A 60,948-nucleotide genomic window follows, 5' to 3' on the forward strand; every position below is an offset into this window, starting at 1 on the left:
CCACAATTCCCGGACAGTCCACCTCTCCATCCCTATTCCTTGACAGTCCACCTCTCCACACCTATTCCCGGACAGACGACATATATAGGGTCATCAACAGATGTGCATATTATCGGTAACATGTCCCCCATGTGCATACCCAACATCCAGACCCACACGGTTACATTCTAACAGGGAATATACGTAAATTGAATGTCGACATACCCTGACAATGTCCCCGGACTGATCCGATCCATGCAGTGTCCATCCTAAATGAAGTCTGTAATGGAACGACACGAACTTACAAAAAGTGAAGGACTAACTGAACCGTGACGAATTTTTACTACCGGTACCACGCATAAGCGCACACTCCTTACAGCACATGTTACACTGATGAGACAGGAGCTGAATTCAGAAAACACAAACCTATAAATCAGCCCTTGCTTGTGTTAATACTAGATACACATGTGTAATGGCGGGGTTCTTGTCCACAGCAAAATAATAACATATAAAGCTTGGTTTAATGATTTATTGTTTAATTGTGAACAAAATGAACACAGAGCAAAAAGGCAGCGACTGGATGCACAGATATGAAAACAAAATGCGTCCGTTAATGCAGAAAACAGTACGTGTGGCTCAGCTTCAAAGTTTACTTTCATGACACATATCACAATGTGTCTATGGAGTTTGGTATGATTATGGCTGGCCGTTATCGTTAAACACTTGCCGAGGTGGCGGCGTCTCGCCCAGAGTGTTATGCGGTATTATGCACATGGCTTGGGATTCTTTGTTCCAAAAATGACATATTGCTGCTGCTTGATGAATCAGTTTTGTTAGCAACATTAACCAACGTAAATACGTCACACAAAAGTTGTGGATACGTAAAATGCCGTGATTCAGTGCGTATATACGCTGCGATACCTGTAGTATCAGAGGCAAAATCAATTGTTTGGGGGCAAGCCACGAGTAAAAAAGCAATCAAGTACACTATCTTTTTACTGTAATTATCACAGCGTATACGCAGTGAATGAAGCTATTGTTTTTATTTTCTAACGCATCTACAAAATCATCATTACATGCAGAGAAAGGACACTGCAGGCGAAAATGAAAACAAAACCATCTGTGGAACTTTTTCAGTCTAGAAAATGCTAACAGCTTGTTTCGTAGGATTTATTAATACAGTGAACCTATTGGCGCCAAAACAGAAAAATTTACGATTTGCCAATTTTATAGACAAAAATTTTGAGATATGTTGTAGCAAAACAATTAGCAACGATTAACAGAAACTTTACACATTCACGCATTTTGTCACACAAGTAATTGCTTCTCGAAATTCATATATTATAACGCGGATAATTCATAAATTAATTCATAAATGATTACCCATTTAATTATAGCTAAATTTACTCTAGATATGCACAATATTTTACAAAAACACTCGAGGTAGAATAGTTCTACAAACATTATGTGCTCTACAAGTAGGCCTACAAATGCCTGCTGTATGTTAACGGTATTGACTTCCCCCTTACTGTAAGTGAAAAGGCCTTGCAGCAACCTGCGGATGGTCGAGGCTTTCCGCCGGGCTCTGCCTGGTTTTCTCCCACCATAATGCTGGCCGCCGTCGTATAAGCTGAATATTCTTGAGTACAGAGTAAAATACCAATCAAATAAAAATAAATAAATAAATACCCCCCTACTATCATGTTAGCTGTAACTTCGCATCATGTTGATTTATGTTTGACTGGTGTTTGTACCATTACAACACTCGGGCTGTATGAGCACTTCTTTTATAGCAGCAAGCTTATGTAACTATATAGTCCGAAGACCATGGCTTAGGCTTCAACGCTCAGCGTTAAGAGCAATAAAACAGGACTGGTTTGCCCTGCGCCAGTATAATGTGACTGGGTGGTGTGTCGTGTCTGGTGTCTTCGGCATGATACTTCAGTGACGGCAGCACTTTCGTGGCATGGACTCGCTCTGTCATAGGAAGACACAGTGTATGTACACACAGCGAATGAATCTTCGTCGTCACAGTTAGCAGCACCTCTTTTCAAAGGCTACATCTAGGGCCTACTAAATTATTTCATAAGTCTACGCTGCTGAGCCTTCTACTGTTTCTTTGTGTATATATAGGCCTACAAGCTACATATACAGGTATGGCTTTTTACGAATCATGAAGATGACAAATAAAATTTTTTCACCTGACGTCAGACGCCAACACTTTGAACGCCGTTTTGACAGGATTCCCAGGTAATTCCCAGGTAATGTCCGTGTACCAAGTATCAAATCTCTACGAGTTTGGGTTAAGGCAAAAGCGCCAGTTAACAGTTCAGTTAACAATTCAGTGTGAATCACCAGACATCATGCCAAAAGTTTTAGCGCCGTTTTGTAGGGCTTGTCAAGTAGTGTTTGTGCACCAAGAATGAAATCTTTAGGTGTTTTGGTCAAGACGTAAACGCCAGTCAACATTTCAGTTAACAATTCAGTATGACGTCACGTGACGTCAGGGGTCAAATTTTTGGAGCCGTTTTGTAGGCTGTGCCAAGTAGTGTTTTTGTACTAAATAGAAAATATTCGACGTCTTCTAAATATTTACGATGTACGTATGTAATTTTTTAAAATATATATGATACTCCATTTTGCGGGTAATACTGCTCGAGGGTGCAACAAAGGATTCAGTTCTGGAGTCATTCTGTCCAAACATAAATGACAACATTTCTCAGTTATCTGGTTTATAAATGATGCACCTGCAACTTTTTCACCAACATAATTGTATCGGCTGTTCACCTGCATAACACATTCATAGTTAGACCCAGCCGCTTTTCCAATGTCTTCAATCTTTAGGTACCTCTTTATGCCGCCTATACCCGTCCACCATTTCCGTCAAGGTTATTACCAATGCGTATTATTGACAATAATATTGACCTTCTGTATGCGATATTGAAGCCCTAAATATTGATGTCAGTATTACTGAAGGAATCAAATCTCAAAAGTAGATTTTGATCGATGAGTGCATCATGCATTAACCAAAGAAAGAAGGATGAGATTTCCTTCTAAAGGTAATTGAAACATACTGTCAGCTACCCTTCCTATATGCGGGGCCTCCGTGGCTCAGTCGGTTAGCTGCGCTAGCGCAGCGTAATGGACCCAGGAGCCTCTCACCAATGCGGTCGCTGTGAGTTCAAGTCCAGTTCATGCTCGCTTCCTCTCCGGCCGTAAGTGGGAAGGTCTGCCAGCAACCTGCAGATGGTCGGGGGTTTCCCCCGGGCTCTGCCCGGTTTCCACCCACCATAATGCTGGCCGCCGTCGTATAAGTGAAATATTCTTGAGTGCGGCGTAAAACACCAAGCAAATAAATAAATACATAACCCTTCCTATATGAATGACCAAACCGGAAGATGACAGTAATGGAGACAAAAATAGTTTCATAATCTTCTGGCTTCCTGTGACCAAATTTTTTACGCTGGAGGTACCAATGTTTCGTCCAATTTTTCTGTCCTTTCTTTAGTCTTAAAAGTGCTATGGCAATGGCTAACCCTAACGATTCATTAATGGTTACGTTTGGTTTCAGATTAAATACTGATCCAGTGAGATTGAGAGTGACCCACAGATGAGCGAGTCTTTGGCGCCAATTTTTTTCACTACATGTACATCTTTAAAATGCTAATCTGATATTACTTCAGGTTATTTGTGAAAAACAGAGGATCTGGCTCTAAATTATATAAAGTTGTCTATTTAGTTAAACGCAGTTATAATTAAGAATCACTGAAATACTTATATCTGTTTTACTACGATATCGTGATTTTTATCTAGTCTGAAGTGTTCATTTAGGTACAGTAAATGTGATAGACTTAAAAATTTTGAAAGACTCGTTGTATACTTTGCATTTTCTGCAGTTTCCCTGGCACGTTGAAAGTGGCGGGGGCGGGGGGGGGGGATGCAATTTTTGTTGAAAAGAAATCGCACAACAATTAAATACTATCATTTCCTGGGGCATAAAAAGAGAGGATTTTCTTTTTCCGTTGCGTAAAACGCCTATACACATCTGAACAAGGAAAGAGTCATAAAATATTGTTCAAACCTCCAGATGAAAAGCATACAGCAGTATATGTGACTGTCCTCAACAGCATGAGTTATGCCAAAGACGACAGCTACGTGTATTTATCATACCACTGCATGTTAAGCAGCTTTATGTCTTCTGTCACTTTTACACACTTTCAAAAACTGAAGTATTGCATTAATATTTAAAGTGATTACCGTGATTACACTTTGAATGTGTGCTATGCATCACTTGTAGGTGTAATATGCAATAATTGTGTTACATGTAACATTTGGAGAGAAGTGTTCTGTGGAACACTTTGAATGTGTGGTCTCGAACACTTTATATGTTAATGTCACACTTCAGTTTTAAGAAGGCAGTATGAACATAAACCAAGCAAAACAAAACAAGAATCGTATGAAGCACAACCTTACAAAAGTTTCTTTTCAAGTCAACTGGTATCTATATGTAGATACATCAGTCACAAACCATAAAAGTGATACACAGTTTTTGGCAATACACTGTATTTATTATAGCCATAGCCAAGTGTGAAAACCAAATAAAAATGTGTAAAATGTTTTTCTCTTTGACAGCTTTTACACTCGCCTACATCCTGAAAGACAATCGCTGTTTGCAACTGTCTCACACGTCAAGTGCCAATCAAAAGCCAACTTGCCATCATCAGCATATATATCCAACTCGGCAAAGTCGAGTTGAGAAGTCTGCAATCGTGAACATCTGGTGGTCTCCTTCAGATCCCGTTTCAGCTGGGCACAAGCGCGTATAGATCATCGCATATGGATACTGTATCACATACAAAAATTAGTGAGAAATTTAAGTCCTCGGTAATTCATCCGTCAAACTCTTCTGAAAACTTTAACAAATCAAATTTTTATCAAATTTTTGACAAATTTTAACAAAGCTTTATTACTACATCTATATTTTGAGATGAACTATGAAATCTTATAAAAACATGAATGTATATTGTCCCCGAAAGGGTCACATCGGTACTCAAGTCACACAGAGAAAACCATTGCCCACTTAGTGTTCAGAAATCCCCGAAATGCATGCTAGGTTGATTTATATCCAGTGCCTGAGTTAAACTATTACCTTTCACATAGTCAGTGCTTATGTAACTGTAAGCAGGAAATAGTGGTATGATCAGATCAAGTCAGGAAGAAAATCTAATGACCCGTTTCTTCAGGGTGAGTTTTCATGTGATTTTGAAGATTATGTTTCCATTTAAAACAATCCCCACAGATGTCACATTTAAACTTCCTGTCCTCTCCGTGGGTGCGCAGATGGCTCTGCATGTTATGTTTCCTCTTGAACTTTTTCCCACACACTGGACATTCAAATGGCAAATCATTCGAGTGAACTTTCATATGATCCCTCAAACATGCCTGGCTCACTGCCTTTTTGCCACAAATATCACACTGAAATGAATGTGGCTTGTGATGAAATTTGATGTGATTAAGTAAATTTGCCCTTGAACCAAACTTTCTTCCACATGTTTCGCACTCAAACTTTTTCTCGCCATGCCTAAACATATGATTTCGCAGTTTTCCTTCCGCAGTAAAAGTCCTGCCACATACATGACAAATATATGCTCTTTTTGTATGTGATTTTCGTACGTGACATTTGACACGATCAACACTAAGAAAACATTTGTCACAATGAGGACATTTTTGGTCCTTCTTTCCTGTGTGTATTAGCTTATGGCTAACCATAGTGTTTCTATTCTCTGCGCCATAACCACAAATGTCACAGGTATAGGGGAATCCCCGAATATGAAAGTCAACATGCTTGAAGTAATTCGCCCATTTCAGTATCCAGCTGCAGTGGGGACATTTATTCTCAGGAACATGTTTCTCTGAATCAAACAGGTGCTGTTTAAGAGACTTTAGATGGCGAAACCTTTCACCACATGTTTCGCAGCCGTAGCCCCCATTATGAACCCAAATAGCGTGTCGTGCCCGACTTTCACTGTTTACGTGTGAAATGCCACAAATATGGCAAACAAATCTCAGGCCTTCCAATTCATGATCAGTAAAATGGACTTGGTCTGCCACTATTGTATCGCATATCTCACATTTAAATGGTTTCTCCACAGTTGTGCCATGGCTCTTTGACATATGCTTCAGCAAACTGTCTAAATCCCTGAATGCCCAACTGCACATGTCACATCTAACACGGAACACTGGCTCACCAGTCTCCTTACTACAGTTTGGGGGTCGGCTTTTCAGCTCTTTGTACTCCTCTGAGGTCAGAGTAGAGAGATACTTTGATCCTTTCATCATATGCTCACTACTTTCGTCCCATGGCACCTTGTACCGTTTCTTTTGCTCACAACGGAATGCAGTATCACTTTGTTTGCCCCTTGAAAGAGCAGATGTTGCAGTCCCTGTGATAGGTTCACTTGCAACCATGTTGGTGGAACTGTGTTCAAGAACATCCGTTACTCCTGAATCACATTCCTCGTTACTTTCAGGAGGAAGCGTGCTTTTGCCACTTTCAGCGGATGGCTCGTCTAAGCGAGCCCTTTTTGGTTGCATTCCAGTTCTGGAAAGGGCTGCTTTTTTTCGCTTTCTTGGTCTGCAAGGGTCACCATCATCACCATCATCACCATCGTCACCATCGTCTGTATCGTCTGTATCATCGGGTACATATCCATCTGAATCCAGTCCGTCTTCATCACAGTCTTCAGTCTCTTCTTCATCAGGCGTTTCCCTTAGGAACTGTGGTCTAGAACGCCGTTTCAGATGCCCACGTCCACTGGTTCTTCTGGCAATCTGCTCTTCTGTTACTGTTTTTTCGCTTTCAGACCGAGAAGTCTCCACGCTGAGGCTCTTAACACATGCCTGTGCAGATCTCAATTCATCTTTTTCAGGATGTGGAGACAATTCCTCTCGGGCAGCGCAGTCAGCCATTTGCAAATCCCTCTGGATTTTACGATCAAATCCATTCAGACTCTCTGTAAGCTCAGACTTCATCACAGTGGCGTCCTTATAATGTTGTTTAATCATATCTGATGACAACCTCTCAACTTTCACAACTAAATTCAAAGTTTCTTGTGAATTCCAATGTGCAACAGTGGATTTCCCATTGCAAGGTTCTGAAGTGTAACCCCCTAACATCAATTTTCTTTCACAACTTTCAAGCTCAAACCCCCTAACAGCCGTCTCTTCCTTGATGCAGATAGTTGGTGTACATTCAGTCGGAGACATTTCTGGAGATTTCCAGGAATCAGCGTCCAGATATTCCTGTTTGATATTCTCATCTGTCACCAAAGACGATTCTATGGTTGGTGCTGCGAATGCATCTGGAGATACATGCTCAGAGATGCACGATATATTGGGTTCAGTTCTGTGATCCAGGGGCTCCTGTTTCACGGATGGAAAAACTGTTCCTCTAGTGGTGTGAATATTCAGTGAATCCTGTAATTTCACTTCACCGGAGTTAGTTAATACCTGGCTGTATTCGGCCCGCATTACGTCAAAATCACAGACAGGAATCTCCATTTTGCAGGTGATACTGCTCGAGGGTGCAACAAAGGATTCAGTATTGGAGTCAATCTGTACAAACATCAATGACATTTCTCACAGTTTTCGGATTTATAAATAATACGCCTGCAAACTTTTCCCCAACACACCATTGTATAGGCTGTTCGCCTGCACACCACACTCACAGTTAGACCCAGACTGACATAGATTACAGAATTAACCAGATTTTGTCTTAACTTGCGTTACAGTACTATTCGGTTTTTTTCCTACAGTCGGTTAGCGCACTAGCGCAGCGTAATGACCCAGGAGTCTCTCACCAATGCGGTCGCTGTGAGTTCAAGTCCAGCTCATGCTGGCTTCCTCTCCGGCCGTAAGTGGGAAGGTCTGCAAGCAACCTGCGGATGGTCGTGGGTTTCCCCCTGGCTGTGCCCGGTTTCCACTCACCATAATGCTGGCCGCCGTCGTATAAGTGAAATATTCTTGAGTACGGCGTAAAACACCAATCAAATAAATAAATAAATAAATCTTCCAACATAATGCTGGCCGCTTTATATAAGTGAAATATTCTTGAGTACGACCTAAAACACCAATCAAATAAGTAAATATTAACCCGTTAAGTACCTAGAGCCGTGTGAAGTCGCCATGTCTTTCCGTCCCTCTGCTTTGTCTTATTCAAGAACACCAACAGACATCAGGTTTTGCTGAATTTCAGAATTTACTTAAACTGGTCATATTGTTCTGTTGTTCAATTTTTCGTCACCTACTCCGGCGATGATACTTCTGATTTTAATCTGATTTCATGGTGTGAAACATTATTGTGAAAGGAAAACCGGCAAAGCCATGGGGAAGGTCTTGGGAAGGTCTGCCAGCAACCTGCAGAGGAGAGGAGGCCAGCATGGAGACCACATTGGCTCAGAGGTCCCTGAATCATTGCGTCGCGCTGGCACACTGAGCACTTCGGCCACGGCGGCCCCCAGTTCTGATTTTAAAGCGAACGTATGTTGTATGAGCAAACATGAACTTGTATGCTAAAATACTGAAGTTTTCAAATAGCAGACCTGATAGAAAGAAGTGTGCTGTCGACGGATGTTCCGGTCGAATGACTACAAACCTTCCCATTGTCCGACGACATTTTCCCAAATGACTTGTGCTTCACAGGCCTAAATGATATGTCAATAAAGTAAGCTCCCAGTTCCCAGTTAACGGCTAACGGCTCAACACTCAGACGTGAGCTTAGCCGCCAGTTCCCGGTTCCTGTTTCGATATTTAAACCTGAATATCGAACTGGGAACTGGGAGCTAACTTCAAATATTTATTGTAATATTCTGTTCTTAATACTTCACTTAGAGGTACCAAACGTGGTACATGTACACTTAAGACATGCTGCATTTGATGGTACCAGTAGTTCCAAGTTACGACGCTAGGGGGCGCATATGCAGCTGAACACTGAGTCGGGAACCGGGTCTGTTCAGCTCTTATTATTGCACCTACATATACCAAACGTAAATTCGATATCGTTAGTCGGTCTACCAGCAACCTGCGGATGGTCGTGGGCTTCCCCCGGGCTCTGCCCGCTTTCCTCCCAGTATAATGCTGGCTGCAGTCGTATAAGTGAAATATTCTTGAGTACGACGTAAAACACCAATCAAATAAGTAAATAATATCGTTAGTCCACCAGTCTGGTGTGACCAACACTGCCTGCTGTCGTATTCCGGTCTATTGGTTGTGGGATATTCCAGTGTTGCTGTAATTTGTGGGGCCAGTGTTGGAGTGGACATCGCCTTACTGTTGAATCCTAGGCATTTGCAAAGGGCGAGGCAGCGAGTTAGCGATACAGCAAAGAAGCCAGGTGGAGAGCAGTTATCAATCACTTTAGTATCAGGCTGAGTGGCGGTGGAATTATTGTTTGCATTCATTTGTAAGGAATCTGAAATTTAATCTATCATTTATTTCTTTACTCAGTTTGTTGCTTAACACTGTACTCAATAATATTTTACTTATACACCGACAACTAGCATTACGGTGGAAGGAAATCGGACAGAGCCAGAAAGCCTACGATCACCCCCAAGTTGCTGCCAGGCCTTCCCGTGTACGATCAGGGTGGAAGCCGGTCAGAGCTGGACTTGAACTCACAGGAAACGCATTGGAAAGACTCTTTGGTCATTACGCTGCTCTAGCGCCCTAACCCGCGTGACCACAGAAATTTGAGTGACAAAATTATTTACGCATTTCGCCTTTATACGGTCCTGTTGTTTTGCCGTAATGGTGTAACTGCGTTGTGCTATACAGCATTATTGTATTTGTAGAACCTGTGACAAGTATATAAATCTTTAACGACACCTTTGTCAGTTCAACGCTAATATATTGGTTTTATCGGGTTTATCTTCTGTAAGCGTGCATGTACATAAAGCCTTACCTCGGAGTAATGAATGGTGTATGGTCAAATCTTACATTTGACTGAGAGCAAGGAGACGTCTTTGAGCTGTCACTGCCATGTTGTTTTATGGTTTCATCGCTGTGTCTCCTTTGTAGTCTGTTAGCCTGCAAACAATAAGGCAAGTCCGTGTTACAAATACTTCAATCCGCAAAGCCCTAATGTTATCAAGCCATTTGTCTCTAGTAATTTTATTCACAACGTCACGTGACTTATAAAGAGAATAACATTTACTTTGTTTGTTTGAGCGTTGCCTTTGGCCACACTTAAATGCCCATCGAATGGTACATCCAATAAATGATAAAAGAACTCATTTATGTAAAAACTATTGGAAACCTATGGTGGACCATTTGCACTATTAAAAGCTTTCAACGTTTTCTTGTAACTTACACCTATTCACAGACATTCTCGGTAACATGATTTGCCATAATACCCTCTCGCCTCTCTTCAATATACCCTTCCCCCCTTTCCAGCTGCGATGAACTCCCCCTAGAGCTGCCTTTCCCACTCCTATTTTGCAGTGGCATCCTCAGGTCCCGTAGGTTACCAGATATCAGCTCCGGATACTAGTGTTATAAAAAAAAAAAAATACACGTTTAGTATGTTGGTCGTCAGTTTTTTGGTGTAATACTTTACATAGTGGTAATTTCATTAAAAGAAAAAACACATGTATACAACATATATCTTAAATAAAATAGCCGTACAAACTGTGTGGAATTCTTCTTTTTTTTTTTTAGATTTTTAAAGTTTTTGTAAGAGAGAGAGGCAGTTTTAAACATCGTCATTTAACTCAAAATCCATCAATATGAGGCACACTGAAAGACCAGCCATGTTGTAGGCTTGTCCACTGAAAAGCCTCCCTTCCTCCTTTTGAATATCCATGGTGATGTCACTCTGCTTAAGGTTTTGATCCCACCATATGATTAACGTGCATTTCCAGTCTCATCTAAATGTGTACATATATCGTGATAATCGTGAATTTTAAGAACTGTAAAAGCCAACTCTAAAAAGGAAGAGTTTGTGATGTACTGGTGGGCCACACCATGTCAACACGCCTGGCTGTAAGCTGCCAAAATGTGTTTGGAATACCATGCCCTGAAGAGTTACTTGACAAAGCTAAACTATGTAATCTGTTAAAATGGCGGCCTAAAAGGGACTTCTACGCCTTTGATGTTTAACTGCTAAATACTCAAATAACAAGAACTGCTGAAAAAATTTAGACATTTTCTTTAACCTTAACAATACCCCTTTCATTTAAGGTATTGGTTGTATATAAATGTGTTCTATTCTTTTACTGTGCACTAGCAGCTTTTAGCATTTCTATAGTTTAGTTTGCATCTAAATAGCATTGCTAAGTTTAATAGCCTTTTCCAATGTATCTGCCAATTAGCATTTCAAGAGCAGTGTAACTACCAGCAAACCACAGATGGCAAAATCGTCCGAACGCTATTTATACCCAATATATATATACCAAGGTACTTGACTTCAATGCCTGGGACTTCAAGCCCTAATTTTTAAATAACAGGACATAAAACACGAAAAAAATAGTCCAATCTCAACCACATGACGTTTGTTTGAAAACTGGTACATTAGGCTTTACACTGGTGTATGACTCGGCAAACATGCCTTCTCTTGGCTACACGAGTGAGTGACTGCTTCGGGTTTAACGTCGTACTTAACAATTTTCAGTCATATGACGACGAAGGAATCCTTAGAGTGCATGTAATGTGCCTCCTTGTTGCAGGATGGATTTCCACCGCTCTTTAATCTAGGGCTGCTTCACTGAGGAGCCTAACCGCAGGCAAGTAAGGTGCCCCGCCCAAACCCCTTCATGCTGAACGTCATGCGAGGAAGTTACAACTTCCTCTTATAAGGTCTTAGGTGTGACTCGGCCCAGGGTTGACCCTGGATCTACCGCTCCCGATGCGGATGCTCTGCCAACTGTGCTATCGTGGCCGGTTTTGGCTACACAAATCCTGAAAGCGTTGAATCCCTTTTTCATAGCTGGCTTCCACATACGTCTAGCGATATTGTAGCAGCTCTGAATAGGGAATATACTGTCCTTTCAACAAATCCACAGAGTCTGCCTCTTTAATAGTTAGCTGCTACACAGTGATATTCTATTAGCCCTTAATGGTGAATTTATTGTTTTCTCAACCAATCCACAAAGCTGGCCTCCTTGATAGTTAGCTTCTACATATATAATTATACTAATAATAATAAAATTTTTATTTATCGAAGGTAGCTCGGAACATTTACAATGAAACTGTTCTTCCCCAAGGAATTCACAGAGAAAAGAAATACATAGGAAACATGTACTCCATCATCCAATAAAAAAATACACCGATATATATAAAACAAGATAAAGCACTTTGCAGTTTGAAAAGTGAGGCTATGTACATTGATGTATACAAAAAGCAACAACACAAACAACAGTGCTGTCCATGCAACTGTCTCAACCAGCAGGAGAAGTAAGGTAGTGGGTGACGGCCCATTACCGATACTTGCCTACCTCCTGCTGGCTGGAACTTGGTTTGTTCTCTGTACAGTGCTCCAAGTCATGATTAACAGCATGGATTAAATAATATTCTCAAAATATACCACAAGATGTAAACTACTGGTACCAATAGGTGCGGTATGTCTCAAAGTGTACATGTACCACGTTTGGTACCCCTAGTGCCATATTAAGAGCTGTACAGACCCAGATCCCTGTTCAATGTTCATCAGCACGTCCGCCCCCAGCGCCATAATTTTGAACTACTGGTACCATTAGGTGTGGTATGTCTCAAACATTACCAAAAATATTTGAAGTTAGCTCCCAGTTCACAGTTTGATATTCAGCTTTCAATATCGAACCAGAAACTGATATCTGGGAGCTAAGTTCATATCAGAAAGTCGATCGTTAACTGGGAACTGAGATCTAACTTCACTGACGTCTATATGATTAGATTAACTCAACACATGATGGCAGCACCCATGACAAAACTCTCCCCTCCCACATAACAATATATACTGGAGTCATGCACACTTGTTCGCGATCGAGTTATCTGCAAGGATGCCTCGACCCATAAGGTATCAGTCCATGAGTACTAATTTTTGAACAACCTGTATGGTTAGGTTTCTTGAACCCTATAAAATCAAAAAGTATCGTAAATAAATCGTTTGGAAAAACAGAAAATGTAACATTTAAGCGGCTTACACTCCTCTAAGTTTAAACTTTCTTCACAAAGGCACTGAGAAAATCTTTAACTGCGTTGTTGTTGTAAGCGCACACCTGTTGACTGTCCACAGAACAAGTCTTTGTCCAGGTCTGTATAAATACTACATATCATCGTATAATACCAGTCAACATACCTTGAACACAAGATGTGCTTGTATAGTTCTCCCTACCTCTGGTACATGGAACAAGGAGTGAAGAGTCACGTAAGAATAACTGCCAACAACCAATTCAAGTACGGTACGTTGATTTGCAGGTTTGGTGCTGGAGTAACGCCATGAAGACAAAGATCCCAGTCAACCTGTTCTCCAGTCACTGTTCCAGTGAAGTCACCCGTTCCGATTCAGCTGTTAGATTGTCTGTTCTGAAAAGGTCCGTACGTCTTATTCCAGATCGTGCAACATACGTGAATTTAGCAGGTCGTTCTAACAATGCTACAGCGCATTTGCGCGCGAAAATTGGACTCCCTGTTGTTTTTGACTCGATGTCACGTGTCGAACTGGTTCTCTGGGAACTAAGTGCTGCATTGCATTACAGTCATGTTTTATGGGAGGTGCATTACAAATCCCCCACCCCTCTCTCCCTCCCACTTCTTCAACCCTTAACACCCATGGCACTCACCTGTCATCCTCACCCCCACTCTTCTCAATCTCCCTACACCCCACTGAGAAGTTAGCCCTCATGTTTTCTTCCTGTACAGCTCCTCTCCTCCACCCGAGTCCAACCCACGTCCAATATATGTCTTAAAAGTTAGTACCGGTAGCCTAAATAAGAAACTGCGTACAGATTTTTAAAATTCCAACCAGTTTTGCTAATTCTTCACTTCTTCAGGTATCTCGGTACAGTTATTAAGCAAAACTGTACAGTTCACTGCAGTTAAGCTTTACTTTCAATAATTCCTCAACCTTCTCGCATACGGTATGAAAGAGCAGCTGAAGAGCAAATGAAATTGCAATTTATGCATATTTTTACTTTGATTTTGGAAAACTATATATAGGCCTACATTGGTTGGTTTAGCCAGTCTCGGTGTATCACAAAAAGGTAGGCCTATAATTTTATCAGTCTACACATAAGAGAAACCAAGAGAACCCAATGCGAAAATATTAAAATGATACGAAGGATACCCAATACAACAGAGCTAACACCACAGTTCAAAAAGGATTTAAGATGTGTAACTATTTTACCCCATAAATGAAAATTTCTCCAAAACAAAATCTTTCCATAAACTTTTCCTGTAGTGACATGATAATATCCCTTAAGAATCAGGCAGAGATGATGTCAAGTAAGGCAGATATGATGTCAAGTAAGGCAGATATGATGTCAAGTAAGGCAGGTATGATGTCAAGTAAGGCAGATATGATATGAAGGAAGGCAGTTATGCTGGAATGATGTTAAGTGTGTTCGAAAGTATGACATTGTTTGTGCGATAGGTCACCCCTAGTGTTCCTGTATAACATCACACCATGCAAAATCGAATTGACAAACTTTTCGTTTCCTCAATTATTATTCTTCAAAACTACTAACAGTTGTTTTAATACATGGGATTTTTCTAAAAGATACATTAAAGAAATTTAAACCATCTCTCTTCTTATCATTTAATTTTGCTTTTAATACACACAAGCCTTGACATTGAAGTAGTCCTTTAATACTGTCAACATGCTTGCAAACATGTGAAAAGGTTGAAGAATTACAGTATTCACCTGAAAGATCTTCCAGCCATAGAGCTATATATGGACCAAGTATATACCTCCATGTTCCCGCATACGGCCGGATGGGAAGCCAGCATGTTAGGATTGCATGAACCTTTAGAATTTGAATACCGGTAGTGTTGGGTCAGTCATGGTTTTTGGTGGCCATTCACTATGTATATTTCTATTCTTTAAAATAGAACAAACAGTTAATAGCTTTTCTTTCTATTTATACAAGGTGAGGGTTGGAGATATCAACACAGGAAATTGTGTGGGGCAGGGTGATTTATGGTCTACATTTAAAGGAGGTGGAGCCCAGAGGTACCCATCTCACATCTGCAGTTTGTATTAGCTGGCAGTCATTTTCACAGCTCATACTATGTAGGATTAGACATTGGCAATCAAGTTGTATGGGAGCTACAGCCCAGAGGAATGAATGAACGCTTGGGATTTTACATAGTACTTAACAGTTTTAATGGCCCAGAGGAACCCATATCACATCTTATGTACTGGCACTGGCAGTCAGGTTATGTGATAGGTAGGGCCCAGTGGATCCCATCTCACATCTTACTTACTGGCACTGGCCGTCAGCTTACGTGATAGGTAGGGCCCAGAGGAACTCATTTCACATCTTATGTACTTGCACTGACAGTCAGGTTATGTGATAGGTATGGCCCAGAGGAACCCATATCACATCTTATGTACTGGCATTGGCAGTCAGGTTATGTGATAGGTATGACCCAGAGGAACCCATATCACATCTTCTGTACTGGCACTGACAGTCAGCTTATATGATAGGTAGGGCCCAAAGGAACCCATATCACATCTCATGCGCTGGCACTCAACCTACATGACAGGTCGGGCCTAGAGGAACCGATCTCACATCTCATGTACTGGCACTAGCAGTTAGGTTGTGTGATAGAGAAAACCCACCTTACATCTTGTGATTACAATCAAGGTTCTATCCAGAGCCTGAACATTGCCATGCACATAAAAGCGTGATATAACTACTTCTACATGTATGTTCCATAGACAGAAAACAACATACTTTTACAGCAGGGACACAGACATGTGTCCTGAATTTATTTTAACTTTCCAATGGCACAAAGTTTACCATAAATACAATCTCTAAGCGTACAGCAACACACTGCATATCAGTGTATACGTACTGAGAACACTGGTTGTATACACATCACTATTTACAGGGTTGAGCTTTTATTTTTAGCAGTATTTCACAATCTGACACAATTACACATCATCTACCCATATAAATACTCTGTAAACATGACGCACAAGTACAATAACGTATACAGAAACGCTTAGATTTTAAATGAAAATTTCACACAAGTTATTTTGAACTTTGGCAGGGTTCATGCAGCACTATACTTGATATAATTGCAGGGCTTTCATTAGTTCACTGACCCTCAGCCCTGTATTGTAGTTTCCTCTTCTTGATGGACATCTACCATTCTATCCAGTGTAAACAACAATAAATTAAATTATTGGTTTGTTTAAATGTCTAGAATTTGGTACCTAAAATAAGTCATCCATCAACAGTTTGGAAACTTTTTCTGTCAATTTTATTCCAGGACTTTCAATGACCTATGCACAAACTGCATGACTTTCAAGGCCTGGAAATATTAATTCCCATTTCCATAACCATTAAGAATTTTCCAGGGCTGCATGAACCCTGCTTAGGAATGGAACACACTGGATTCCCACATGAACAACTTTCTGGTTCTGCACATGTGCAGGTAGCAGTAGAGTACACTGTTAGAAGGCGCATAAACAAGGGGGGAAATTTCCACAGTTCTTGAAAATAATTCGCTATTACAACCTGTCCAGCAGAGGTAAAACTAATTTCCACGAGTGGTTAATCAAGATAACAGTTACCGGTAAATTTAACTGAAACTGTGCATTTTAAAACCCTATTCGTTTGAATATTTTAAGACACTACTTGACCACTATTCCGTATATCAAAAGTTAGCCTGAATGAACACAAATTTCTCTTCCAGTTGTGGTTGATAATGACTACTTTCTTGAGAGTTGCCAGTGTTTGGCACTAGATCTATTACATACAATCAAATACTGATTATTATCGAGACATTCTGATTCAGGACCTACATAAAAGTTATAGGCTCTGACCAAATGGTTTGTATGCGTAAGAGAATTTATGAATGTTAATGATAAGAATTAGAATGGTTCAACAGAAATAATGTGAAAGAGATTTTATTTCTTTGCTTACTTGATTGGAAATACTCAAGAATATTTTACTTATACAGCAGAGGCCAGGTGAAATGGTTGGAGAAAACCAGGCAGTGCCCGAGGGAACCCACGACCATCCGCCAGTTGCTGATGGACCTTCTGACGTACGACCTGACAGCATTACACCATTATGACTGCCAAAAGTTCCTACCAATCCCACTATTTGCCATGCTAGCAATGTATATCCTAGTATAGTGGCAAAGATTTTTAAACGTACTTGAACTGCCCTGTCTGCATCAGGTGCAATCATACAGCACCATCATTAACACACAATACAAATACTTTCTCTACATATAAAATAAACTAAAAAAACAAAAAAACAGTTGGTGTTGAATTTCCCTTTAAGCATACCTTTCTTAAATTTACACAGCTCTATACTTTTCAATAACACCTTTACTAGTAAGATACACAAGTGAAGAATCCAGTATGTGTGTGTGTGTGATGTTGCCCTAAAACAGACAAAAATAACCTGTTTTGATTAATTTATAGTAACAAGTGAAGAATGGGAAAGTGGGCAAAAATTACACCAAAAATAGGCCCAATTTGTTCAGTGGCCTCTGAGAATAACTTGTATCTTTACGTTATGGAAGTATGTACAAAACTGTCTTAAATACAATATATATGACAATAAAAAAAAATTTTCTTAAAAAGTACTGTTAACCTTCACAGAACACGCACTCAAACCTGGCAAAAATCTGTGATGAAGTATGTACAGTAGAGACGAGATTTATACGACGATTTTACAGGCTTGGGTTATGTTACAGTTCAGTGTGTGATACCTGCCTGAGAAACACCCATCCAGGGACTGAAGCTCAACAAAACAGCTTCCTGAGAACACAAGAACATCTGTTGTGGCACAAGCCGCAAATCAGCACTCCTGCTGCTCTACACAACTGTATCAACAGATGTATTTTGAATCCATATTAATGTGTCACCCATGTGTAATAAATCCAGTGGAAGTGCAAATAGAGCATTACATTTTGACAGGCCTGCCACAATTCTTTATTAAACATCTGGTAGATGTTATACCGAAGAGCCACAATTCAAACTTAATTCATTTTTGAGTTGAGGGTAGCATGAAAATGAAGGAACTACAGTACACACATAACACACATAACAACACACGTGGGATAACCTGGCTGCAGAAGCCATGCAGTGTACATGAAACTTTGTTCAAACTGTAGCGACATGGTTTAACAGGTTCAGGGCACTTTGAGGATGTTCACTGAGTTCCAAGCAAGATCACTGATACCGTAATTCCTGACGTAATTATGCCACGGCAAACATGCTAGGGCATAATTTTCTTTGTTTTGGCATAGAAACATAATCTTTGCTTTTCACGTATCCTGTAATTAGCCTCTACCTTCTATATGCTATTCCATGAAGCTTCTATTGTAAACACCAGGAGAGCTTTCCGGTATCCTAATAATTCCTGTAATTAGCCTCTACCTTCTATATGCCATTCCATGAAGCTTCTATTGTAAACACCAGGAGAGCTTTCTGGTATCCTTATGATTCCTGTAATTAGCCTCTACCTTCTATATACCATTCCATGACGCTTATATTGTAAACACCAGGAGAGCTTTCTGGTATCCTTATGATTCCTGTAATTAGCCTCTACCTTCTATATACCATTCCATGAAGCTTCTATTGTAAACACTAGGAGAGCTTTCTGGTATACTTATGATTCCTGTAATTAGCCTCTACCTTCTATATACCATTCCATGAAGCTTCTATTGTAAACACCAGGAGAGCTTTCTGGTATCCTCTTAATGACTTTCCTGTGCCTCGTCCTCCCGGGCCGGGGTGGGGGGGGGGGGGGGAGGGGGGGAGGGGGGGTGTCAACAAGGATACATTCAGCTGTAGTGACGGCTTAGTTAAGTTGTGTCAGTGTGTTGTGGGGCAGGTTTACCATAGATAAGTGTTTCTTCAGGCAGTTACATACATCTGTAAGCCCTACCCAAAGGTGTTTGGAGGCACTCAGCATTATAGTGTACATGTACTATGGTGTCTAAACTACAGCTTCACAGGTCAGCACAAATGAACAGTGTAGCATTTTCCACAAGTATGTACAAATAAAGGTAGTACACATGGGTTATGAATATATACAAGTACATGTGTATATATATATATATATATATAAGTAGGTATATGCTGGACATCCCACACACTGGTCTATTCAACCATACCACTTTTAAATCTCACATTTAATCCTATCTGAAAACAAGTATACCTATATGTTTACCTAACTCCTGAAGGATAAGAGAAGAGATTTATATAAATTAAAAGTTAAACCCGAGCTTTTTTTTTTTCTTCTTTTCGTTATTATAAATCAAAATGGCTTTATTAGTCACATGACAGTCTGCTGCAATGACAACACTAAATGGGAATATGACTGTATGACTCACTAAGAAAAATCTGCCACACGCGGGATGTAATTTAAGCTATAAAAACAACATGCTTCTTAGGTTTTTCAATCAGCACCCAGACTGGGATTCAACCATCAGAGTTATAGGTCAGCAGCCCTACAACATTGAATAACAAAACCTGCCATCACAAGAATAGTTGGTTACATGGAACGCGGACTTTGAGAGATGCAATTTGTGGCAAGCAATAAAAAGAAGTATTGTTTGTAGATGTATCCTGTCAACAAACACTATTGGATTTTGCACAATGAAGAAAAATGACCCTTTTGTCATATTGTCATATATTTGCACCTAATTTCATACATTTTTATCATTAACTATTTACATTTTTTGCTCATATGCTCATGCAATGGTAACAAAATCTTAGTTGAAATCCAGTTGTGCTGAAGGACATCAATGGTAAAAACTGTTACCTTATGCTTACTTAGGGCCAGTAAAGGACGGAGACAGCTGAACTAACTCAACACTAATCCTACTTGGACAAAAATACTACCTTTCACCCAATAAAAAATATTAAAAAAGATTTACATGCATACCAACAATACAAGAGGTAAAACACATGTATTGGTATTGTGTGAAATCCGATCAGAAAAGAAAATCTGATAGCCGAATAGAAGAATATGATACTCATATGTACGCCTTGGTCTTTGCCTTTAACAAAAATGTCTACAGAAGATGTTGGTACAGGAAAGAAAACTTGCAGCTTATACTGTTTACCCTCACATAAAGGGTACCCTCACAACTGCTGACAAATACCTGGGTGTTGGTTGATGTGGAACCTATTCCAGTACGCAAAAAGGGAGATAATCCAGCATATGTAGTCTTGGAAAGGAGGAGTTGGAAGCACCAGCTCTGTTCCAGGCGCTGATTCATTCCGAGAAGATCTACACAAATCAGGCTGCCCACTCTTGCAGTCACTGTATTACGCGTGCTTGTACCACCATACCAACACCTTAACTAACGCCGATTGTATAAAGAGGCTAACAATGTCAGTGTCACTGACTGGCCTCAACCAAAGCAAGGTCACCACATCGTGTAGTCAAAGTCCTCATTGCCAAAGAATATGAAGTATGTAAGGATGGTGACAAACACCACCACATTGCCAGATAACACCAAGCCACAGGCCCCCCACTCAATCTGAAATAGGAACAGGGAAATATACTGTATTTGACCTAAAACTTCATACATAAAGTTAATAACTTCCTCTGGTTCTGAGGGGTCCCCTGAGGGTGTTAAAGGTTTCTTTGAAAGGTCTGAATGTTGTGCTTTATTATCTTTATCTGCCTTTAAAATGTACATTTTTGGGCAAAGATTTGGACAAAACGAAGTCTGACATTTGTTTTACTGTTTAAAAAATTGTTATCTAAAAGATAGAAAAGCACAGTGTGAACAACGACATATTTAAATTTAGTCATAATATATGTATAATTTCATAGGCGCTACCATGTACTAAGCACTCATTAAAATAGGAAGCTCAAAGTAATAAATTCGCCACGATTCATCTACTTACCACACTTCTATGAGCCAGTACAATTGGTAAGGCACAGGCCGAGATTACAATACCGGTTGTTAAAAAAATGCAGAATTCCACCAATGCACTGCTGGCGGAGTCGAGGCTATCTGCTAAACGACGAGACACCATTGTGGGAATTGGTGATAGCACATAAAATATCAGCACAAACATGGGCCACCAGTTGCTGAAACAAAGAAAGCAAATGTTAGCCAACACTGTCAAATGTCAATGTGGACTCATAAATTTCTTCCTCACAGCTTAAAGATATGGTTAAATACAATGTCAGCGTCCGACATAAGGTTATTCTCACAGCTAGCCTGGCTCTGCTGACTTAAGCTGTGTAGGCCTGAAGCACTAGCTGGATCAACAAATCCCCCCTCCCCTTAATAATTTGATGCTGGATATTTAATGTAGCTTTCAACAGTACACAGGCCTATAACAAATCAACATGCTAAATTTTATTTACCATACTCACGAAATTTTCACTTCAACTGATGGAGGTCAGTGTCACTGTGATAGAATTCCCCCCATCAAGTCGCAGCATAATGGCACCAGGCCCACCAGCAGAATATATATGCAAAGAATGAAGCCAGAGAAATACCAAATCTGCCAGTTTTAATATCCCCTGCCCACATGGCACATGGTATAACTCCTTGGCCATTGGTGGTGCAATATAGTCCAGCATAAATACATGTACTCACTTGTATGCTGGGATGGCACATCCTAATACGAGAAATGTGATCCCCACTGCGGCCGAGAAGGCCAATGTTATCAACCTGTTTGGTCAGAAAGACAACAGATGATAAATGGTTAAAAAAAAAAAAAAAGTCATACAAAAAAAAACATGAATGAAAAACATGGTATGTATACAGATGTCAGTGTGTGTGCTTTGGCAATTAATGTACTTATTTATTTGATCGGTGTTTTAGGCCGTACTCAAGAATATTTCACTTATATGACGGCAGCCAGCATTATGGTGGTAGGAGCTTGGTGGAAACCCACAATCATCTGCTGGTTGCTGGCAGACTTTCCCACACACAACCGGAGAGTAAGCCCCAATTGGGTTGATGTATGCATTTTCTATATATCATATGCACAGAAGCGCATGCATGTGTACATGCTGAGTATGTTGTGCCCTTAAATAAAACTTAGTTAAAACTGTTTCCAAATTTTATGATTTTCACAGAGAAGTTAAATTCTAGGTGATCCCTTTCATATTTTCCCTTTAACACCAAACAGAGAGACAGATTCTCAAGTATTCAAAACAAAATATGGAGACAAATATCATTTAACAAGACGCACTGACTTGAACTAAAACTTCAATTAATAGCTGGCATACATAGTGCATCAAATGACACTTAATACTTACACTATTTGGAAAATCCAGTGCAAGACGGACACATGAAAATAAAAATAAAAAAAGAAGCACCAAATTAACAAGAATGCATAGGAAATATTAATCTGTACAATAAAATATCACATTAATACATGAATGACGATTTAAAACTAGTCTACACGCTTACTTAGCACCATTAAAAACGTATGAGAACAGCATGTATTGTTAAAATACAAATTCAAGTGCCTCAAACGACAGTCACAATCCCCCCTTTCGCATACAAACTGCAACAACAGGCGCATTCTTGTTGAATGACCACGGCCTGGGCAACCGCAAGTCACTACAGAAGCCCAAGATCGAGCCGCACATCTATTTATATGTGAGCAACACCGCATTGATTCCGCACTGCATTCCAGAGTAAAACTAAGGTGTAAGGTGTCCGAGTGCGAGCGCCAACACTGTTTGTGGCTGTGAGCAATACGTCTTACCATTAGCGTGTTCTCTTTGTTGTGTTGTAAGTCATGCCATGTTAACCAAGTTGTCACATTTTAGCAGTTCCATTACTGTCTTTGTATAGGCTACTACCGACAGTTATAATAAGGAGTGAGGAGTAAACATAGACACCAGAACCAACCAAACGTCCATTACTGAGGATTGCCTTGGCAAACCTATGTCGCGGGCTTCGGCATTGTCAGACCATGTGCCTTTCTTTTATTTACTCATTTTCTAACCAAACAAACAACAACACCTGTATGTTTTAATAGCTCTAAGTAAACTTTATGTTGAATTCTTTTGTTTTACTTACGGATGGGGTTATTCTAGTAAGGCCCATTGATCTGCATCTATAAGCTTGATTTATTTATTTATTTGATTGGTGTTTTACGTCGTACTCAAGAATATTTCACTCATACGACGTCGACCAGTATCATTGTAGGAGGAAACCGGGCAGAGTCCGGGGGAAACCCACAACCATCCACAGGTTGCTGCCAGACCTTCCCACTTACTCTATAAGCTTGACAAAGCTCAATGAATGCTTCTGACTTTCAAGATAGACTTTTGTCAAGTACCACTCCCTTTTGTCTTGTACCATTCCCTTTTGTCATGTACCATTCCCTTTTCTCATGAACCATTCCCTTTTCAGATTATTTTCTCTAATGAAATAACAATATTAATTACATGCTACATGATCATCAGCCCGCTCTTAAGCTCCTTGGTTTTGTTCTACATTTACTCCTATTTGTAGTGGCTATTAAAACACTACTGATACAGCCTTTGAATGAATTATGAAGTTTTAGTCCCACACTAGTAATATTTCAGCCTTGTCATGATGATAGTCTGAGAGTTAATTGAAATGTTGAACAGAATCAATAGAAGTTGTCACTCTGTACAATACAATGATGTCCTTTTGATAGCATCATGAGAGCCCTGACAATCCTACCAGTAAAGCAAAAGGTCCCAGAAATACCTTTTTTTCAGCACCTGACATGTTCTCTGTATACATATATATTCAATGAAAATAATTTATCTTAATATGTGGACAGTTTTGTTCGAATGTAAACAATTAAGTTGACAGCCTATTTATGCTACGTACTAATCACTAGTTACTTGACAACACCATTAACACCGGAGTTAGTAGAAGATTTGCTTCCCCTGCTTGCACCCACAGGTTTCAAAGAACAAATGTCGTCATCATATGACTGAAAAATTGTTAAGTATGTTCAACCCCAAGCACTCACTCACTTACTCAATGAACAAATGTACTTGATTTATTTTTTATCTTCACACCATAATCATATTAAACATAGGACTGAAGTGAGATGGTTTCAGACAATATCTGTCTTATTGAAAAAGAGAGGAGGCTTTAATTTTTAATACAAGAATGCTGAATGTATAGTGATAGCAATATGCATACTAGAGTCAGTGTGCTGTGCCTTTATGGGCATCATGTATAAAATTCTCCAATTCCGATATTAAAATTTGAACTGTATACACGAAATGAACTGGAATAACTATGAATAACAATGGTGATGATTTGAGTAGTTTAGGCAGGCATGCTAACATGTCCTATCATTCAAGTTGGGCAGCCACAAACAATTAAAATGTGAAACATGATGCAACCTGTCAGTTTTTAAAAGAAGGATGTTTTTTTTGGCGATGTCTTTCAATTAAAGTGAAACCCTTCCACAACTGTCACCGATAGATGCACATCATACTTAAGTACTTATCCTTAAGAACAATTCCACTGACAAGATGCATAATCAGCCTTCTCTGCTTTTTACTCCTTAATACCTTGCCTTCCAACATATGCAAAGCTACACATTGGATTTGTTTATTTGATTGGTGTTTTACACCGTATTCAAGAATATTTCACTTATACGACAGTGGCCAGCATTATGGTGGGAGGAAACCGGGCAGAGCCCAGGGAAAACCCACGACCATCGGCAGGTTGCTGGCAGACCTTCCCACTACACATTGGAGACAGCGTATCGCACCAAAAAAAAAACACTCTCTAACCATGGCAGTGTAATCAACAGAAAAGAGAAAATCTGCACTTGTCGGTGGCATTTGTCTTAGCGATCAAAGTATTTGGATAAACTATCAGCGACAGCTCTGGATGGAGGCATCACTTTTATTATTCTTCCAAGCTGAAAACCAAAAGCCTGTTGTTCTTGGCCAGAATATTAAAACTGTTCTTCTGAATTTCAGACAGTGGTTTGTTCTTATATTACACAACTGCAAATGGCAGCTGTAATTTGGCAGAAAATTTCTTAGTGATAATATCTTTCAGACTTTTGAAGTTTATTCTTCCAGCTCACTTACTTTGGTGACCATATTGAAGTTTGAGCATCTTTTTGTCCAGAACCAATGGACAAATCCCTCTCAGATTTGGTATTTGAAAGTTACAGAAAATTTGATTTGATTAGATCTGACTGGTGTTTTACGCAGTACTCAAGAATATTTCACTTATACGACAGCGGCCAGTATTATGGTGGGTGGAGACCCACAACCATCTGTAGGTTGCTGACAGACCTTCCCATGTACGACTGGACGGGAAGCCCACATGAGCTGGACTTGAACTCACGGACATAAATTTTGAACAAGACATTAAAATTTGTTAATACTTTAGAAGCCCGCCATTGGTCACATATATGGTGTCATAATAAGTTTGGAATTTTCATACAACTTGAAACACTGTGTATTCTGGTAAATTTTACGCCAGTGATTCTGAATCTGCTTTTGTTGTTTGTCCACGTTTGAAACTTTTTGAGCCTTAGTCAAGAAAATAATTTTACAGTTTTAAAGTTACTAAATTTCATTGGTCCGAAAATCAAAAACTATGCGAGCTAGAAATTTGTAATTTGCACTTTGTAGCCCAAGGTATGCATTTTCCATGGTATCTGAATATACTGAACTATATGATGAACAGTCTTCTCACTAGAAGTATTTAAATGACATCACCTTATTTCAGAAATAGAAATGTAATCCCATTCATTTAATCTAGACTTAGAGGGTATTAGTAACTGGACCATTGCATGGTATTAAGCTGCCAAGTTAACTACCCCAAATTACCATAAATTTCATCCATGATTAACCTGCCAATATGTCCTGATTCTGAGAGTTCTGTTTAGTTTAGAAAGGTCTATGAGGTTTGCTGGGAACATGGGATGATATTCTACTGGAAAATTGTAAGTTTCAGCACCAAAAATGATATTGTCAGACATTTATTTGCATCTAAAAATGCACTTTTGTGGGCGAAATTTTAGGTCATTTAGGGTATGTCTTTATAAGATTTGCCAAAGCAGACTGTGTATCTTCATACAGCAGCGTTGCTGTGTTGCTGACAGGCTATCACAAACACTGTCATGTTGCAAGCTGCACTGTAATGAAGCAGAATATGACAACCACTCATGCAGGCTCTTGGAAATCATGAATGGAACTGCAAAAACATCCATCACCTAGAAAATCGACACACTTCCTCTTGTTTTGAATTTTATCTTCCCAATTACCTCTTTTAACTCTTGCAGCTGTGCCTTTTGAAACAGAGTTACACATTTTCAACTAATGAACTAGCTATTTAACTTTTCGACCCAAACTGTTATATATAACACAGATGACTTTAGTTAGCTTTGTTTTCCCATAACAATGAATGCAGTGTGACTGAGACATCTGACAAGTTAATATCAGGGAAAACCATAAACCAAAAAACCCATCATGCATGCCAAATTACAACTATGAGCATGATTTCTAAATTATGGCAAAAACCGAATAAGTTATAACTGAACAAGTCCTTTGCCCATAGATATTGCTAGGTTGTACTCCAAAAATTTGTAACTGGCTGCTTCTAAATTGACATTTAATTACACCATATTGTCCACACTATAATTTGACACTGCATAAGGCCTGTTTGTCTTCGAAATTGCCCAAACACGAGAGCAACAAGTTACTGTCAGATTAAATGTGACAACTCTTACCCCGTATTCCAGCCATTTTGGATCACAAGTTTATGTACACATATAGAAATGACGTCATTATTTTGTTACCATTTCAAACCTCCACTGCTGATAATGGTACAGTTTTCTCCAATTCTACATCCTGGGTTAATAACATTTATAATACCAATGGGAATAAAATGAATTCAAAGGAAATCAATGTTTTTCTTCAAATCTCGCGAATGTGCTTGAGCACGTGAGTTTGGTGGCCATATTCGTATCGACACAACACGACATCGTCGAACTGGGGCAGCGTTCATACTCGATCTTTGTTAATTGACACTTTCTAACAGGGAAATGGCAGAGGGATCAAGGTAATTGAAAGTAATAAGGACATGCTGCAAAATTCAGTGAAATCTCATATGCATGTAAACAGAGAATTTCTTTTCTTTTGAGGGCATAGTTGTATGCTCTTCAATTTTACTTTGTCATTGCCAATGTGCGCAGGTGACACAAATTTCTCAGTTGTTGCCACGCCATTGTTTTCTGTGTTTTATCGCAGATATAATGTAATATTTTAATTGAAGTCGATAGGGGCTCTTTAAGTCATAATTTTTTTTGTGCCCGCCACTCGGTCGAGACTTTGAAAGAAGAGAACAGGACTAAAAAACAAAGAGCTGCCGAACGCCTCGTGCTGTGTAAACGCTGTCTGCTCGCCATACCTACAGAGTTTATCAGCGATACCATGTACAGCTTTTAATTTGTGAAACTCCTACGGTTTTAATTCTTGATTTTCTGTAACAAAATAGATTAATGTCAATTGAATGGTGAACAGCGAATGCACAAACTTTTTTCACAATGCGTGTAAACGGTTCAAGGAGGATATCGAAAATAGAACATGACGTCATCAAAACAACGTGTCCTGTCTTCAATGGCAGCTTCCATAATTTGCAGTCTCACGCTACAAAATATATAATGAATCACTTGTGATTAGTACCTGACAAAGACCAGAAAGATCTACATGTGCACACTGGTTGAATTGTGATTAAGCTAAGAGGATTCTACAGACCTATTAGTAGCTGAAGTTATACTTTTGCTGATATTGATGATATTGACAGATATGTTTGAGTGAGTTTAGTTTTCTCATATTGTGAGTTGTTAATTTATGAATTTGAAAGGTCACTTCCATTTATTCCCCAATGGTGGATATGGACAGACACCTTGATGTGGCTGGAAGATTAATTGACTTGATTGACATGGACCAGCTTTAATCTGTTGACATTACTCCAACCATAATATGTTTAGAGCTGTATTCTGTGTAGATAAACTTAATCTATGATACCTGGAAGTATTGAAATATATAAAATTGCCATGTCTGATTTTGTGGAGAGAAAATGAAGTTTTAAAACTTTTGAACAGAAGCAGCTAAGACTTTATGGTTTCACATAAAACCATCAAAATTAATTGGGCTTGTGGGTGTCCTTGTAATTGCTTAATTTGTAGCTTCAAACCATAATTATGATTATTTTGTATTATTTGTGTTCTAGCAAAGATGATCTGGAGACTGCCATCCTGCGGAAAAAGGAAAAACCTAACCGTTTATTTGTTGAAGATGCCATCAATGAAGACAACTCAGTTGTTTCCCTTTCACAGGTGAATTTGTTCAAGGATTTTCTATTTAGCTTGACTCCTGTTGATATCAATAATTTGGAAGTATGATGTAAGATAAAGCCATGTGTAGGAGATAAAGGTTAGAGAATTAAATGCAACCATACCAGAGAATAGCATGTGAGGGTGGTACAATGACCAAGGAGCCTCTCAACAAGGCAGTGGCTCATGCTGACTTCCAGCAACCTGCAGATGGTCATGAGTCTCACCCAGGCTATGCCCGGGTTTTTCCCACCATAATGCTGTTCAAGTGGAGATAAGCTTTCTGTGGTATTGTTAAAATAACACACTGTGTGCTCAAATGGACATTGAAGCAGCAAGGCAAAATGAACGGGTTTAAAGCTGGTAATAATCCACTTCAGGACTAGAATGATATTTATAGTGAAGCGAATAGAAGGAAAGAATTGTAAATATTAAATAGATATACACACGAAATGTAGACCTGCAGTGTAACACAGGATAAAACTATAGCTGAGCTGTCCGTATTGCCAGTGCGGTTGGAAATGCCTGAACAAAGGTCAAATTCAACGTATGAAAACTCGGAATCTGAAGTCTGACCAGAGATGTCATTGTCATAAATCGGAACTTCGTCATTCACTATGGGCACAGATTGATACGGCAGTGTACGTGCTGCTGTGTAGCTAGAATCAATCTGGAAAGTGACATCTTTTTGATCACCTGCTGAGCTTCACTGGGCGGCCAGCTGGAGATCAGCTAGGGTAGTAAATGTATTGTTTTCAGTGTGTTTGGAGTCATAATTACGTTTCTCAAAGGCCCTCCTGGCAACATACTGTTAAACAGGTTGTAATCTTTAGCTAACTCTGGACGATTTTAATCAGTTTCATCTTTAATTATTATGTAAGAATAATGTTTCCATCAGAGTTTTTTTAATGTTCCTCTGGTATGTTTAGGCGCGTTTCAGCTGACCTCACACACAGACTTGCACGCTACGCACTCATGTCGCCATCACTGATTTCCCCATGACTACTCGAGGTCTTTTTTTGCCAATCGTGTTTGTAAACTGAAAGCATTTATTTGCTACTTAGTTTTAATTGTGTAATACACACACAAAAAAAAAAAATTTGGTCAGTGCGCGGTCAGTTTCGAAGTTGTACTCTTTTGTCATGTTTGTGTGGTGAATGTGTGTATTTCATCCTGTGCAGAAACGTTGTGCTTTTGTCGGAGGATGAATGACTGACATCAGATTCTTAAAGTAAAGGAAAGCTAAACTATGAAATAAGGTTCATCATATAGACAGCTGAAAGCTATGCGTAAAAATACTTTTATACATTTATTTCTACAGATTTTTTTAAGACTGTTGAAAGGCAGTTAAATATTTGAATACTATGGCGAGCTCTATGGTCCCCTTATGGGATAAACTGAATCTCCCAACTCATTACCCTGTAAACTGAAATTGACTACACTCGACTCAAAAAGCTGAAAGAAATGAAACTGTGTAACCACCAAATGCCTCTGTCGATGTCCTGTAGGTTTCTAGGGTAGGTTTCAATACCACTGCTCGGTCAGTTTTCTCAATTCTGTAGGTGCTGCCATGACTCAAGCTTTGCTTCCCTATGGCTGCAAAAATTGCCTTTTGTGATTTTAATTCACCAGAATAAATGTTTTGTCTGAATTTCATGAATATGGAAATGCTGTTCTTGGTTAATGGCTGTACCCAGACAGTCATTATTCTGCACAGTCAGGCAAATATTTTCTGATTTTATCAAGTATTAAACAACACAAATTTCATCTTGACAAAAGCTTTTAAGGGCCAGAAATTTCATGAAATTTAGCTGGAAATTCTTAGAAAAATCAAGGAATTTCAATAGCCTTATAGTGTATGAACCCTGTCTTTAGCCATTTATCATTGTCTTATTCATGCATCATTGATCAATACATCAGTTTTTACTACTGATTGTCGTTATCATCAGTCGAAAACTGAAGGCAGCCATTTCTGTTTCCTATATACCTACAGGGAAAAATGGATGAACTCCAGCTTTTCAGAGGGGATACTGTGATGTTAAAAGGAAAACGCCGAAAGGAGACAGTTTGTATTGTATTGTCAGACGACACAATATCAGATGAGAAGATTCGTATCAACAGATGTGTGAGAAATAACTTGCGTGTACGACTTGGTGACATTGTCAGGTATCTACTTCAACTGTGATTCCTAATCACTCTCCACTCCCTCCCACACACCCCCAACTGTCTCTGCTTTGCTTTTTCCACATGTGGGCTATATGCCCACTAGTGTTTACGGTCAGCTTGTGATTGGAGACTCCATTACATATGCTGATTGTTCCATCATGCTTTAATAATTGTAACGAAGGTTGACAGGACAATTCATCACAGCATCATTTATCAGGTTAAAAAATGTCTAATACATTTGTTATCAAAGTTGATCCTTTCTAAGTGATATATGTGCCTGCTTTTGTTTGTAGTGTACAGCCGTGTCCAGATGTGAAATATGGCAAAAGAATACATGTTTTGCCTATTGATGACACAGTTGAAGGCCTCACAGGGTGAGTTTTGCATCCTAGCAACATATGTATGCAGGAGGGTCTTGGACAAGTACACTAAAGAGCCTATAATTGCATAGTTTATTGCCCGAGGTGTTTAGGGTGCCAGCTCGGCTCATTGACCCAGGATCGTCTTACCAATGCGGTCGCTGTGATTTCAAGTCCTCTTCGGCCCTACTTGAGAATGTCTGCAGATGGTCGCAGGTTTCTCTTGGACTCTGACCGGTTTTAACCCACCATAATGCTGGTCGCCATCGTTTTAGTGAAATATTCTTGAGTACGGTGAGAACACCAATCAAATATATAACTAATTAAATTAAAATGTATGTTTAATGATGGTATTCAGAGAAATAGATCACCAATCCAAGATGGTCAAAGCACGACAAGCTTAGGTCATAAACATGTACAAATAATATATGTAAATTGATTTATGCTTTCCTTTCCATTTTGATATTACATTTGTATGTTCTTTCTCTTAATTGTTGATGTAGTTTCATGTATAAACTTGACTGTCTTATCCTCACGGTTCCAAGTTTAGAGCTGTATCAGAACCTAGCCATTGTTTGTACATGTAGTTTTGTCGTTCTACTTCAGTTGTGAGCGATGACAATGTGATGTCGTCATAATTGCATTACTTTTTGCTCTGTTATTTGTGGGCCTCTGTGGCTCAGTTGGTAAGCGCGCTAGCGCAGCGTAATGACCCAGGAGTCTTTCACCAATGCGATTGCTGTGAGTTCAAGTCCAGCTCATGAAGGTCTGACAGCAACCTGCAGATGGTCGTGGGTTTCCCCGGGCTCTGCCCGGTTTCCACCCACCATAACGCTGGCCGCTGTTGTATAAGTGAAATATTCTTGAGTATGGCGTAAAACACCAATCAAATAAATAAATAAATACTTTTATTATCTGTATTTTTTAAAAATTTGTTCGAAGTATACCTGAAACCATATTTCCTGGAGGCCTACCGCCCAGTAAAAAAGGATGACATTTTCTTGATTCGTGGTGGTATGAGGGCAGTGGAATTCTGCCCGGTTTCCACCCACCATAATGCTGGCCGCCGTTGTATAAGTGAAATATTCTTGAGTATGGCGTAAAACACCAATCAGATAAATGAATAAATACTGTTATTATCTGTATTTTTTAGAAATTTGTTTGAAGTATACCTGAAACCATATTTCCTGGAGGCCTACCGCCCAGTAAAAAAGGGTGACATTTTCTTGATTCGTGGTGGTATGAGGGCAGTGGAATTCAAAGTGATCGAGACAGACCCCTCACCATACTGCATTGTTGCCCCAGACACAGTAATCCACTGTGAGGGAGAGCCCGTGAAAAGAGAGGTAATTTTAGTTCCTAGCTTTAGAAATATGATCTGCATATGCTCCTATGCAGATTTATTATTTTATTGTTTGCTTTATCAACCTGTTCAGTGTTAAGTTCATCACCTTGATCAAGCATTGCACTGAAAAATACTGTGAGGGCAACTGGAAGCTGCAGATGGTTGTGGGTTTCCCTCAGGATCTGATCCCACCGTAATGTTGCTACCGTCATATATGTGACATTATTGAGTCCAGTGTAAAATACTAAGCACACAAATAAATACCAAATAAAAAAGAAAATCATGGTAAAGCCATATTGGCTTTTCCAAAATCACTTGTTGGCTATTTCCACTACAGGGTTTTATTTGTTTTTCGTCTTGTAGGAAGAGGAAGAACAGCTGAATGAGGTCGGCTATGATGATATTGGAGGTTGTCGTAAACAGTTGGCTCAGATCAAGGAAATGGTGGAACTCCCTCTCAGGCACCCACAGTTGTTCAAGACAATTGGTGTCAAGGTAAAATTTGACTTACACATAATGTGATACCAATAAAGCCTTTACTCACTAGGTGCAAGAAAACCTATCCTCATTAGGTCCAGTGTTTGTTCAGCTTAGATTATTTGGGATCAACTAAACGTTGAATAGTCTGTCTTTATCATGAACAGGGTGGGATGAAAGTGGTGTTTCATGTGCCCAGCAGTGACAGCATCTTGTTTTCTTGCAGTCTTCAAGCATCATGTTGTAATTATTGTAAGAACTCTTGTTGAATGCTGTGACATGAAGTAAAGAACAACAAAATGGGGTATTCATGCTGAATGGATTTGCGGAATCTAGAACTACTACCTTGTGATTTTTTCAGTCTTTATGCTTCTGCTATAATATCTCCATGCGGCATATTTACCTATGTGTACTTAGTTTATTCATTGAAGACGTGGTAATCAAAAGTGCTTTACCAGACTATACCTGTGAGGATTTATGTAGTAAAAGCAATCAAAACACCTGGAAGAATGATGAGTAGCCTCATTCCTTGAATTTCAGCCATTTCTTGATCAGGTGCAAAGAAGCACACTAGACGTGCATTTTTAGTGAGAACCATTGCTGTTAGCTACTGTTAGCTGACCAGTTTACATCTTAAGGCGAGTTACCTCTGTTGCTCTGCTCCTTTTTTTCTGTCAGTGTCGTCCGCGATTGTCATTATATTAGGGGGTCCACTGGCTGAGAGGTAGCATGCTATTGCATCGCACGACTCGGGACTTCTCAGCGACGCATTTGCTGTGAATTCCGTTTCAGTTCATGCTTGCTATAGTAGAGTTCGTGCTAAAAGTCAGTTGTTTACCTCTCATATCATACTCCAAGATACTGAATAATGCTCTACTGGCGTATGCCCTGTACTGAGCTGTGTTGAAGACCTGAGGCCCAAAAAATTATCGTTGGTGTGAATATAATTCTGTCTACAGACATACCCTTCTTAGCCTCTACAAACTCTCAGAAAGACCTCAAAGTATGCGCTGATCTCCTGCCTAGTTTTGACTTTGTCTGAGCTGTACTGTACCTTATGGTAGTCCATAAGAGAAAGAAGTTTGTAAATGTTTACAAATTGCCTCCTTCACTTGCAGCCTCCACGTGGTATAATGCTGTACGGACCTCCTGGTGTTGGAAAAACTCTGATTGCTCGGGCTGTGGCTAATGAAACTGGAGCTTTTTTCTTCCTCATTAACGGTAATGTCATTTGTGGTAATGTGAAATGTATTTGACAAAAGCAGAAGCCGTTTGAGCGTTCGTACTCAGTCTTGAAAGCCTGGAAATTCAAGGAAATTAATAGTGGTCAGTTTAATGCTTGGATTTCCTGCAAAAATGAAAGTTTTGACCATGAACTTATTGTCAGTGGGGGGGCCTCCGTGGCTCAGTTAGTTAGCGCACTAGCGCAGCGTAATGACCCAGGAGTCTCTCACCAATGCGGTCGCTGTGAGTTCAAGTCCAACTCATGCTGGCTTCCTCTCCGGCCATACGTGGGAAGGTCTGCCAGCAACTTGCTAATGGTCGTCGGTTTCCACCGACCATAATACTGGCCGCCGTCGTATAAGTGAAATATTCTTGAGTAGGGTGTAAAACACCAATCAAAAAAATTATTGTCAGTGGCCTTTAAAATAAAATCTACCGACATCGCTTTCCAACTGTCGTATGTTAAATGAATTATTTGCAGGATATATGTATATTTTGAACAAGACCCGCTTGTCGACATCTATCGGGTTTGTGGTAGAGGTTCTTACCTTGGTTTTAGTGCCCCATGCATAAAACGAAAATTGCCCGTAAGATATCTCTTTTGTCAAAGAACAAAAGTTTGTTCTCTGGCAAATGCTGCCTGCCTTCATATAAGTGAAATATTCTTGAGTATGATGTAAAACACCAGTCACATAAACAAACAAATACATTTGGTGAACGTTTTCAACTGAAATCATCGGAGGTAAGACTTTTGTCTCGAGCCTATAAATATGAGAATATTGGGTGAATAAAGTTGCCGCTGTTGTATAAGTGAAATATTCTTGAGTATGACGTAAAACGCCATTCAGATTAACAAATAAATAAATTTAGTGATAACTTTTTCAACAGCTATTACAAAAGGTAAGACTTTTGTTTCGAGCTTATTAATATGAGAACATTGGGTTGCTGAAGTTTGCATCAAATTATTAAAACAATGTTTGATGCTTCCCTAGTCAATACCTACTGAGCACATATCTCTGATGCTTGGGCATTAACTATGGCCCTATAGGCCATGTTTTCTCAGTAAATCATAATGTTAAGGCTAAGTGTTTTTCTTCACTTACAAAAATATCTCTTTGCTTGTTGTTGCTGTACTGATGAAGCAGTGTCTTTTGTTCCACCACACATGGCTAGGACTGCACTTCGCAGGAATCAAAGTCAGGCTAAGAAGAAAAGCGTTACAACTGCACACAAAAACAAAAAAATATAAAGTTATAAATTTGCTAATTGGACACAAATCTACGTTTTTGCCTGTGTTGTACTCTAGCCAACACAATAATACTTGTCTTGAAAATCTTCAGATGAAATATTGAAGGTTGCAACAACTGTAATCAAAGGAGTATTTGTGATATTTCCAAAGAAAGTGGGCCAGAAACTTGTTTTGTGACACTTTTGTGACCACTTGCACATGCAGTCATATATTCTTTTATGACCATGTTTCTTCCACGTGGGAGATGTGCTTATCGGTGAGTCACGGGTAACTCACCAAAGGTCAGATGGTAAAAGAGTCACTTCGGTTTTCTCAATCCGTAGAATTAATAACCATCAGATCACTGAACAATTCTTGAATGTTGCATGAAACAACAAGCAAATAAGAAACTTGTCTTTATAGCAGTGGACACTGAATTTGATTGTTTGGTGTTGAAGTTAATGCAAGTAGGGCTATGCATAGATATATGTGTGCGCTGTCTGGAGAGTTCTGGACATTCGTTGAAACAGCCTTGAAAAGGCATTGAGTTTGAAATTTGCCTTTGTGTACGAACCCTACATGTGTGATTTGGTATTCCTGGCAGTTAACCTTGTCCTTATTGATATTACTGCATATTATCTTCAAAAATGTTTCAGCCATTGTTTTTAAAGTTACTGCATTTCACCTCAACTTGTACAAAAATGTGCTTTCAAAAGCACATAATGGCCTCAGATGACTGTTGATGCCAACGATAAAGTTTTTCTTACAGGAAATTCATCATACGTCACAAATTATAAGTGGCCCTATAGGTGAATGAATCAATCTGAACTAAACAAAATAGGTCACGTAACTGTAGGTAAAATATACTCCATGGATCCTGCGAATAGAATATGTTTCCACAGTAACTTAATTCAAGAACCACATGCTTTGAAATTTATGCAGATGGTTAGTTTTGATTTCACTTCGAAACTTCAGTCAAATAGGATAGGTTACTGACCATGTTGAATATTAAAAACCCATTTGGGATATATTCACTTTAGCAGGAATAACATTGTGATACAAGAATATTGGCAGGTATTCCTCTCAGAGTTTACATGTAGGTATTTAGGTTTAAGGCCTAAGTTCACGGCAGAGTTATCTGCTGGATCATAGCGTTTATATTTCTACAGCTAAAGAGGTTTAGTGGTTTATGTTTGATTTGTATTCTTATACCAGGCCCAGAGATTATGAGCAAGTTAGCAGGAGAATCGGAGAGTAATCTGAGGAAAGCTTTTGAAGAAGCAGAGAAAAATTCACCAGCCATCATCTTCATAGATGAACTGGATGCCATAGCGCCAAAAAGAGAAAAGGTGTGTAGCCATAATTGTTCATTGAAGGAGAGCAGTATTAGCCTTTCATTTCTACACATAGGTTTATTAACACATCAGGGGGTCGGTTGTGTACATGTGTTTTAAATGTTAATCCAGGCTTAAATCCTAATACAAGTATTGGCCCCATACAAAACAAGTGTGACTCTAGTCCAGACTAAAGTTAGTACCAGACTTGACTTTTGAACAACTGAGCCCAGCCATTTAGTGTATGGTTCATTTTATTTTTGATTTTCAGTTGGACTCTGTGTAAACCAGTAAGTAGTTAACATGCTGACAATAACTATGGTTATCTTGCAGACTCATGGAGAAGTGGAGCGACGTATTGTCTCTCAGTTGTTAACATTGATGGATGGACTGAAGCAGAGATCTCATGTTATAGTTATGGCAGCCACAAACAGACCAAACAGTGTTGATGCTGCTCTCAGACGATTTGGTTTGTTCATTTTATGAATTTTCAAAATTTTCTTAAGTGAAACATTTGGGGGAAAATTAACCTAAAAATGTTGGTAAATTGTATTGCACACAAGGATGAAAACCACAACAACAAATCTGTTGATCAGTGTCAAAGAAATTGTATTCTTTGGTACACTGCTCTGTGATGAAAATTTTCAGGCCTTTGTCTGTATTTTAGGGGGAGTAAGTTAGTAAGTTAAAGCTATTTTTGTCCAATATTAAAACAACTTGAGTTCTACAATAATAAGAATATATTGTTGGGATGCTGATCATGTCTGGTGTTTTCTGTAACACGGTTGCATTGCTACTTTTAATGCTTTTACCGGTTGTGTATTAAGACTCATCTCATCCATTTGTCTTGTTTTTGAACAGGTCGCTTTGACAGAGAGGTGGATATTGGCATCCCTGATGCCACAGGCAGGCTGGAAATTCTTAGAATCCACACCAAGAACATGAAGCTGTCGGACGATGTAGATCTGGAGCAGGTAGCCGCAGAGACGCATGGCTTTGTGGGAGCCGATTTGGCAGCCCTCTGCTCGGAGGCTGCCCTTCAGCAAATCAGAGAGAAAATGGACCTGATAGATTTAGAGGATGAACAAATTGATGCAGAGGTTCTAGATGCACTGGCAGTTACAATGGAAAACTTCAGGGTAAGTTCATGACTGCTGTCTGCTTAATAGTTAACATCCATTGTGACATAAGTGCAAACATGGGCTCGTGGATTTGAGATTAATGCTACAATAGTCCAAATCTTTCTCGGGAAATTAAAAACATCAAGAGAAACCTTTCCTTCTTGAAGATTTGAGGTGATTGTGTGTTAAAAAAGCTAGATCGTGGGATTGAATATCTTTCAGAAAAAATGTACTTTTTTAGTGTACAAATTAGAATAAAAATTTGTCTACTGAAATCCCTACAGATTCAAAAGTATTTTGACGTTATTTTCTTGGATGTTGCACAATTTAATAATTACTGCAGTTAAACTGCTAGATTAAAAGTTCAGCCAGTATATTTATAATCACCTTTTCTTCTTTGTAGTGGGCTTTGTCGAAGAGTAACCCAAGCGCCTTGAGAGAAACCACAGTGGAAGTGCCCACAGTGACATGGGAGGACATTGGAGGACTGGAAAATGTCAAGAGAGAGTTACAAGAACTTGTTCAGGTATGACACTGCCATGCTTCCACCTCTGACCTCCTCTTTCAGTGTATTTGTAAGTAAACATCAAAAAACATTGAAAATGAAAATTTTCACCTTTTGGTCGACTTCTGACTATTTTGTGTAAATGTTTCAACTTACAAAAGGAATGCCTGACTAACAGATTTGAACTCTACATTCATTTTAGGGACTCTCAAATACAATATATAAAAGTGGAAAAGACGATTTTCTTTCTTGCACAGAAAAGAACTGCATAACGGTTAAAGTTGAAATGTTAAGCTTTATGGTTTGTAGGGTTTTTAAGAGCTCCTGGAATTTGACTTTTTCTATTCTATGCAATCAAAAGTAATTTTGACTGATATTTTGAACCATGTATTTTTAGGTTAAAGAACTTCAGTCATTGAGATACTTGCCTTCGTATCTTGACATTTCTAAGTTGATAATTATCATCTCTTTGTTGAATATTTTGTTTGTTAAAACTTTAATAATTCTTAAAATATGAAATCATCAAGACAAGATGTACAATATTTGGAGTAGGTGTACATAGACATCTTGTTTCCACTTTCAGTATCCAGTGGAACATCCTGAAAAATTCCTGAAGTTTGGTATGACCCCATCCAAAGGTGTGCTGTTTTATGGCCCGCCAGGATGTGGTAAAACTCTGCTAGCCAAAGCCATTGCCAATGAATGCCAGGCTAACTTTATCTCTGTCAAAGGCCCCGAGTTACTGACCATGTGGTTTGGAGAGTCGGAAGCAAATGTCAGGGATATCTTTGATAAAGTAAGTACGCTAAATGACCAATTACTAATACACATAATTATTCACCCTTTAAGTTCGTCCTCGCTTGGCGCTCAGCATGAAGGGGATAGTGCAACGACTGGTTGACCCGTATCAGTATAATGGCTCGGGCAGGGCATCTTACTTGCCTTCGGTAAGTCGTCTCAGTAAAGCAGCGCTAAATAAAAGAGCGGTGGAAACCCATCCTGCAACAAGGAGGCACATTACACATACATGCACCCTAAGGATTCCCTCGTCGTCATATGACTGAAAAATTGTTGAGTACGACGTTAAACCCCAAGCACTCACTCAGTTTAAGTTTGTAGTTAATACCCACAGGGATTTTCGAGTTATTTCTCATTTTGTTATCCTGTATGGTGGCCAGCAGTCTTACTGTTTTAAAGCTTAGTCCGATTTAAGTAAAAAACAAAAAGCTCTTCCATATTTGTACATGATAGAAACTGCAACATGTAATGTTCTTCTCCAGGCCAGGTCCGCTGCTCCTTGTGTCCTGTTTTTTGACGAGTTGGATTCCATAGCAAAGTCAAGAGGTGGAAATGCTGGTGATGGTGGTAAGTTGAAATGGAGCCCCTGAATTTTGAGAAAATCGGATATATAACATATGGTTGTAAGCCTCCTCATCTTACCCCAGATCAAACCTAGTATGTTTGTGTCTGTTTTTGCGTGGAGGTACAATAATTGAGGACTTGCCACTTGGTCGGACCTAGTTCTAGGTTTTGACCTAAGTATGTTCTAATACACTTCCAAAAACCTAAAATTTATAGCAACAACTGTTCATCAAATCCATTATTAATATTTCACCCCAAAGTCTAGACAGGGATCATGTGATGAGAAATCCTGCTTCTCAACAAGAATATAATTTAAAAGTATATGGCCAACATCAGATAACAACACGCACACCTAGATTTCGTACCGCAAAGTCTACCACTTTCCAAGAATTGTTTTATGTTTTGTTCTCCAGGTGGTGCTGCAGATCGTGTGATCAATCAGCTTCTGACAGAGATGGACGGTATGAGTGCTAAGAAGAACGTCTTCATTATTGGTGCCACTAACAGGTATTGGTATTGAATGTACAGCATATTATAGTCCTCAATCAGGACTGGTTATTTATAGATTGCCGGTGCTCTCATTGTCTGTGTTTTCCTGTAAACTTTCTGCAGATCAGTCACCTTCATTAAGCACATCAGTTCTCTGATCAGGGGTCAATCCTAGGTAAGGTCACACCTAAGACCTTAAAAGAGAAAGTTATAGCTTTCTCGGTCACCCCTAAGACCTAAAAAGAGGAAGTTGTAGCTTTCTTGCTTGGCGTTCACACTAAGGGAATAGTGCAATGACTGGTTGACTCGTATCACTATAATGGTTTGGGTGAGGCGGCGTGCCTGCCTTCAGTCAATCGTGTCCGTGAAGCAGCACTAGATAAAAGAGCTGTGAAAAGCCGTACTGCAACAAGAATGCACATTTCACGCACATGCACTCTAAGGAGTCCTTGTCGTGATGACTGAAAAATTGCGAAGTACAATGTTAACCCCAAGCACTCACTCATTCACTCACACTCACACTCTATGGAAATGACTGTCATTGTACCAGTGAAAAATTCTTGAGAATCTTCAATAATCAAATACGTAAAGCCATAATCATTCATTCATTCAATAATCGAATAAAGGTATTAATCAGGAGACATTAGCATTGTGTGGTTATTTCAAGCCTTTTCAAGAAGCCATTGGCTGCTGAGTTTTTATCCATTTTGTTCCTTGTGACAATTCATCGCAGATAATGTGTTGTAGTTTTACTCCTGTTTGTTTAAAACGTTGTTGCACTGTTCGTGGGTTCTTTTTTGTACATGTAGCACTCATAAAGTGATACAATAGGCCCTTGACCAGTAAAGTTGTGTGTTTGAACCCTGATCCAGTTGGTTTGGCTGCAGCTTTGCACCTGAAGGTTTGTCCAGTATCTCTCAAAGGACAATGGAGGGGCCTCCGTGGCTCAGTTGGTTAGCGCGCTAGCGCAGCATAATGACCCAGCAGTCTCTCACCAATGCGGTGGCTGTGAGTTCAAGTCCATCTCATGCTGGCTTCCTCTCCGGCTGTATGTGGGAAGGTCTGCCAGCAACGTGCGGATGGTTGTGGGTTTCCCCCGGGCTGTGCCCGGTTTCCACCCACCATGCTGCTGGCTGCCGTCGTATAAGTGAAATATTCTTGAGTACGGCGTAAAACACCAATCAGAATAATCAAAGGACAATGGTTTCCTCTACCAATATTTTGTAGTCTTGTATTAAACTTCGATCAGGTAAATACAAAGAACAAATAAACCTGCATCATCTGTCTAGGCTTACCTTGTTTGCCAAATACAATGTTTGTGGCATTGAATAAATTGCATAATTACATTTTTCCCCCCACTACAGACCTGATATCATTGACCCAGCTATCCTGCGACCAGGTCGTCTGGATCAGCTCATCTACATCCCTCTGCCAGATGACAAATCCCGTATTCAGATCCTCAAAGCAGCCCTTAGAAAATCCCCTGTGTCAAAGGTTAGTGTTGCTTTTTTAACTCCTATAGCATTCACAAAACCTGGTGTAGAAACTTGATTTAACTAATGCTTTGTTCTTCTTGTAGACTAACGTCTAGCATTATCCAGTTGTGCTGCAAGCACATTATGTAATCAGGGCTCATAAGCGGCCTGGAAATTCCAGGAAAGTAGCAGTGGTCAGTTCCAGGCCTGGATTTCCTGGAAAATGAAAGTTTTGGCCTTAAATTTATTGTCGGTGGCCTTGAAGGTTACTTAAGTTAATAAAATTTAGCAACATCACGTTTCAACGATGGTGTGTTAAGTGAAATTATTTGCAGGAGACCTGTACATTTTGAACTAGGCCCATTTTAAAACATCTATCAGGATTGTAGTAGACGACGTTACCTTGGTTTAAGTGTCCTATGCATAGAACGAAAATGACCTGCAAATTATCTCCTTCGTCAAGGAGTAAAAGTCAGGGGAGATAACCTAGTGACAAGTTTATGCCTGCAGAATGGAGTTGAGTAGTGTCACATGTTTTGCTTCTGGAAAGTTGGAAAGTACAAGTTTCAAGACTGATGGCTTTCAAACTCTTTGTATCAGAAATGGATACAGAAAGATACTCAAAACTGATATGTTGTAAACTGTAGTGTTTGTCAACAAAGCAATGACGAGCATAATGCTATATGGGAGAAGCGTCAGTTTGTAGTCAGATGACGAGGCAACAACATATATCAAAGATCAAGGTGACAAGTGTGCCTTTAATTTAATGATGGGCCTTCGTGGCCTAGAGATTTAGCACGCCAGCGCGTTGCATTGACCTAGGAGCTTCTCATCAATACGGTCGCTGTGAGATTAAGCCCAGCTCTTGCTGGCTTCCTCTCCAACGGTACGCAGGAAGGTCTGGCAGCAGGCTGCGGATAGTTGTGGGTTTCCCTCCATGTTCTGCCCGGTTTCCTCCCACCATAATGCTTGCCGCCGTCGTATAAGTGAAATATTCTTCAGTATGACGTAAAACACCAGTCAAATTAGCAAATAAATAAATTTAGTGATAACTTTTTCAACAGAAAATACCAAAGGTAAGACTTTTGTTTCGAGCTTATTAATATGAGAACATTGGGTTGCTGAAGTTTGCATCAAATTATTAAAACAACGTTTGATGCTACCCTATTCGATACCTACTGAGCACATACCTCTGATGCTTAGGCATTAACTACGGCTCTGTAGGCCATGTTTTCTCAGTAAATCATAATGTTAAGGCTAAGTGTTTTTCTTCACTTACAAAAATATCTCTTTGCTTGTTGTTGCTGTACTGATGACTTTTGTTCTACCCTGTATGTCTTAATACTGCACTTGACAGGAATCAAAGTTAGGCTAAGAAGAAAAGCGTCACATCAACACACAAAAACAAAAAAATGTAAAATTGTAAATTTGCTAATTGGACACAAATCAGCATTTTGTCATAGCGTATTCTAGCCAAGGCAATAATACTCTCCTTGTAAAAGTGCTATAATAAAAATATCAGGCTATTAACATCCAAAGAGTTCGAAAAGAAAGAAACGTTGAAGGTTAAAACAACTGTAATCAAAGGAGTATTTCTGATATTACCTGGGAAAGTGGGCCAGAAACTTATGACGCTTTTGTGTAATGTGACCTCTTCCACATGTAGTCAAATATTCTTTGAAGACCATATGTCTTCGACGGGGAAGGTGTGCATATCTGTGAGTCGCGTGAGAAAGTTCATTGATAACTTGCCAAAGGTTGGACTGTTAAACGTGGCACAATTAATAACCATCAGATAAGTGAATAATTCTTGAATGTAGCATGAAACAACAAGCAAATAAGGAACTTCTTTTCATAGCACTGGACACTGAATTTGATTGGTTAGTGGTAAAATTAATGCAAGTACAGCTATGCACATATATATTTGTTCTCTGACTGGAGAGGCCTAGACCTTCAATGGAACAGCCTTGAAAAGGCCTTGAATGTGAAATTAGCTGGTGTGTACGAACATACTGATTGTGTTTCATTTGTCATTCTATTTCAGGATTCAGTGTGAGATCCTCGTGTGTATGAGTTCGATGTGAAATAGAAACATACCCCCATTAATAAAAGTAACTTCATTGTGTTGTTGTAGGACATTGATCTGGAATTCTTAGCCAAGGTGACCCATGGCTTCAGTGGTGCAGATTTGACAGAGATTTGTCAGCGGGCCTGTAAACTGGCCATCCGAGAGTCTATAGAGACAGAAATTCGTCAAGAGAGAGAAAGGGCTCGAAATCCTGATGCAGATATGGTATGTGATAACTTGAAATTTGTTTAGTGTGGTGCAAAGAACCATAATCTTTCTACCCAACTTGGGTACAAGAAACAAAAAAACAAATCTTAGCTGCGGATGAGTGGTCAAGCTTTTTTGTTGGTCACAAGTACATGTATATACGCTCTGCAACCAACTGTTGCCTCGGACACGAAATCAAAATTGTGCAGATTGTGGTTGGTGGGTATGAAGTCCATAACATTGAGGTAATTTTACATGAAGTTCGGGACAGATTACTTGCCTTCCACTAATATGGCCTACACTTAAACTCACTACCCAACGGGGTCATCAAATCCGTTTCTAGCTTATGACAAAATCAAAAGCTCTTATTTTGTGATACTTAATAATTGCATAACTGGATTTTTCACCCAGTCCAGGGGCCACACTGGTTTAGATGGTTAAAGGACTGGCACCTTACAACTATAATTCCCTGACCAATTCTTGAATCCAGCAGCTCCTGCTATTTTGGCCGTAGCATGAAGCCTGGGAGTTAGCCAGGTGCCTATCAAAGTGATTTTCACTGGGCACTGTGGTTTGCTCTGCTTGTAAACTTCAGTACCATCCCATAAGTGGAATAATTCTTGAGCCCAGCGGTAAACAGCAATCAGTCAATCGACAAGCCTTCATCAGCTTAGTACATGGATTTGAATGAGAAAATCTTTTTTTTAGGAAGTGGAAGAATCAGACCCTGTTCCAGAGATCCGTCGGGATCACTTTGAAGAGGCCATGAAATTTGCTAGGAGGTCAGTCAGCGATAATGACATTCGCAAATATGAGATGTTTGCACAGACGCTTCAACAGAGCCGAGGGTTTGGTGGCAACTTCAGGTGAGTTCTCAGAAAATAGAAACTGTTTACCATTTTTGCTTACAGCCTGTGATTTTTCACTTACTACTCAGCTTTTTACACTACGTACTACTTTGTGAAAATTGCATGAAACATAGGTGATTTACTGCAGATCAAGAACGTAGACATGTCTCATTCCTCAGAGGTAGATTATCTCCCCTTGGTGTGTCTTCAGTTATTTGCTCTTTGACCGGTGCAAAACTTTTGTCCCGCAGATTATTGCATTTTAAAGTTGTCATCATCAATTGTGTGTGTAGCAATAAAGATGATGAGCATGGAGTGAAACAAAAATTTCAGTTATTGTTCATTCATGCCGAGAAAGCTTTTGGTTGTAATGGAGTGTGGAAAATGGGCCTACACAGGCCAAGATCATCAAAATAGCCCGCTCCATTAGTCTCTGCTATGCCCTAGCAAATTACATTTGGCCTGTAGTAAGCCGAGTAGAGTATTTGTGTATTTTGTTCTTCAGAATTGTCTGCAGTGTAAATCAGGCTGCGCGGGAATAGACAAAGCATAAATGTAATTCCATATAAATAAGAGTAAATAATTCATACATGCAAGAAAGCATTGATCTGTATTACTTGCATGGCATCTGTTGAGTTAAAATAGTGCACTTCTGAAGAATGATTAAATTTATTCCTAGGAGATTGTATTGTAATTGTTCAGTGCTTAATATATAATGACTTAAGGATAGAGGAAACGCTTCATTTTCAGCTGGCCTTAACTTTGCACAGGCATAGCTTATGTCATACCCTGAACAATGGCGTTAAAAATAGGGAAAGGAATGTTGAACAAAATGTACTAGGTGGTGTCTCAACAAGTACCACTGGTATTGAATTTAGAGTTTGCACACATGTAGAGCACAATAACAGGAGGGTATGTTCCATCTTTATTCGCTTTGTGCATATTAAATACCTGAAGGTGCAAATTTCATGATTGGTGTATTGTTGATTAGAGTCAGTGTTAAACAAAATGTTTAAAGGTAGTATTGTAAAAAGCACTACATGTAGTTTGTTAAGAGCACAGTAACATGAGGCGGATGTTCCATTGTTAATTTGCTCTGTGCGTGTTGAATACGGTAAATTACAAATTCCATAATTTAGTATATTGTGAATTCGGATAAATGTTGAAGTAAATGTTAGGGGTGGAATCTCTAACAAAAGTACTGCATGTATATGTATTACACATAAAGCACAATGACACTAGGGGGATGTTCCATAAATTAATTACCATAAATCACCAAATTCACAGCTTCATTACTTTATGTATTAAGTTGAAGCTTTGCATTCATGTGTCTCCTTGCATTCATGTGACTCCTACAGGAGAGGCTAGAGGTTATTTTTTAATAAGGAGTTTAGTATGTAGCCTGACATTTACCGGTACAAATAAGCTTTTCAGCTATTTTCTTGGAATGGAAAAATGACTGTGAACTACCGTTTGCCTAAGGCGCCAGCAATTGGTCGTGAAATTAAGTAGTAAGTTGGTGAGATGAAAGGTGATACGTGTCAAACCACTTTGCATGAGAGCCCGAATTGTAAGGACTTTCTTGGTTCTCAGTAAGGACAACATTTTCGAATATCCCTGACTTTTCAAGGAAAATGTGCATGGAATTGAGAGCTATTAAAGACATAAACTATACCTCCAAAATGAAAAAAAAATGAAAAAATTCTCAGTTTTTTGGCATATCTTCATTTTTTTAAACCATGTGCATCATTTTATAGTATCTTTTCATGTAACCATTATTATTGTGTATGTTCAGTTAAATAGTGCTAACATTGTAGACTGGTGCTGACCTAGTGAATATAAATGTAGGAACAACTTAGCATCCACATAGGCCCAATTTACGAAAATGTCAGCACTTGCTTGTGAATTTTATCTCAAATGCAATATTACAGATTTTTTTTAAGAGCATTTGCCAGAGGCTGAAAGCAGCTTAAGTTACAACAAATGCCCGCAGATGTCATTCATGACTATGTTGCTCATTTTGCCTGATTGTGAGAGTTCTGTTGATCTTAGAAACATGTGTTCAAGTTTGTTAGGAAGGTACATACAGGCTGATTCTCCACCTGAAAAATGTGTTATTCTCCATCATAAATCATATCTTATAACCTTTGTTTGTCTCTAAGGCTGCACTTTCTTGGACGAATGTTTAGTTCAGATACAGTAGAGCAAATAATATTCAGAGACATTGGGTATTTTAACAGAACTTTTTTCATTAACATGTTAACTAAAAGAGTTTTTTTCTGGATACCGAGCTGGCAAAAAATTCTGTATGCTTAGATGCAACTTGTCACTTTGATTATCATAGCCCATAAGGGCTTTGAGCTTGTATTGTTTTTTTTTTGTTTTTTTTTCAAGCAGTAGATGAGTTTAGGATTTGGAAAAAATCCTTCTCGCAGGGTTATAGACGTATACAATCTGGACTCTACATATCAGATACCTTGGACACCCATTCACTGGATTTTCTGTCTGTGATAAGTAGTACCGGTGCTATCTGCAGGTTGTTAGTTCAGTCTCATTAGGTTTATGTATTTCTAAAGACTGCAGGTCTCAGTGTTGTGTGACTTCCTTTTACATATATGTATGTTGGAAAAGCTATCAGCACAGCCATGTTAGTGAAACTGCAACCTTTCTGCTGGTGGTCCAGACTCTCTCCTGTTTCTCTCTGAAACAACAGCTTAAAATAATATTTAGCCGTCTTTTTTTTCCCCACATTTCCATTTCTCAATATTTGTATTTTCAAAGGGGAACCAGGCTATGGATAGGCTCTGAAAAACCAAACATACTCTCATTGTATGTAAGTTCAAAGAGTCCCTGTGTACATTTACCCAGGGCACACTTTTGTAGACATCAACTTTGTTAATCGTATTTGACATGTCTGAGTAAAATATCCAGGACAATGTAGAAAAAAAGGAAATTTCAATTAGATCTTGCTCTTAAAGGCAAGTACGTTGATAGATATTTTTATACCCAACGTATTTTGATGTGTAAATTACTTAACAGGTAGCTTTCTGCAGCTAACATTCAATCTGGATCATTTTGGCATCTATTGACAAGTATTATCTCTTTGTGCTGTTATGTAAAAAATACATGGTATATTAAGGGTTACATGCTGTTTAAAAAACAGAAAATGTCTGCCAGCAACCTGCAGATGGTTGTGGGTGTCCCAAAGATTTCGTCCCACCATAAGACTGGCCGCTGTTTTATGAATGAAATAATTTGAGTAGGGTGCAATCAAATAAATAAAAGGGGGACTCCAGTTTGGGCTTGGTAATAATGCACATGTTGAAATCCATCTCTGTCCAGCTTCAGGCCAGTGGATTCCACTTGTATGTGCCCGGTTTCCTTACCGACTTAGCACCGTCATAAGATATTAATCTCTTCATGACATTAAACTTTGATCAAAGGAAAAAAATGAATTTCACTGATAATTTTTATGGATTTATAATTTTAATTGTAAATTTACAATGTACAATATACAGCTTAAGTTTCAAGAATAGTATAGAGCAGCCGACAGAAATGGAGTCCCCTGATGATTTATCAAAGGTAGATCTGTGAAAAGCTGCTGATGAATCTATCTGTGTTAATGAGGAGTCAGACCACCCAGTCGCTGACTAAGACAATACACAGTGTAGATACCTGCAGCGAGAAGAATGCCACAGGCCACTGCTCACTAACTCCTTGTGTTTATGCTGTCGTTGCAAGATTATTTTCACAAATGGCAGTTATGTCAGAGTTCTTTTTTATTGCCTGTCACATGTATGTTATCTAAAGCCACCTGGCCTTTTCTTTCTTTTATGTTTGTGCCTTTTTTTTTTTTTTTTCTTTTTTTAAACAGTGTTTATTGTTGATAAATAATATTCGTGCTATGTCTAGCAGCAGTTTTACATTCAGTAAGGTAAGATGAGGTTATAATGATAATAATAATCTTTGGTCGCTTTCTGTATATATTGTATACCAAAACGGTCAAGGATTATGGAATTTTCCATTTTTGTCTTCATCAATTTTTATGATATCGATGGATTGTTTCGATATCATATCATATTTCATGGATTTGCCCTGCCACAAGAAGAGAGTAGACAAACCTAATCATGACTCGTCATCATATGACTGAAGAAGTATGGTATAAAACTTTGATATACGTACCTGGAAAACCTTTCATTGCTTTAACTTTTTGATGCTATTCTGTGTTAGATTACAGTATTTTTCAATTTGACTTCTTGAAATGAGGGTAAATTCTGTTAGTATAGTAAAGTTGTGTCCCTTTGCCCATCATTTTGTTTCTCCAAATTCTGTTTCAATTCAGCAAGGTGTAGTGGTAGTAAGAGGTATTTTGAAATCATTGTTCATGCTCCTAAATACCGACGTAACCCGGCCAGATAATTGACTTGTACCACTTTTTCTTTGGTTTACCACTCAGATGGATGATTTAAATGTGCAGTGTTACAGTGCCTTGCCCTTAAGGCAAAATTCATGACTTTGTTGTTAACCCCATGTGAACCTTGATTGTACATTCTCTTCTGGATTATTTATGGTTCACTTCTGGATTGTTTTATGGTTCACTTCTGGATTGTTTTATGGTTCTAACATGTCCATAGATTTATGACCACAATTGTATGCTCTCAGGGAAAAACATCACGTCAACCTCTTCTCTAGACAAATATATTTTAACAAATGTCGAAAGACATGGTGGAAACTGATAAAAACATACATGTAATTTTGAATTCTTCAGTTTGATTATGTACATGTAACAGTTACCATTCATTTTCCTCATGTGCCAGCAAGAGTTCCTGGGTTCCTACACCACCCCTTCTCCCCCACACACCCCCCATCCATCCAACCACCACCACCACCACCACCATCACCATCATACTGGCCTCCATTGTACAACTGAGTTTGTGAAATAGTGTGTACAGCATAAAACATAACTGATTTTTCACCACTGATATATAATTTTCAGAGGGGGGCAGTGGGGTAGCTTTCACACAATCAAAATATTTCCAGGCTAGCACCATTGGTATTTAGTCTTGATGCTACTTCCTGGCATTTCCTTATTGGCCTCCCCTCTCCTTCCATCTCATCTACGACCACCCACCAGGAACACTCCCCAAGCCCTCTTCCTTCAGCCCAAAGCAGTCCAGCTTTAACTAGGATTTGCCTTTGATGTACATGGCACTGTTAAGAATCTTCACATTTGCTTAAACAGAACAGGCTTACATGAACAGGCAGTCAGCTCATAGGCCTTGGTACATGAGGCTTAGGAGTCTTACTGGATCATGCTCATTACAAATAGCGTAACTCCAGGATCTAAGAGCTGTTTTGAGCATTGTGCAAAAATTTATTGACTTTTCATTTGATCTTATAAGTATATAGTTTAGTTTACATGTAAACATCTCTGCTTGGACCTTGAATTGAGGTTAGTTTTGAAATTTTGTCCTAACCCTAACATTAAACTAAAGCCTAAGTCACAATTTATTTAAAAACACAACCTCAGTCAAACTTGTGGGGCCAAATTGCATCCAATTAGCTTTTTCACATAATCCATTTTAGAAACTAAGGCCATGTGAAACTTGTTGTCTTGTATCAAAATATACTATGTAGATATATAAAAAATGAACACAAGATCAACAAAATGAAAAGATTTAAACATTAGATATATTCTGTATTCAGGCATTCTCCGAGAACTGGATCAGCTGAAGAACTGCCAACAAGAAATATGATAATTTCCAAACTTCTTCATTATTAAAGAAAAAAGTGGAATAAATTTGTGTAAATAAATGTTATTCTTTCAAAATGTGGAAAAGGAAACAGTATGGGTTTTAGTTAAACCTTTCTTATGAAGGCAGTCATTGAAAATCGGCAATGTCAGTCAGTTTGAAATCTCTGCTTGAACACTTAATCTCCTGTAGTTCTTGCAGTGCACTTTTAACACCTTTTGATTAATTGTTTGTTACAGTTTTCTGACTGGCCATGATGGTGTGTCAGATGGGATAGGTTTTGTTCAAAGATCACTTCTTATTAAACATATTTCCGGTGTGTACCCTGTTGAAAAGCAGGCCTATATGTGTCCATTGTCTGTCACTTTATTAAGCCATAATGTCTTTGACAGAAAGATCCCAGTGGATATTGTTTGTTTATGGCCTGTGATGTGACATTTGCAAAGTAGGACAATTGAGAATAGACTGTTACATGTAGATCTAAGGTTGTTAATTGTCCAAAAACAATGTTAGTGAACTGGATGCCATGTTGTCAGCAGAGCAAGGTTGACCCTTTGCCAATACCAGCTGTTGAATTTTAGGATGGTTTGTTAAAGGACTACAACAGTGTGGAGACCTGCATCATTATGTCTTAAAAGCAAGGTTAATTGATAAGGAAGGAAATAAGTCTGACTTGATTCCTAAATTGTACAAAAATTGCAGTGTGTGTATACCACTATGGTTAGTTTCGGAAAATGACACCGAAACTTAAGTTTTCTGTCATTTCCAATTTTGCGTCGTGTGACTTCATGCAAGAACACTTGGCGTCACCCATTGACGAATAGCAACAAATGACGACACACCTTCAAATGCACAGGACGTCATTCCAGCATAACTGCCTTACTCCACATCACATTTAACTGATTCACAGGTGTCACATAAGGAATGTTATCGTATCAGGAAAATTTTACAGAAACCCTCGAAGATTTCTTTTTTTTTTTTTTTTTTGGAAAACTCTAAACATATTGAAGTAGTCTTCATGAACAGTGGTGTTAACTCTGCTCCCTAAGGTATCCTTCATATCATTTCACTATTTCTACCTAGCTTCACTACGAACACTTTAATCCTGGTAGTTTCTTGTCACCAGAAAAGATAACACCTGGAATATTGACTTGTCTAGCCATTACTTAATTGTTTTGACATATCATCTTTGTCAGCAACTCAGACTTATCTGTTCTCAAGGTTTTGATCCTGTTGCATAATTTTAATTCTAGGATATTGTAATGCAGGCAGAATAAATAATACATGTATCTTCTACCTTCATACATCTGCAAATGAGCAAATTATTTGAGCTCAATAGCTGAAACAACACTTGCTAAAGTTACCATACAAAAGTAGAGCGTCCGCTTCGGGAGCTGTAGATCCAGGGTCAATCTTGGGTTGAGTCACGCCTAAGACCTTAAAAGAGGAAGTTGTAACTTGCTCGCTCAACGTTTAGCATGAAGGGGGATAGTGCAGTGACTGGTTGACCCGTATCAGTATAATGGCTCGGGCAGGGCGGCTTACTCAGTAAGGCGTCTCAGTGAAGCATCACTAGATAAAAGAGCGGTGGAAATCTGTCCTACAACAAGGAGGCACATAACATGCATTATAAGGATTCCTTCGTCGTCATATGACTGAAAAATTGTTAAGTAGAACTTTAAACCCCATGGACTCACTCACTAAATTTTTTTTTACATTGGCGCTTGTGTGGTTTTTGTGTCCAGATTTCTGAACTTTATAACCGCAACAAGCAGGTCTGTACATTGATCAGCCTGTTGATTAGTCAAATTTTATACATTGTCTTTTTCTGGTTGCCATTCTCATATTCATGGGCGTATGAGCAAGATAGCAACTGCTAGGGAGATTACAATCAGTGGGAATTCACTTTTGTTTGTACTTTGCAGCTAAGGTGTATTTCTCTTTGTTTCAGATTCCCAGGAGCCACAGGTACACCAGGGCAAGGCACTACACAGGCCGGTCAAGACTCAAACTTTGCTGAAGGAGAAGATGATGACTTGTACAGCTAGACAACTTGCAGTGCTTTCCTGTTTATTTGAACCAAGCATGGTAGTTCCTTTTCCTTACCAACGGAATATCTATTAGCTCTACCTGATCTGACAGTAGAAGCATTTTACTGTACATGTATATGCATTATCTTGTTACTGATTTGTCAATTTTTCATGAAAGAAGGCTGTATGATATGCACTGTGCTTTTGCAAGAGATAGAACCAACATGTTAAATGGCCTAAGAAGTTTTGATGTTCACTAATCCCCAAAATTGTTTGACCCAATGAGACAGTTTTTCTTTTTTTAATTAACTTTTAAACCACACAGAAGTAAAAATGCTGATTTCATTGTCTTGTGAGACAGATTATATCAAAATATTGTAAGTTATCATATATATATCTATAAAATATATATACATATGTATCTTTATAAACATGTGTGAATTTCTGGACAGACATTTTATTCAATGCCATGTTTATTTTTTCTGCCAGCTCGGCAATATATTGTAATTCATTTGAATTGTTCTTGACAAACATAATATAGACAAATCTGCTGTTATAAGCATACTAACTAGTTCTTGGTGGATCGAAATGCCCTCTATTTTTATCTTGTTGGACTGGCCTTCATTAGTTCACCTCACTCACATCATATTTGTTATCCCCTAAAAAAGCCAGATGTCATTGTAAATGGAGTGTGTGTGAAAGTGCTAAACACAGATGTGGTAAACCTAACCACCCCCTGGGCATTTATGCGAACTCCACCTGTCTGTGAGGTAAATTTCTATCAGTTGGGATCAGCTGTTCTGTGTGCTTCATTGATGTACTTAGTTGGATCGAAAATCGTCGTCTGTGCTTGTTCAAAAATGTTTCATGGCATAGCTTTCATCACAGTGGTTGTTTTATAATAAGTTACCATAGAAAGGGTTCAGTAAAAATTTAAATACAGCAAGAAATGACAAAAAATAAAAGTTATGCACATTTAGTGACCCATATGTCTTAAGTTATCTTGTGGTGATTAAAGTTTCCATACTCTCAATAGCCTTTGTCTTTCTGTTTAATGAAATTTTTAAGGGTCGTTGGTCAAGATGAGTATCAGAAAGTGTTGGACACGGGTAACAAGTGACCTCTGCAAGTCATGTGGACGTTGACCCCACTGCAGGGAGTATACAGTTAGTGTAACGAGCAATACTGTATGAGGAGTGTGGCATTAGAGTTGGTTAAAGACCAACGAGGTCGATGCGAGCGACATTGTTTAACTTCGCATTAAGGCTTTAATCAGAACGGCGTGGTTTCCAGTCCTTGATACTTGTAATCCGATGCTGGCATGATGAAGTCTACCGCTGAATGAATTACTTCAGGTGTTGTTATAGTGATGCTATTTCCTCTCCTCGCTCAGCATTCTTAGATGTGAGGATAAGACTAAATTCAGTTTGTGGTTTAGTCAACGTTATCTGGTCTCCAGTTTACAGTTCTGTAAGGGAACAATTAAAGAATTCCTGATAGAAATTGCCTAAACAGGAAGTCTGTGATTTACTTTATTTTCGGAAGCTCCATGGTTTAATCTCGCTATATATAAGCGCTTTGGAGATCTGCTGGATGTGAGGGGTTTGTTTACTATCACCAAGTAAAGCGATAGCCATAGAAAAATATTTACTTATTTATTTGATTGGTGTTTTACGCCGTACTCAAGAATATTTCACTTATACGACGGCGGCCGTAGAAAAGTATCCATCCTTATTAAATAGAGGGGCCTCCGTGGTCTAGTGGAGTTCAAGTCGACCTCATGATGACTTTCTCCGCGATTGTTGGTGCTAAGCAAAACCGTGGGTTTCCTCACATCATGTATGACTGACCGACTTCGATAAAGGGAAATATTCTTTGAATACTGCGTAAAACCTCAATCCATAAATCAAATAAAACCTTATTAAATAAGTGGTAGAACCTTTTTTCTGTTACTAAACCCTTGAGAAGATTTGGCGAATGTAAGGTTTGTGTACGAGCCCCAAGGTATTGTCTGTTGCCATATCTACGTAAGTGCGCAATTTTTCGCTACTCGACACTGCACCTCCTTCCTGGTGTAAAATCGTTCGGAGAACGTTTGTGGTGAAAATCTATGGACAGACATACTCATGACAAAAACATACAGAAATTCCTTCCTTTATTTATGTAGTTCGATTGCTTGAAATGCTGTTCTCAAAAACGATGCTTCCATGACATTGCCTTAGTGGTATAAATGATATACGCAGTTTGTCGTGAATGATACATCAGTTCCATCAACACCCGCCTGCGTGCTTTAAGTGACCCGAGCTTTTAATAGTGCTTATTGTCTGTCATTTACTCGGATCAGAGAGCTGTCACATGTCGGGATTTATTCACGCATCAAAGTGAAAACTTCAATAGGATTGTTTCAACTAAAGCGCAGTATCAATGATCCATGCGAACGCCAGAATGATATGTGTATACATGATGTCGACCATATATCACGGATCGGAGCCGTGAGAAAAAACGTCTTAGTGAGAAGAAAAATTTGACCAAGCGACTAACAAGAGGCAATAAACTTTGATCTCATGTCCGAGTGACAAACCAGAGAGTCAACAACATTCGTCAACTGTAGAAAAAATCAGATCGCGTTAAAGGTATGAAACCCTTTTTTTTCACACTAAGATGAGATTATTCTATATACTATCCTCTCAATTAGGATCAAACACATGCTGTGAACTTTCAGTCCCTCCTAAGAGCCATAATAGCTGGATCGGAGAGTTAATTTATATGCAAATGATGTGGTATATCATCACTAATAGGAAGATACATATAAAAATGAACGTATACGTGTCGAATACATATTGAGAGACTGACTGAAGTCTTTTACCGGTCCCATTTCACACGCACACACTCACCGGGTGGCAAACGGAAAATGTAATGTCAATTATACAGATTTTGACAGCTGTGAAATCTACACCTGCAACTTTGAAGAAGCAAATGACATCTGAGTAGAGTATTTGGTGAGTTTTTACATTGAAGATAAATTATCTTATCAAGAGAATGCTTCATCCCATGCATTTGTAATATCTCGACTGACTTACTACTGATATAAACATTATTTCGTACAGAGAAAGCGATTCACGCACTCTAGTTTAAATTACACATGTAGCGCCCGATTCCTTTGTGCATGAAATGTATATCAGGAATCGCTTCACAGCTACTAATCGACCTTTTTGGTGATCTGATGAAAAAGGGTTTTTGCAGAAACCCATCATGGCAGTGCCCGTTGAAAAGATTTGGAACGTCACCATTGTGTAGTTTGCGTACAGGTTCCTAGTTAAAATGAAAAATTGCAGGGTGGGATTTCCAAGGCATTGCTGGGTTCCCACCCCTCCCCCATCAGATCCTTCAACATGTAAAGAACTGTTTTACTGTCACTAATCGACTCTTTTGGACCGCTGGTGGATATAAGATTTGTACAGGTGAGCGCAAACCGAGGGAAACTCAAGACCCTTTTCAGGTTGCTACCAGACCCTTCCATGTACTTCCGTTGAGGGTGCCAGTTTGAGCTGGAATTGAACTCACAGTGACCGTAACCACGTTAACAACTCTGCCACAGAGCTTCCCTCCCCCGACCTCCCCTTCTCAGGTTGAAATTGACGGACCGGTTGATTGAAACTGATTATCAGCCAGACTGAAATTGATCGTGTTTTCTGCATTTGTCTCAACAGATTACATCGGCGATGTCATGCAGCATTGTAGACTGGCCCAGGATTTACCAATTCAGTCGTTTCCATGTTCTGGTAACTTACCAGTATTGCGCACGTATGCTGGAGTATATATGTATATGTTTATCAAAAGTACTAAGTATATGTTAAGCAAAATCCGGAAGATGTTTGAGCACAGACGAACATAAGTAGATAGTAAAGGTACTTTGTTTCAAATTACATATATACATATATTCCAAGGCTTGAATTATATAGTTCTTTGAAAAGGGCACCCGCCGGAAGTTGGGATGGAGGTCAGCATGTATGGAGGCTTAAGATCTCTCGACAGAAAAGTAATACGGCTCTATAATGTAACGTTAATCAATCGGCCTCTATACATTACGTAGTCTCTATACATTTTACAGGCCTGTAGACTGCATAAATTAAGTCTAGATCATGCAGCATTTTAATCGGCTTGCCAGATATACGTATTCGATCATAATTAACCGCTCAGCTTCGTGGGAGGTTTCGGAGTCCTTTCCTTTTTTCATATCACTTTATTGTAAAGCATCTTTCTTCGTAAATGACCATGAAAACGATTTCTTTATAGCAACGTAATTAAAAACCGTTTTTGTCAAAGGAATAGCAGCAGATTTTTTATAAAAGTGTTAACTCACGGTTGCCACATCCTCATTATATGTATTGACCCATCACGTTTGCATAATACCCTAAATGATCTAAAGCTTCGTCCATCGCTAAGTGCCTCATTTTCCCCCCGCTTCTGAGAGTTGCATTGATGTTAGAAAGATGTTTTGAAATTTGTACAGATGATGTCCACAGGAAAAATGCAAGCTCTAGCACAAAAAAGTTATATTTTGCTAAAAATGCTTTTTTTTGCCTAAAGTTTCGTCCACGATTAAGTGGTGACACCCCCCCCCCCCCCACTCTGAGAGTGATATTGATTTTAGAAAGGTGTTTAGAAAATTGTAGAAATGATATCCTTAAGGGAAAATGCACATTTTAACACCAAAAGTAGTGGGGGGGGGGGGTGGGGGGGGGGGGCGGCGTCATTAGTTTTAGGAGCTTTTAGGGTACTCATGGAGTACAGCATTTCTGTTCTTCTAGTGAAACCTGGCCTTCTCATCCGGCTGAAAGTGTGACAGTTGAGTAGTTTATTTGTTTGATTTGGCTTTTATGTCGTCTACCCGAGTCAGTGTGTTTATTGGCATGTAGCGTTCGGAATATTCCTCTATCATGAACATATTGTTTGCAACAGATGAAATGAGCTTGACAGTATATATTGAAAGTTTATTTATTTGTTTTTTTTTTGGGGGACAAAATCTTAGTATACAGTATCGTAAAGAAAGCAAATATATCCATTCTTCAATGTGTTTTAATTGATTTAGCACATATAGAGATGCGGACTAAATCCGATATTTCAAGGACAGGAAAATCCGAACATTTCCTCACAGCATTGTTGCGGTGCAGTGGTGATCGACAAGCGGCGGGCGTCTGTCCTGCGTATGTTTGTGCAGTCTCGCGTTCATTAAAAATAAACATAAAATTGATGCCAAAATCATATGAAAGAGCGTGAAAACTTTTTTGCAAATTAAGTGTTTAATCGTTTTTTTTTTTCTTTCAGGAGAAAAAGCTATTCGAAAATATTTCTGTATGCCATATTAAATGCCTGAATAAGAATGCGATGCATTTCATTGTAAATTTGTTGTTTATATCCAAACACATGCATTTAATCTGAATTATGATAATACTTAGGATTATATTAAAAATACTAATAAGATCAAAATCCAGGTTTAATACATTTTTAGTTGCAAAGACCAAATTCTAGTGCAAATATATTATTAAACATGTTTTACATCCTCATATATAACTTGATTTCGCAAATTATATCGTGACGTGGTCCCAAATACCCACCATACAAAAATCTTTAAAGGAAAATCGGAAAAATAATTGAGGACCACATTTACACATTACTGCTTTACCCCGAGCTCTCACCTTTCCTCCACCCATAAAACTGACCGTCATCGTTCTTGAATAATTCTTGATATGGCGCTAAACAAGAGTCAAATAAATTTCCTCTGTCTGTACCCGTTGTACCTCCATTTAACTACTTTTTCCAACACTATATAAAAGTTAGCCAGGATGGTTTAAAATCAAAGATATTTATAGGATAAGAAAAAGTTCTGACATTTTTATAACAGATCTAATTTATATGATTCCAACTCTTGAGCCCGGTTTATTTCATACGCATACATCTTGGTACACTTTCGTTAAAAAAGTAAACATCTTGATGAAATGCAGTTTATTATGTAAGTGACATCTTGTTTAAATGTGTGAGAAGGACTTGTTGACCTTCGGAGAGTATTTTTGTGTTGTCATTTGCCCCAGTGGACAAACATCCTAGTATTAACATTTATGAATAATTATTATTGCTATAAAATGATGAAAGATGCTTGAGAAGAAAGGCCATAAAGTACTTTTACTTATTTTTAGATTTTTAATGTCAGGATTGAAAGATGGATTTGATGGAACATATTCATAATGCATATGTAGGTGTACGTCGCACAACTTTTTCTACACCTTTATGCTTCTTCCTAAATGAAATATTTGTGAACTTAACTCTTGTATAATGTTTGTCTAAGAGAAATAAGCAGATTTTGAACACCTGTTTTAGGGCCAGAGAGAAATCAGTGTACCTTCTCGACGTAAACAGATTCTGTTCATTTATTTAGTTTGTTTGATTGCTGTTTCACGCCATACTCAAGAATATTTTACAGCTCATATATATACAGGATCCTCAAACACATTCATGAAATAAATTTTCTAACAGCGAGGTCTGGCGTTAAGAAGAAACTGTACCCACGTTCATGCTTTTTAGATGTTTTAGGGCTAATCTGGAAAATTTCTCTTCATGCTTGCCGATTTTCACACACAATTTATAAATCTGTTTTTTTTTTGTTTTTTTTTTTTTTGCTATGTGTAGGCCTTCCGGTCTGAGATTTGCAGGTGGACCTCATACGTTGATCGCTTGGAATAAGACTTAATCAGGATATATGTCTGAAATACTTGATACAAAGCTCGTCTGGTCTATATACAGGCCATTCAACGTATATATCTTAACCAGATGCCACATCCGCCATTTGCAGTTGAGATTCGCTCCCGATATTGAAGAGGTTTTGAATATTATGCCGATAGCACTGCGATGATTTGAAGTGTTTAAAAAATATCCACCCCGTGAAAGAAAAGATCTGGTTCACTCCCATGCAAGTTATGTTATACGAAAGGCTTAAAAACAATACTTTTGGAACACTTTACATGGCATTCGAGATCACGCGCTTTTCTACGTGATTCTACGGTACCGATGCAAATTTCTACCCATGGTGTAAAAACCAAGCACCTACCTGTAACTGAATTAATCAAAAACATCCAAAATAAAAATGCACGAAATATGCAAAAAATATTTACTCACGAATAATGAATATTAAGTTATTCAACATGGCGGCACCCACGAATGACAGCATTCGAAGAAGAGCTCGAAGAAGTAATCGTGTATGTCAAGGCAAACGGTTGCGTTTCTGTGGAGTTAGAGGCAAAGCAGGCCACCGCTCTTCGCGCGGCATATAAGTAAAAAGATGCAGTTTAATCGACGAGGTATGGTAAAAGTCCTATGCCTTCAGGTTATCCAGCATCCAGAACGCAGTGAGGCACCTACGATAACTATCCCCTCTGAATTCTGTTATGCAAAATCAAGTGGTCAAAGTGTAAATATATTTAAATTGCTATGGTTCAGCTTGAGCTCGGACAGAGATGATGATAATAGCCGCGAACGCCTGTAAATAGCGCACTGCTCAACAGTTCGATACGTTCGCCATCACGTGCAGTTGTTTACAGAAGACGAAAGTAGTCATCTCAGAAGTGACGTAATGCACGAGCCTCGCTTTCGTAGTTGTTGTTGTAAAAAGCATGGCGCCCAAGTATGTTAGAGATGTAATCTCAACGGAGGCAGTAGGTACATTTCTATTTTAGAATGCTTACATGACACTTAGTTTTAAAGGAGAAGAAAATTTAAATATCAATCAAATACCATTGGAAAGAGTATGCATTTCCTCGCACGTGCATGCCATAAAAATTCTAATATGTACCTCTAGTTGATAAATTATAAATAAAGTCAGCGCCAAAATCCGCTGTGGGCGACTCCATCTTGCCTAAGAACTAGTTGTGAAGTCTTCTGTGTTAGGAGGAGAATTGCCGTCGGAAACCGCCGAAGTGCAGTTCGTACATTTCCGGTAGAACGCTTCTTCCCTGAAGGTAGCTAACAGTACAGTTCGTTTTCCGCTTGACGATCGGGAAACCGGAATGTTGGACGTAGGTTCCCAGTTTACACGAATAAGCCGGCAGTTTTAACGACTCTCATTGGCTGAGATGCAACACACCCCCAGCATAAATTACAGGGTGTTAAAGATGGAGGACCCGATGGACTCAGCTGTTTATGCCAGCTTTGCCGTTTTCCGGCCTTACCTGTTTGGCGAGGAAAAATGGCAAAATTATGCAGCGGGCACCAGCATATAGAAAAAATGTGCTTTTTTTTCAGCCTATAGTGTCATGTTTTTAAGTTTTCTTCTCCTTTAAGCCAAGGTTGTAGGCGTCGTGCAGTCTGTATCTACTGCGTTTTCATTTCCAACTTTCAACATATTATTACACGTACATGACCCTTACAGCTCACAGCGTAATATTTTGACTTTTGAAACCTTTTCCATTTAAAAACAAAAAGTT

At 39.0% G+C, this 60,948-nt stretch overlaps 3 protein-coding genes across 3 annotated transcripts; 1 reads left to right on the plus strand and 2 right to left on the minus strand.

Moving 5' to 3' along the window:
- Positions 1 to 4,606: 4,606 nt before the first annotated feature.
- LOC135470795 (zinc finger protein 728-like) lies at positions 4,607 to 13,749 on the minus strand. Its single transcript, XM_064749838.1, has 5 exons — positions 13,310 to 13,749; positions 10,346 to 10,521; positions 9,938 to 10,062; positions 5,129 to 7,593; positions 4,607 to 4,822 (listed from the first exon to the last, which is right to left on the minus strand). The coding sequence occupies exon 4, from the start codon at positions 7,537 to 7,539 to the stop codon at positions 5,203 to 5,205; it is 2,337 nt and encodes a 778-aa protein (XP_064605908.1). The 5' UTR covers positions 7,540 to 7,593; positions 9,938 to 10,062; positions 10,346 to 10,521; positions 13,310 to 13,749; the 3' UTR covers positions 4,607 to 4,822; positions 5,129 to 5,202.
- Positions 13,750 to 20,475: 6,726 nt separating this feature from the next.
- LOC135470796 (leptin receptor overlapping transcript-like 1) lies at positions 20,476 to 23,490 on the minus strand. Its single transcript, XM_064749839.1, has 4 exons — positions 23,405 to 23,490; positions 21,766 to 21,840; positions 21,062 to 21,248; positions 20,476 to 20,688 (listed from the first exon to the last, which is right to left on the minus strand). The coding sequence occupies exons 1-4, from the start codon at positions 23,488 to 23,490 to the stop codon at positions 20,575 to 20,577; spliced, it is 462 nt and encodes a 153-aa protein (XP_064605909.1). The 3' UTR covers positions 20,476 to 20,574.
- Positions 23,491 to 27,096: 3,606 nt separating this feature from the next.
- On the plus strand, positions 27,097 to 53,506 carry LOC135470083 (transitional endoplasmic reticulum ATPase). Its single transcript, XM_064748827.1, has 18 exons — positions 27,097 to 27,204; positions 28,378 to 28,483; positions 30,474 to 30,646; positions 30,940 to 31,020; positions 32,159 to 32,351; positions 32,714 to 32,845; positions 33,946 to 34,048; positions 36,495 to 36,628; positions 36,947 to 37,082; positions 37,475 to 37,752; positions 38,138 to 38,260; positions 38,823 to 39,035; positions 39,520 to 39,604; positions 40,015 to 40,108; positions 41,455 to 41,584; positions 43,700 to 43,858; positions 44,549 to 44,706; positions 52,393 to 53,506. Exons 1-18 carry the CDS (start codon positions 27,188 to 27,190, stop codon positions 52,487 to 52,489), a joined length of 2,412 nt encoding a protein of 803 aa, XP_064604897.1. The 5' UTR covers positions 27,097 to 27,187; the 3' UTR covers positions 52,490 to 53,506.
- Positions 53,507 to 60,948: the final 7,442 nt, after the last annotated feature.

Source organism: Liolophura sinensis, chromosome 7 (genome assembly GCF_032854445.1).
Source record: "Liolophura sinensis isolate JHLJ2023 chromosome 7, CUHK_Ljap_v2, whole genome shotgun sequence".
Classification (NCBI taxonomy): domain Eukaryota; kingdom Metazoa; phylum Mollusca; class Polyplacophora; order Chitonida; family Chitonidae; genus Liolophura; species Liolophura sinensis.

Excerpts from the sequence above, each read along its gene's own strand:
- LOC135470795 (XM_064749838.1), bottom strand. The coding sequence starts at position 7,539 with ATGGAGATTCCTGTCTGTGATTTTGACGTAATGCGGGCCGAATACAGC.
- LOC135470083 (XM_064748827.1), top strand. Across the intron at positions 40,109-41,454 it reads ATTATTGGTGCCACTAACAG|ACCTGATATCATTGACCCAG; the intron begins GTATTGGTATTG and ends CCCCCACTACAG. Across the intron at positions 41,585-43,699 it reads GAAAATCCCCTGTGTCAAAG|GACATTGATCTGGAATTCTT; the intron begins GTTAGTGTTGCT and ends GTGTTGTTGTAG.
- LOC135470796 (XM_064749839.1), bottom strand. The coding sequence starts at position 23,490 with ATGGTACAAGACAAAAGGGAGTGGTACTTGACAAAAGTCTATCTTGAA. Across the intron at positions 21,841-23,404 it reads AGCTTTGTCAAGCTTATAGA|GTTGATAACATTGGCCTTCT; the intron begins GTAAGTGGGAAG and ends CTGACCAAACAG. Across the intron at positions 20,689-21,061 it reads TACTGGCTCATAGAAGTGTG|ATTGAGTGGGGGGCCTGTGG; the intron begins GTAAGTAGATGA and ends TTCCTATTTCAG.